Source organism: Thermobia domestica, chromosome 10 (genome assembly GCF_964235325.1).
Source record: "Thermobia domestica chromosome 10, izTheDome1.hap1.1, whole genome shotgun sequence".
Classification (NCBI taxonomy): domain Eukaryota; kingdom Metazoa; phylum Arthropoda; class Insecta; order Zygentoma; family Lepismatidae; genus Thermobia; species Thermobia domestica.
The window spans coordinates 198,988,353-199,060,441 of record NC_137463.1 but is presented as its reverse complement, the minus strand read 5'-3'; the positions used below and the strand labels follow the sequence as shown (position 1 = coordinate 199,060,441).

At 35.7% G+C, this 72,089-nt stretch overlaps 1 protein-coding gene across 3 annotated transcripts; it reads right to left on the bottom strand.

The window, feature by feature from the left end:
- Window positions 1-25,759: 25,759 nt before the first annotated feature.
- LOC145662924 (uncharacterized) lies at window positions 25,760-66,345 on the bottom strand. 3 transcript variants are annotated; one of them, XM_081728937.1, is made up of 3 exons: window positions 66,258-66,345; window positions 47,130-47,611; window positions 25,760-32,554 (listed from the first exon to the last, which is right to left on the bottom strand). In XM_081728937.1, exons 2-3 carry the CDS (start codon window positions 47,555-47,557, stop codon window positions 31,471-31,473), a joined length of 1,512 nt encoding a protein of 503 aa, XP_081585063.1. In that variant the 5' UTR covers window positions 47,558-47,611; window positions 66,258-66,345; the 3' UTR covers window positions 25,760-31,470. The 3 variants fall into 3 exon arrangements, with proteins under 3 accessions (XP_081585063.1, XP_081585064.1, XP_081585065.1); XM_081728938.1 differs by having other exon boundaries at window positions 66,216-66,279; XM_081728939.1 differs by lacking the exon at window positions 66,258-66,345 and adding an exon at window positions 65,618-66,117.
- Between the last annotated feature and the right edge of the window lie 5,744 nt (window positions 66,346-72,089).

Sequence of the window (72,089 nt, the reverse complement as noted above, 5' to 3'; positions counted from 1 at the left end):
GAAACTAGCTCACGTGACCCCAATATATAAATCAGGACTTAAAGATCATGTATCCTCCTATAGGCCAATATCTCTTCTTTCTGTAATATCAATTATCTGTGAAAAAATAATCAAAGACAGGCTACTTAAATTCACCTCACCTTACATCCATAGTTCTCAGCACGGCTTTCTACCGAAAAGCTCAAGTCTCTCAAACTTAAGTACTCTTCTTTCCTGTGCAGTCAAATGTATGAATAACAATACTCAATTAGATGTTATCTACTTTGATCTCTCGAAGGCCTTTGATTCTGTCAGTCACATTCATCTTCTTCATAAACTCTCCAATAGATTTAATGTACATGGCAAATTTCTCTCTCTAATCACAAGCTACTTGAAGGACCGTAAACAGAGAGTTGTTATTTCAGGGGCGACTTCTAACCCCCAACCCGTGATCTCAGGGGTGCCTCAGGGGAGTGTACTTGGGCCTCTGCTGTTTGTCCTGTATATGGATGATCTCTACACGCACTTATCAGCTCAACCTAGTGGCCTTCTCCTTTTTGCTGACGATTGTAAGTTATACAGAGAAATATCGTGTCTCCATGACACAATTGCTCTACAGGAAGACATAAATTACCTTACAGGCTGGTGTGAAATGTGGCACTTGAAACTCAACAGTAAGAAATGTGACAGTATTACTATTACTTTGAAAAAGTCTCCTGTTCCCTCCACATACCACATCAACGATTCCCCTATCACACATTCTGCTAGTCATAACGATCTTGGTGTCATCTTTGATTCAAAACTCACCTTCTCTGACCACATCTCCTCAATACTAAAGAATTCAATGCGCATGTTGGGACTTCTTTATCGATTCACCGAACTACGCACTGTTTCTTCATTAGCAACTTTTTATAAGACTTTAATAGCGCCCAAGATCGAATACTGCTCTCCCATATGGGCCATGGCAGCACCTACACATCTCTCCAGACTTGATTCTGTTCTCAATTTCTTCATCGCTATAGTCCGTTTTCGTGTTCCTGCACTTCGAATATTATCTAAGAAGGAGCTCTTGCGACATCTTAATATTCAGACTCCTGAAGTACGCAGAATTATCTCTGACCTGAAATATCTACAGAAAATAGTTAATGGAAGCTTAAGATCGGAAATATTACTTCAGGAACTATCCTTACGTGTCCCTTCCCGCATCACCCGGAATACCCACCTATTCCATCTTTCCCGTCCTAGGTTGGCTGTTATACAGAGGTCTCTTTTTTATAGAATACCAAACTGTTATAATCATGTAAAAACTGATGTGGACATTTTTTCGAGCTACCCAGTGTTTGAAAGAGCAATTAAACGAGCTTTGACGGAATAGTTTTACTTTTACACTCTTTTTTTTTCTATGTTGTTGTTATTGTTGTCTTGTTTTTTTTTTTCTTTCTTTTGTTAGCATGTCCCTGTGTAAAATGGCAAAGTTATGCTGTATCTGGGAATTTGTTCAATAAATAAATAAATAAATAATAATAATAATAATGTGTAACTCTGTTACTGCTCGACCACTGACATTTGCGCTATGCACTTGATAGACATATACTTTCATTTGAGTTGATTTAGAGTTCAGCAGCGAGGATATATGAGACGGAACCTACTGCTTAACGTGGAATCCGAACCACATGTTCTCCTGCCGGGAATCGGACCCGGGTCTCCAACTCCAAAGGCGCGCGCAATAACCGCTTAGCCACGAAGAAACTCATAGACATATTTGCTTTCGGTGCAGTTTTCATTTCTCTTTTGCAAAAACTTCAATTTCGTATATTATTGTCGCACTGTACTTGTGTATACATAAATATATTAGCTCAGTCTCTTGAATAATTACAGGAGGAAAAGTACGGCAATGGTGGATCTTGTGGCATGTCAGGACTAATATTTTGCAACAATGGAAGCGAGTTCTATAGAAGGATAAATGTACAGAAAAAGAGAAGGTTGACAATTCTTTGAAGTATAGATAAAAAATTAAATTGGTGTTTTTGATATCCTAATTTAGACCAGTCGCAGAAACAGGCCATTCACGAGTTATTATACAAATATAAAAATATTTTATACACTCCGAACGGCATTGGATATTACAGGGGCTACAATCACAAAATAAGAATTCCTAAATCGGCAGTGTTCCAGAACAAATCTCCATGTTCCAATGCATGTTCGAGATCAGGCAGACAAATTCAAGAACTCATTAATACTAGAATTATACGACCCACAGTTGATAATAACTTCACCTCGCCACAGAATATTTTCAAGAAACTAAATACGAACGCCTTTAGAATTTTTTGAATTTACAGCAGCGTAAAACATACATATCTATGGGTGCCATGCCAAACTGAATATGTGTTAAACACTTTGAAAGGCAAAAACACATAACGACCTTAGATCTCTCCTCGAGCTACCACCAAATCTTGCTCCATCCGAAAAGCCCCTGATACATGACCTTCGAGGTCAATCACACAAGAAAATCTTACAAAATTCTCATATGTGTGATGGGTCATAAAACTAGCACGCAAGTTCTCTTAATTGCAACTAGGATGATTTTACGTTGATTAACGAATAAGATCTTGTTGTCGATAACATCGTGCTAAGAGGCTACAGTTTTCAACAATAGCTATCGGAATTTTATTTTAAAAATTAAGAAATATTTGTGCTTCACTTAAGACAAATTTATTTTAGTCAGAGCTGAATGCTCTCGGATATTTAGTATCAGGCAATTCTATTAAAATCTCTCCAAGAAACCAAAAAAACAGCATTCAAGATTCCACCAAAAGAGAATTTTGCAAAGTTTTACGGGCTTATGCTCCTACTTACTGGCACATAAGGATTTTGCCATGAAAATAGAATCTTTTTAACAAATGTTTCCATAGCAATATTTGTATTTTTCAAATGATCTTATGGATTCTGTTCCTGGTGTTGGAGCTGTAAGGAACCGTGCCTCAGGTGTAGGCAACTACCATAAAGCATGCTTCATTAACGAGCATGTGTTTCCTGTTGAAAACATAATCACCAACAGACGGTGGAAAGAGGATACAAGAAAGACGCGAAGTTGTTCCGAAGGAAATCGAAGATGGTCAACCCTCTCCTCCCGAACTTCCCCTTCAGAGGACAGCCATAAAAGAAGATCTCAAATGGACAGAAGAATAAATTCCAGTGCTTGTCGCTAATCTTCTTAAACTATTCCTGAGATCGTTTTGTGTTACGGAGATTTCCTCAAATCCAACTTCTGAAGCCGTAATAGGCAAAGGAGTATTTCTTTAACTACCTACCCTAGAGGCTGCAATAAACAAAGAGATACAACTACACTATCTCCTGAAACTACGATGAGTAAGAAAGATATACTTTAAATCACCACCCTAGGCCGTTGTGGGATAGAAGATTTTATCTTTTAATCTTAAGCTACTTATCACCATCGATTTCGGTAGAGGCAAAAATATTACTTTCGTTGCAACCATAGCACCGATCTGAGAATAAGCTAGCAATTATTTATTTCAAACTAATTTACGCCTTTAAACTTGTTTCAGAGGCATATTGAAACGTGGGTCGCATGGACACTGCTCTCAATAGATTTGCGTGCACCGGAATATATTTACTTAACCCTCAGATATTTACAGACACAACTATCTGTTTAGAAACTTGATTCGTGTCGTAAGGTGATACACTAGACCTACCTGTGAACACCCACAATGTTCAACTTCGGTAGGGGTTGAGGAAAAGGGGGGTACTTCTTGTTTATCGTCTGCAGGGAATCTATGTTCTCCACATATGCCCGAGAAATCAGAATCTTATCGTTCATCAACTAGTAAAGTGCTCTCCATTAGTGAACAGTTATAATCATTGCCGGTAAATCGCAAGAGGCATTTAGCGTCACGCACCAGAACTGGGTAGATTTCGATACCATATGAGGCAAATTGAAAGAAAAAGTGACTTCAGCAAACGAAGTAGCAAAGTAACGTAACAAGAAGCTAATGAACCACCACACGGACTACGAGAAAATATTAACAGGAAAGCATCACTGAATTCATAATTTGTGGTGAAACGTTCAATGAAGGCTGGGTGTAGTGTGAATTCTGCGATGGCTGGGTACATGAAACGGCACCTCAATTAAATCAACAGATATCATTACACACGTTACCATTGTTAGCTTCGTGGGTAGGTTTTCTTATTGTTCCTTCTATGTGTAGAATATGATGTTTTTCAATTATCTTACGTGTTCGTTAGTGCTCGCCAATATTCCAAATATGTTAAATTTAGCGATCTGTGTTGTCATTTGTTTATTTCATTATTTTGGCATTTATGTCGATATCTTCAGTTTGTTAATAAAGTTCACATTCCATATTTCAGGGTTATTTCGTGGCAATTTTATATCTTTTTACCAAGAGACACTTCAATGTGTTAAAATGTCTGGGGCTACCTCCCTTCCCATAAAAATGTAAACTAATACATGTTTATCTTGCCAGGTTTACTTTCAGAAAATGCTTAGCACTCTTGAGTTAGGTACTAATTTGTGCAAAACAAAAAGTTGGACACCAGTCAACTCCCCTCCTGAAATTGGAGGAGGCAGTGATCCCTTACATCACTCTTCCGTCTTTTACGCCACTACGAATTTTATCATTCCTGATGCAGGGACGACCATGTTTTCAAAGATTTTGTATCCATTTAACACAGGCTGCTAGTATAGAACAGATAATTAGGCCCAAATGAAGATCAATAATAGAGTGAGAGCAGCTAGATTCATTTTTTCTACTCTTGGATAAAATTCACAAAACAAGGTTACTTCCCTTTCCAGCAATGCTACATGATTTGCTATATCTATGCGATGTGCATTGTTAAATCAGTGTACAAAAGCATTTTTTTTCGCTACAACTGAATGCCGCAACAGATCAACGAAAGGTACAAAAATCTACCAAGACAAACTACATAAAATCAATAGGTTTCGTTCTGAAACAATCACAGGAAAATATGGATGTTATCAATATGGTTGACTAGTATGTGGGAAACATTTTGAATATCAATGTTCAGCTAGGAGCGCACAATGTAGAAATTGCAACGAATATAATCATTTTGCACAATATTGTCCAAAAGGTATACAAATAGGTACATAAGAAGAATCAATGAGTTGCCTGATGAAGATATTCAGAAGGAAGACAAGATCTTCATCCTTACTGAATTACAGAAGAATTAGATGACAGAAGCAAATACGAATGTAGAAGATGAACGAAATTTTAGTTCAGTGGAGATTTTATGTTAAGCTCCATTCAGGTAGCCAATACAGAGTGGAAAATATGTTCACTAGTAATTAATCGAATTTAATTGGTAAAACGAAATTCAGAGGTTAAACACGAGAATCTTGAACCAGAAAATCGATAACAGAGGAATCAGGTCTGTAGATACACCGACAAACAGGTAGTAGAAATGGAATACCTTAGTATGAGTCAGGGAATACGTACAGGTCAACAATAATAGAAGGAAAGAATACAAATAATAGAAGTCCAAAACAAATATGGTAAACAGGTGAGAACAGAAAATAAAGTTACGAAAGAAAGAAACAGAAGAAAACAATACAGAAATGTAGATAGTAAAATAATAAGAATGTGTAAAAATAAAAGAGAAGGCGAAGATATAAAGGGATTAGTCAAGAAAAAAGATGTAGAGGATAAGTATAAAGAAATGATAGAAAAAGATGATGGATGGAAGTCTGAAGAATTAAAGCAAGCCGTTGAAACACAGGTGAAAAAGAGAGTCAGAGAGAAAAGGAATGCGTACAAGTTTACTTTTGGCGCACCACTAGAAACAATTGTTAAAACTTATAATTCTTTTACTAATTTCCTAAAAGGTTTTCCTTGGCGACATGAAAATGTCTCACTTGGCATAGATAAAATACAGGGATGAATAATTAAATATTATAGTGCAAAAACTCAAACCAACCTGCCTTAGGTGGCCATTAAAACACGAATGCTATCCACTCAGGTCAGGGAAGAATAAAGCTGGTGGGTCCGTACGCTAGCGCGGGAGTGCGTCCGAAAGGAACAAGTCTGTCAGCAGTCGGGGATATGTGCGCAAGCCAAGATGAAAAGGAATGGGTTTTGTCAATGGTACGAATTTCAATAGCACTTGTAATTTTTTTTTCAGTAACGTTGCACTTGAACATATAAAATTACAACGACTCACCAAAGGTAGTCGTCAACCCTGGTTCGGCTAATAATATAAGTAAATCCTTTATCGGCAATACTTGTTCACAACTTAAAATATCTTCCGTGATTATATTTACTAGTATTCTCACCTTTTATATTGAAATTACAAGTCGATGAGGCGTATTAAATAATTTATTCGTTGATTCTCTTTGAACGAATATGCACACAGGCTGTCTTGTAATAGTACATGTTAGTTAGGTATCTACAAACAACTACATAGCAACCAATTATACAATAATGTATATTTCTTACATATATTAAAAACATTCTTCTTTTGTTATTTTTAAATTAACATTATATCAGGTATAGTGCTTGTGTAGAAGCACTTTCTGCCCAAAAATACAAGTAATTAGCAACTTATACAAAGTATCTCGTTGTATAAAATGTCGCCCGACGACGGGACTGAATATAAAAGTTACAAGCGAGCTTGGCTTTTATATTTAAGAACCACTGGTCCGTTTATAATAACGATATTCCATTAATTACGTCCTTTATATTTTGATCGACCCTCGTATATATAACATTATTTAGTTTCTTTCACATAAATACATTTATAATAAATCTTTTATTCCATTAATACTTATCTTTGAGAATAAAGTTTCAACACAGATTAATATAATGTAAACAACCTTGGTGTTTAATCAATCATGAATCAAATTATAATTCCTCACATTAACAAGATAAAATTAAAATTATTTGAAAATTATCGTTGGTTAATGAAAATTAAAGAAAATTAAATTGAATAATAATCAAAAATTAAACGTAACCTACGTTCAGACGAGCAAAAGGAAGAAAATAAATCTATTTTTACACAAACAGAAGACACCCTTTTATTTTTTTTATTTTTTTATTTTTTTTACACTCAGAAAACAATACATCGTCTTTTGAATCCATCAAATTTTGTGTGTCTTTCGTTAGTTGATCATTTAATTTACCACTTTCTAAACTTACAGAAACGTTATTCAATACATTAGGAACATTATTATATTGACAAGCAATATCATCAGATTTTGGAAGCAGTTTCTGAACGATTTCCTGAGGTATGCCGGGTATAGTTAACGTTTGGTTTCTAAAATCGAGCATGACACGCAATTGAGATAATAAATCTAAACCAATACTTAATTGTTCATTCAGTTCCTTTATCACTAGAATAGGGATTGATATTTCAAAATCTTGAATAGCTATTGTCACACGAGTAATTCCAGCTACTCTCTTTTTATGTTTACCGGTAAAGTCGACTATAATAAGTTTCTCAGCCTTTTGTAATTTAGGATTCGAATAATTACTAGTAATTGCTTTCCGTAACGAATATGATAATAGAGAGGCATTTGCGCCTGTATCAAGTAAAGCTTCCGTGCTTAACCCATTGATTTTGACAGGTATTTTAGCTGTACTGTATGATTTTAAAAATACAAAATTTTCTTCAACATCAAAACCATCATTGACATTATCATCTTTGGACCAACAACGATTTACTACAGGCATAAATTGATACTGACATCTATTAACTGCTATTTCCGAATAATTACTTATAGCTACGTCATGTAAAAGGTCGTTTTCATCATTAACATGAATATGTAAGTTGGAAGATAAATGTTCATAAGAATCAATAGCTGAAGTGAGTTTGACATTATCGCATAAATTTGTAGATAAATGTTCATGAGAATCTATAGCTGATGTGGGTTTAACCCTTACCACATCAGCTGCGATTAGTTTAAATTCATACTCGTGTAAGGTTCCAATAAAGTACATTGTATCGCACAATTATGATTATGTCCCGTATTATTGTTCTGTACAGGAATTGTGTCATTATCTTGATTTGGATGCGAAGTGCCATCTCTTGAACTACGATTACGTCTATCCACGTAGTTTACTGTATTCCTGGAATTTCGCCATGTATTTCGTCTATTTTTGAACCTATTTTGGTTATATGGTCTTACATAAGGATTGCCACGATTAATTAGGTTAGGTGGATTCCCAACATATCTTGGCCTATTTTGCTCGTTCTGATTGCTTGAATTTACTCGATTTAGGTTGTGTTCCGTACCATTCACATTACGGATATTTAGATTCCGTACAGGTACAAAATGATCTGAATTGTTTTTAGTTCTGCCTAATCCTGCTTGATGATTCTGAGCATGGCATTGAGTTTCATAACATTGGACTAGCATTAATAAGTGATTAAAACTCATACACTGGGTAGAAAACAGGATCTGTTGTAGTTTAAACGGTAGTAAATTTCGAATTGATGCAATTATTCTAGATTCCGATTGCAATGGATTTACGACTTTTAATTCGTTATATGTATTTACAACAAAATCGACAACAGATTTGTGCAAACGAGGATTAAAAGGTTGGTTTCTAATCGTGGCATCTCTGTTTGCAAGCAAAAAGTCATTTTCGTAATTTGCAATTAGCGCTGCTTTGAATTCCTCATACGTACTAACGTGATCTCGTACTGCTTTAAACCATAAAGAACATGGTGGGAGTAATAAATGAGGGAATAGTTTCATATATTGCGATTTATCTATACACATTATATTGCACTCGTCCTGAAATTTTTCTAGGAAAGAAGTAGCATTTTCGTTACATTTACCACTGAACTTACTCATAGCACGTATTTCACTCATCTTTACACTTAACTTTACCTTCTTTTCACCATTCCGTGTTCGTGTTGAGTGACAATTTCTACCTTCTGCGTGATGTGTAGTTCCACCATCTCTTTTCCGCCCATCTATATTCCTTGGATGAATTCTTTCCAAAATAATGTCCTCATCGGATGGATTACTTGAAGAAGAGATAACATAAGGTCTACATTGATCTGCTACGGGTGAAGGCGAGGTCATCTCTTGTGAACAAGGGAATTCCACACGATCATTAACCATGTTGTTGTGGTATGCGTTGTCCTTAATCTGTAGCGTCCTAATTTCCTCTTGTAAGGTAGATATCAACTGAGTATTTGCACGTATTTGGTTGAAATTATCCGTGACCTGAATCTTTTGTTGACGTACAGAAGATTCTATTACTTCCAAATCCTTTTTTACACAATTGACTTCTTGGATTACATGGTTGTGATTATCCTGGCAATCTTCAGATATTCTTTTTAGCTTTTCATCGAACTGCAAGGTGATGTCATTCATCGCCTGGATAATAGATTGTTTCGTCTCCTCTGACTTCTGCTCCAATCGTCTACTTAATTCTTCATATTGTCGGCTGGATTCCTCAGACTTCTGCTCCAATCGTCTACTTAATTCTTCATATTGTCGGCTGGATTCCTCAGACTTCTGCTCCAATCGTCTACTTAATTCTTCGGAATTCTGTTGCATCGTCTGCTTTAATCCGCTGGACATCTCATCCAAATTTTGTTCCAATCGCTGTTCTTGTCGCTGTAAGGCTAGTAGGATTCTGTCTTCTAATGTCATTCCTGGTGCTGCATTTTGTTGGTCATTACCACTGTCACCGGTTTCTTTCTCCATTGCCTCACCGTTCATTTTTCTTGTGATTATTTTACCACTTCTAAGTCTAGTCAAGTTTGTAGTCATTAACCTTATTACAGAAGTAAATTCACCCTTACTTTACTTCGGGATATGAATTTACAAGTGTCCCGGGTGAGGTAAACCAAAATTTTTACAACGACTCACCAAAGGTAGTCGTCAACCCTGGTTCGGCTAATAATATAAGTAAATCCTTTATCGGCAATACTTGTTCACAACTTAAAATATCTTCCGTGATTATATTTACTAGTATTCTCACCTTTTATATTGAAATTACAAGTCGATGAGGCGTATTAAATAATTTATTCGTTGATTCTCTTTGAACGAATATGCACACAGGCTGTCTTGTAATAGTACATGTTAGTTAGGTATCTACAAACAACTACATAGCAACCAATTATACAATAATGTATATTTCTTACATATATTAAAAACATTCTTCTTTTGTTAATTTTAAATTAACATTATATTAGGTATAGTGCTTGTGTAGAAGCACTTTCTGCCCAAAAATACAAGTAATTAGCAACTTATACAAAGTATCTCGTTGTAAAATACAGGTTTTTTACATTGTGCAAAAATATGCTGCCAGTGGAAAATAACATCCAATAGTGCCATCTTTTATATACACTCACTTATTATATCCGGCGTAAATCACTTGTGATCATTTTATACTAGAACACTACACTTGTAAACCTATAATACAGAGTATTACTTTGTATTTCATTCTGTCGCCATTTGTTCCTTATAAACATGCCTATCCATACAAAGAATTGAATTTTACATGTAAATAGTTCAGTGTCGTGCGCCAAAGCTACACCTGCACATAAGAATGAGATACAGGTGAAGACGGGGGTTAAGAGGGAAAGAAGCTGCAAAAAGGAGTGAAAAGGGAGAAATTTTTGTATGATGGTTATTAGTAGCGAAAAATACATTAATGAAGTGCCATCTGACAAAGTAGAAGAAGAGAAGAAAACGGAAAAAAAGTTCTGATATAAAACAGTTGAATATTTGTTGTTTGTAGTTGAAAGATAAAGTGTTGAATGTTTGTTGATTTCGGCTCCTATTGCCTATTATTTCGTGTGCTTGTGGGAACTCAAACGATGTTTTCGAATATCGTAGCTTTTGATATGTTAATAGTATTGAGTGAAGTCGGGAGAATTATCGCGAGGCTGCGCGGCTATATGATCAACGGTTTCTCAATCATGCTGGGCAGTCGAGGAAAGCGTTTCGTCTTGCGCTTGGTGTGCAGAGGACTGGGCATGTCCCTTCTCAACACAAAAGAAGTCAGCAGATCAGGCGCTGTGTTTAGGATAAACGGTCTCCCGGCATCCTTGCTGCAGTCCATGTGGTTCCCCAAATCTCGAAAACACGATTCGCCAGGGATGCTGCGATAAGCAACATGACGGTTTGGAGGATTCTGCTCAACAACGTGCTCCATTTTGACCATGTTCATCTGAATCAGGAACTCCGAGAACAAGATTTACATATCCGTCTAGTTTTATCAGTGGATGAGTGCCAGGAAACCCATGTTTCCACCGGGACATTCTGTGGACGGATGTAGCAACCTTCAAGAGTAATGGAGATGTCAGCATACACAACGCACACTACTGGTCCAGTTTGAATCCTTTTTTTTGAAGTGTCTACGTGCACTACGAACAGAGAAAAATGCCTGTGCCGGTGGACTGATAGTAGCAATTCAACTTCAAATAACAGACGTAGATCCGAAACCGTAGAATTTAACGAAAAGTGTTTCCCGTAAAAGTTAATTCTTTTTCAATATTACTTCTAAAAAATCGAAATTGATACCATTTTCCATTAAAAATTTTGGTGTTGACCCCCTTGGTGTATTCCCGCTACGCCACTGGATATGGAAGTATCACCATTTGATTCTTCATGTACCATTTGGTCATTCATTTTTTGTTTCCAGCGTCTACGTGCACTAGAAGCTGAGAAAAATGTCTAAGACTGGTGGTCTGATACACCCTCTTCCCCTCCCTACATTGGACCGTCAAACTAAAATGATAAAAGTCATCCCAGGTCCGAACTTCATCCATGTTGAAAATTTGAATGAGATCGGTTTGGTGATTCCAAAGTTATGAGATTTTACTAGTATATACCCGCTTCGCTGGGTGAAATGAAAATATAAATGCACAATTCCGTGTCTCATGTGTTCTGTACCCGTGAAATATGCTGTTTTAGTTTTTAATGGCATCGAATTAAACGGCATCGGAAAGATTATTGATCACCTCGGCGATCCCGAATACCACGTATTCGACGCTAATATTAATCATTTTCAATCATTTCATTATCTCCCAAGCTACGGGCTGAGTTTGGTTTCAAACGGGATCGGAAGTGTCATTCTTCATCTCAGCGACCCTAAAAACTACGGATCAGACACTAGTGTCGGATAATTTTGAACAATTATATATGTATATATCCCCCTCCTCTTCTTTCGACCATTTTTAAACGTTTTACTCCCCCTCAACCAAGTTGAAGGTTTGAATCTGAATTTAAACGGGATCGAAAGTATCACTGCTCATCTAAGCGACCCAGAAAACTATAAATTCTACTGATAGTGGGCATATTCGACCATTTTTAATATATCTCTTTCTCCCCCTTCTTCAACTTGTGGAGCTGATTTTGGATTTAAACCGGATTGGAAATGTCTCTGTTCATCATAATGATCCCGAAAACTATGGATTAGACACTAATATTGGTCATTTTCAATCATTATTATATACAACTCCTCCTCCCCTCAACCGTGCTGCGGCACACGGCGTCAAAATTGTCACTGTTAATCTCAGCAAATCCTAAAACTATGGATTCGACACTAATATTAGCCATTTCCGATCATTTTTAATGTTTATTCCCCTCCCCTACGTTGCAACTTCCCCCTCCTCAACTATCAGGGCTGAACTTGGATTGTTACAGCATCAGAAGTGTCACTGTTTCTCTCATCGATCCCGAAAACTATGGATTTAACACTAATATTGGTCATTTTGTCATTTTTAAATTTCTCCTCCTTCCCCCTCCCCTACTGTCATCGTCAAAGTGAGTATCCCTGCCCGAAAACTCATATATGTTGAAAATTTGATTGAGATCGGTCGGATGGTTCAAGAGTGATAAAGTCACAAAGGCAGTCATTTTTATTTTTTACATATATCTCCCCCTCCCTCTCCCCTATGGTGGCTCGTCATAGTGAAACGATAAAAAACACTCAAGGTCTGACCCTGATACATGTTTAAAATTTGATCGAGATTGGTTGGGTGGTTCAAAAGTTATTAGTTTTATTAGTTTTTATTCATACGTTCCATTCCTTTCCCTCTTCCCTAGGATCTACCGTTAAAGTGAAATTACAAAAATGTTTCCACATCCGAACCTTATGCATGTTGAAAATTTGATTGAGATTGGTCGGGTGGTTCAAGAGTGATGAAGTCACAAAGACAGTCATTTTTATTTTTTTTACATATATCTCCCCCTTCCCCTCCTCTATACTTGCTCGTCATATTGAAACGATAAAAAGCACCCAAGGCCCGACCCTCATACATGTTGAAAATTTGATCGAGATTGGTTGGGTGGTTCAAAAGTTATTAGTTTTTATTCATGTCCCCCTCCCAACCCCCTTCTCTAGGATCTACCGTTAAAGTGAAATTACAAAAATGTTTCCACATCCGAACCTTATGCATGTTGAAAATTTGATTGAGATTGGTCGGGTGATTCAAGAGTGATGAAGTCACAAAGACAGTCATTTTTATTTTTTTTACATATATCTCCCCCTCCCCCTCCTCTATACTGGCTCGTCATAGTGAAACGATAAAAAGCACCCAAGGCCCGACCCTCATACATGTTGAAAATTTGATCAAGATTGGTTGTGTGGTTCAAAAGTTATTAATTTTATTAATTTTTATTCATGTCCCCCTCCCCACCCCCTTCCCTAGAATCTACCGTTAAAGTGAAATTACAAAAATATTTCCAGATCCGAATCTCATGTATGTTGAAACTCTGAATGAGATCGGTCGGATAGTTCAAGATTTATTAAGTTACAAAAATAGTCACTTTCAGTCTTATATAAATTGATTTTTATATACCTCCCCCTCCTTCTCCTCCCATACGTTGCTCAGTCAATTTAAAATTATAGAAAAAATCCCAGGCCTAAACCTAATCTATGTTGAAAATTTGATCAAGATCGGTTGAGTGGTTCGGGAGTTATTAAGTTTTATTTATTTTTATACCCATTCCCCCTCCCCTCTCACTTTTACCATCCAAGTGAATAGCCTAAAACCAGCCCGGCCTTGAACCTCATCCATGTTACAAATTTGATCGAGATCGATCAAGCGGTTCAGCAGATTTAAAGTTATAAACATAGTGATTTTCAATTTTATATATATATATATATTTTTATATACACACGTCTCCCTCCCCTCTCCCTCTCCTCAGCTCCCCTCTCCCTCTCATTTTAGGCATAGGGTTATTTTTACGTAATATTCATATCCGAGTTCTTACTGTGAAAAATTTCTTGCTATAGTTGCTATTTTTCTTTAACGTTTCAACAAATACTTGATTGGCAACAATGGTGAACGCAGCCGTTGGGAGTTTGAATTGCTCTAGTTCCTGCTTGGAATACACACGTAGATGGCACTGCGTCGGAATACACACCGATCGAGAAACGAAATTTTTCAGTCTGAGCACACACTTTACACACACAAACCGGCTGTATCCGTATAAACGAGCGGAGGCAAAAGAACTCGCGGGGGGGCCCCTATAATGGTCCTGCACGCGTTAAAAGTAAAAAACTTTTCGAGCAACCACTAAAAAATGCTCGCTTTGCAAAAATTGCTCAGAGTGCTGCTCTGTAGCCGATCGACCTACAAAGATTGGCGGGTTCACCAACGCACACACACACACACACATTATATATATATATATATATATATATATATATATATATATATATATATATATATAACTGTTTCTGAGTGATTGGTTTCTTCAAAATTATTTTTAAAAATATGTGAAGAGTTTTGAAACATTCGAGTCGAATCAAGATTTTTACGAGCAGTCTCGATTCGACTCGAATTTTACAAATTGTGTCTCGACTCGTGCGCATCTCTACTTTCGGGTTCGGTTTGATACTGAATAAGCTGTGAGCCAAGCCGCACAAGTGGTTGACAACCGTAGACCCAGGCAGAACAATTTTAAACATATTTGCCTGGCACGCTATAACTTTTAACAAATTTTGGCCCAAGCACGAACACTTGCTTCTCCGGAACTAAAACCCAGAACCTCGTGAACGATGTCCTTGTGTCCTAGATTTCACAACTACCGAAATCGGCAATCAACTAGTTTTCAGTATTAAGACGCAAACCGCCAATCATTCAGGTTTAATTACATAATTTAATAATACTAATAATAATAAGTTGTACTGAAAGTAGCAACATTGATAATAATTATATTGTTTATGTAGAATAAGTGAAAAGAGAACTTCAAACTACACACAAGATTTGGCTGTACTTGGCTCGTTTCGGCTCGACTCGACTCGATCCAAATTCGAGTCGAGTTGGAATATTTTTTTCAAGTCGAGCTAAAAGATGTTTTTCGAGTCGAATCGAGTTTTAAAAAAAACTCGCTCGTGCCCATCCCTAACCACTGCCCCTGAGTGCAGTAGTAATGTCAGAAATCAGGCCCAGGCCACGAAGCTCAAAGAATGGGGACCTGACGTTATGGGCTCGAGTCCCTTCTATTCACCTATTATTGGACGGCGTTGGCTACATTTGAAAGGTTTTGATCCGTTGAGCACAATTGTAATATCAGAAATCAATCCCTAGCTTCGAACCTCAAGAAACTGGGTCCGGAAGTTTTAGACACGAGTCGTTCCTATTCCTTTTTTAAACATGGTGTTGTTGGACGCGGATGGTAACATTGGAAAGATCTAGTCGTTTGAGGACAGCGTAATGTCCAAAACCGGACCCTGGCCTCAAAGCGTCAGAAATGAGGTTCCTAATTGGCTCAATATCAATACCTGTTTGCGCAAGATAGAACAACATTTATAGCTGTATGGAATGTTTTATCTCGCGTAATAAAATAATGAGATTGAACCACAGCAAATGTTTACATGACAACCCAAATGCTTGGGACCGAATCTGATTTCTGACATCACCGCAATGCTCAAGGGACCAAGACCTCTCCAATGACTAAAGAGAGTCGATGATGATAGAAGAATTAGTTGAATGAAATGTGGGACGAATCGGGAGTACCCTGAGAAAACCCACGGATACGACCTTGCCAACCACAAACTTACTAGGCCGGGAATCGAAACAATAAGAACCACATGCACCAGAGAAAGGGCTCTATCACTGAGTTACCACGCTCAATGACTAAAGCATCAATGATAATAGAGAAATAAGTGGAATGAAGTGGGAAGAAGTTGGAGTACCCTGAGAAAAACCATGAATACGATCTTGTCCACAACAAACTTACTTCACCGGGGATCGAAACAATAGACCCCACGCACCACAGGAAGCACTCTACCACTGAGCCACCGCTCTCAATCATTAAAGCAAGTAAATGATAATAGAGGAATTCGTGGAATTAAAAGTGGGAAGAAGCGGAAGAACCTTAGGGAAAACCCACGCATACGATCTTCTTCACCACAAACTTACTTTGCCCACCAGAGAAAGCGCTCAATCACTGAACCACCGCGCCCAATGAATAAAGTAAGTCAATGATAATAGAGTAAATGGTGGAATGAAAAGTGGAAAGAAGCGGGAGTACTCTGAGAAAACCCAAGCTTACGATCTTGTCCACCACAAACTTAGCCGACCAGAAGAAGCGCTCTACCACTGAGCCACTGCGCCCAATGATTGAACCAAGTCAATGACAATAGAGTAGGTGGAATGAAATGTGGGAGGAAGCGGGAGTACTTTCACAAAACCCTCGGATACGATCTTGTCCACCACAAACTTCTTAGACGGGGATCGGAACAATAAAGACCCCACGCCCAAGATGAAGCGTTCTACTACTGAGCTACCGTGCCAAATGATTGAAGCAAGTCAATGATAATAGAGGTATTAGTTGAATAAAAAATTGGGAAGAAGCGGGAATATCCTGAGAAAACCCATGGATACGATCTTGTAGACCACAAACTTACTTGGTCCATCAGAGGAAGCGCTCTACCACTGAGCCACTGCGCCCAATGATTCAAGCAAATCAATGGTAATAAAATTGGTGGAATGAAATGGGGAGGAAGCGAGAGTACGCTGACGAAACCCACGGACACGATCTTGTCCACCACAAACTTACTTGGCCCACCAGAGGAAGCGCTCTGCCACTGAGCCCAATGATTAAACCAGGTCAATGATAATACACGAGTTGCTGGAATGAAAAGTGGGAAGAAGCAGGGTACAATGAGAAAACCCACGGATACGATCCTGTGCACAAGAAACTTACTTGTTCCACCAGAGTAAGCGCTGTGGTAGTGAGCAACAGCGTCCAATGATTGAAGGAAATCAATAATAATACAATAATTGCTGGAATGAAATCTGGGAGGAAGCGGGAGTACTCTGACAAAACCCACGCATAAGATCGTGTCTACCACAAATTTACTAGCCCGGGGATCGAAACAGTAAGGACCCTATGCACCAGATGAAACGGTCTACCACTGAGCCACTGCGCCCAATGATTAAAACAAGTCAATGAGAATACAGGAGTTGCTGGAATGAAAAGTGGAAAGAAGCAGTACAATGAGAAAACCCAGGGATACGATCTTGTACAAAACAAAGTTACTTGGCCCACCACAGGAAACGCTCTACCACTGACCCACTGCGCTCAATTTTTGAAGAAAGTCAATGATAATAGAATTATTGTTGGAATGAAATATGCGAGGAAGAGGGAGTACTCTCTCAAAACCCACGGATACGATCTTGTCCACCAAACCGTACTTGGCCCACCAGAGGAAGCGCTCTACCACTGAGCTACCGCGCCCAATGATGAAGGTAGGTGAATGATAATAGAGGAATTGGTGGAATGAAAAGTGGGAGGAATTGGGAGTACCGTCGCAAAACTCACGGATTCGATCTTGTCGATTACAGACTTATTTGACACACCACACGAAGCGCTCTACCACTGAGCCACAGCGTCCAATTGTTAAAGCTAGTCAATGATAATAGAAGAATTGGTGGAATGAAATTTGGGAGGCAGCGAGAGTACCCTGAAGAAACGCACGAGTACACGCTTGAAAACAACAAAGTTACTTGGACCACCAGAGGAAACGCTCTACCACTGAGCCACCGAGCCCAATGATTAAACCAATTCAATGATGGTAGAGAAATTGGTGGAATGAAAAGTGGGAAGAAACGGGAGTAACCTGAGTAAACCCACGGATACGATCTTGTACACCACAAGCTTACTTGGCACACCACACAAAGCGCTCTACCACTGAGCCACTGCGCCCAACGATAATAGAAGAATTGGTGGAATTAAATGTGGGAAGAATCGGGAGTACCCTGAAAAAAACATGGATACGATCTTGTCCACTACAAACTTAATTGGCCCACCAGAGGAAGCGCTCTACCACTCGGTCTCCGTGCCCAATGATTAATGTAGGTTAATGATAATAGAGGAATTGGTGGAATGAAAAGTGGGAAGAAGCCCGAGTAATTTCGGAAACCCAAGGATACGATCTTCCCCATCACAAACTTACTTGGCCCAACAGAGGAAGCGCTTTACCACTGACCCACTGCGCCCAATGATTGAAGCATGTCAATAATAATAGAATTGGTGGAATAAAATGTGGGAGGAAGCGGGAGTACCCTGACAAACCACACGGATACTATCTTGTCCACCGCAAATTTATCACACAGGGGATTGAAACAGTAATGAACCCACACAGCATAGGAAGCGTTCTATCACTGAGCCATTGTGCCCAATGATTGAAGCAAGTCCGTGATAACACAAGAATTGGTACAATGAAATGTGGGAGGAAGCGGGAGTTCCCTGAGAAAACCCACAGATATGATCTCCAACTCAAAGTAATTGGTCCACCAGAGGAAGCGCTCTACCACTGAGCAACCGCGAGGAATGATTAAAGCCAGTCAATAATAATAGAGGAATTTGTAGAATGAAAACTGGGAAGAAGCGGGAATACCCTGAGAAAAACCACGGATATGATGTTGTCCACTACAAATTTCCTTGGGTGGGGATCGAAATATTAAGGACCCCACGCAAAAGAGGAAGCATTCTACCACTGAGCTGTCGCACCGAATGATTAAAGCGTCAATGATAAACGAGAAATTGGTGGAACGAAAAGTGGGAACAAGCGAGAGCACCCTGAGAATACCCACGGATACGATACTTTCCACCACAGAATTTACTTGGCTGGGGAACGAAACTAAAGGACCGCATGCACAAGACAAAGCGCTCTACCACTTAACCACCGTTTCCAACGATTAAAGCAAGTCTATGATAATAGAAGAATTGATGGAGTGAAAATTGGCAAGATGCGGGAGTACCCTGAGAGAAGCTAAGGATACGATCTTGTCCACCGCAAACTTACTTGGCAATGGATCGAAACAATAAGAACCGCACGCGCCAAAGTAAGCGGTCTACCATTGAGCCACCGCGCCCAACAAGAACAAGAAAATTTGAAGTTACTAGGAAACATCTTAAGAAGCAATATCTTTCAATGGTAAAGACCCCTGCCCGATGATTGTCTTTTAATAACTCCATGAGCAAAGACTGGTCTCCTATATTGTCTTTTTCAAACCACGTATGTTATCCTGATATTATCCTTTATTCGTCATCCGGATGTAATCTGTTATCCGAATGTTCTATTATCCAGATATTTTCCGTTATCTTAATTTTATAAATTATCCCTATACATCCATTATCTGGATATTATCCAACATTCGGATATCATCCGTTATCCGGATCTTATCCGTCATCCGTTATCCATTATGTGGTTATTATCCGTCATTCGTTATCCGGATATATCCATCATCCGTTATCCGTCATCCGTTTTGTTATCCGTCAACCGGATATTGCAAATTTCGGTAAGTTTCTATCCGATGTCTGTATAAAAAATTATCCACATGTGGCAATCCCTAATCAGCATCGTCAGGAGCATACACGAGCTAAATATCTTCAAAATCTGGTACACAAGAGCGGGGGCGGTACAGGGGCCTCCCAGAAAGGGAATATTTCTTATTTTATATATAAATAAAACCCATTCCAGAGTTTGGAGCTCTTAAAAGTAGCTCTAATTAGGAGTATCACCAACCACCTAGCCCCCAGAAGTCTATCGTAGATCCGCTTCTCGACAAGAGAATGGGAAACACTTATTAATCACATTCAGTTTTCACGTCTCAACAAATAAACAATATATTCTTTCACTTCTGCATTCTACTGAACTGTAACGACTTTTTATGTTTGAAAATAGTTATTCATTCTTCAATAAGTGTAAATGTTTATAAATCCAGTAATTTACCATGAATAGAGTCAACTAGAAGTGTTTTTCTAACGAAGAAATAACAACATGAACTGTGAAATATCTTCTCACAAACTGTAGAGTGTTGAGAGTCGACAAATTTCGCTCTTTCGCTTACCGATAACCTCGAAACATCGGTAGCCAGAATTAGCCCAGGATAGGGGACTTAAGAAAATGAAAATCACAAGAAAATGCAGAAGTCTTCTAGTCTGAGAGAAAAGAGGAATGAAATCTCTAATTTCTAGTTCTGTTAGTCTTGTAGCTCTTAGTCCGTACCCAAGTACTGATAGAAATATGGCCAATGAATTATGACTATTTTGTAGAATATTCCACTTTAATATCACAGGAAATTCATCTTCCGGATTGCTTGGTTGTGAAAAGTTATAGAGTGTATTGGTATACTATGTAAAGTATGTGTACTGTCGCTGATTCGTGATAGCATTCAGAAACAGAAGTAAAAGGTAAATTACAGTAATAGTATTCTGTTAATTTTTGTACATAAGGGGAGACGGAAAACCTACTTTTATCTTAAGATTTGTTTTTCTTAAAATTTTTATTCGGGTTCACACCCTTCCCCCTCAACATTGAATACGGAAATGGAGAACTTATTTAGAATTTGATTGTTGATTCCAGCATATTTCAAGCATCACTTCTCGGACCTGGGCCTGTGATATGTCGATACATCGCTATCGTCGATATCTATATTATCATATATCAACATTCGATATCGCGAATATACGGACATGAATATATCATTCTAAATTTTCGATATCGATATTCGGGGGCCGGCGAGGTATAAGGTGACCCTAAGACTTGCGATGTATGAAGAAATTAAACTTACATTTTACAATATTGTTTTCTAATCATATCATCTTTATTACCACAAATTGCAATCCACTTGCAAATTTGCAATATTATATGGTATAATTTCTTAGGCACCAGAACTTTCTGTTCCCTGAAAAAAGAAACAAAAAAAAACCCACGAGCAAAAGCGAGTGCTTCGAACTTTGAACTAGAACTTACCATAAGAAAGTTTTTTATTTCTCTCTTCGAGATTTCCACCCCTTTTGGCCTTTGGGACCGCTCATTGACAAAACGTGCACACATGATCGCCATATGCATTCATGCAATTAGGCAGTCAGAGATTTTGAAAAGGAAACTTTTTAATAATAATAATTATTATTATTATAAAAATGGGGTTTACAACTAGGGTCCCATTTCTTTATCTTGCATGGGAGGGCCGCAAGTCTGCTACGCCACTGGTGTCCCCTATTCTGTTTGTCTCTTTTTCGTTTCATTTATCTATTTGTTTTTTTGCTGTTAGGCTTTTATATGAAACCTTTATATTATGAGTTTCTTTTTCTTTTTATGATTTTCTTTTTTTGGATGAGATGTGGAAGAGAGAAATGCTTTGTTCTTATATCTTTTTCATGCCATTCATCTTGTTTGAACTGCTTCAGTAAGTCATTTTGTAACTTTTGATGTCATCCAACTCTGCCACAATAATAAAATTGTCATTCTTAACAATTTGTTTTATTCTGTTATTTGCAGTTTGCCACACTGATATATTTGTGACAAAATTGAGGTTTAGTCCAACGCCTTTCGAATTTGCAACCCACCAAAACGCTCAGCTGTTTGGGTTGCCTGCTATTGCAGGAAAAGGAGAATTGCAGGTGGTAATACACTTTTGGATTCGTGTATACATAGACAATTAATATGTACGATTTGATTAGTTCCTGGCAGCGAATATTACGCACTTTTACTCGGGTTTTTCATGTATATATATTTCAAATGATATGCTTCTGCATGTGGTCAACGTCAAATTTTGCTCTAAATGTCTACGTGTTTTTATTGCAGGAGCTACAACTGAGCGTTGTAGGACGAAGAAAGGTAGAACACATCGTACGAAGAATGTTGGGAAACCTATTCTGCAATAATTTGGCACTTCAATTTAACTGGATAGGCTAGCACAAGAAACCTTTCAGGCACCTGAAATTGATGAATATTCTACTTGGTGAGTATTCAGGATACTTTCAGTTGTAGGCTTCTAATACTTTGTAAGGAAGGCCTCACCGGTGGTTTGTCTGTGTGTAGCGATTTTCGAATCAGGGCTCCCCTATAAGTATCATGAAATTTAAACATGGTGAGTGGAGACTCCGGATTGGTCTCAGCTCGTGACATGTGGGATTGTGGACAACACTATGTGCGTGGGGTTTCTAGGAGTTCTCCCGTATCCTTCCTTTCCCAATCTTCCATTCTATCAATCACCATCCATCCATCCGGTCTGAACCAAAGTTGCAGAAAGACCTTAAAATATATTCAAACTCTCGTCTGTTAAATCTCGCTGTTGTTTCAGATTCTTGGGAAAGTCCCTATTAAATTCCTGTCAAGGTGCATTTTTCTCGTGCGATTTAAATGCATTTTTGGTTCCGTATATCCCTCATGGCTAGGTAGATGGAAATTCATTCAGCTTTAATGTTTGGACTGTAAATTAATAGTTAACATTAATATCAGTAATGTGTTTTCTGCATACTCTAGCGAAGGAAAAGAAAAGAGTACTTTGACTGTCAGGTCTCCAGATAGTCCCGCTCTCCAACTTCTATTAGTGAACTCCGCATGCATACATGCAACAAAAGCATCTGTCGCGGGTGTGGATGCTGCGATTTCTGTCAGTAAACTATGCATGCGAGTAGTTACTGTTATGACTGGATCCAGTTGAATTAGTTTGCATAATTTAGGTGGTTTGATTGACTGGCTGCGTTTAATTAGCGTCATCAGATTTTTATGATTATACTTGAACTGTAAATTGTTGAACACACATTTTTTCGTTTTATTGTTGTTTAGGTGGAATAGGATAATAAAGTAATTTTCTTATAACATTAACGACTATTTTAGGGTAAGTTAATGTCATGTACTGCATTTTAGAAGTCTCTTTCTCTATACGTTTTGCTTCATGTAGGAATGCTACTTGTTAGGATGAATTTTATGTATTCATTATTTATTCCTTGTGTTTGTTCCTAAATATGTTACCTTTACCGTCTGTATTCTAGAGGCTGTAGTTGCTTTCATGGTAGCATTCTTACTAGTACATTCACTGGAGCCCCGTTGGCTCATTGGTAGAGCGCTCGTCTCTGATGCATAGTCCTTGGTTTGATCCCGGCCCGTGCCATGTAGGTTTTGTGGTGAAGGACCACCGTGTGCGTGGGTTTCATCGGTGTGAGGTAAAGCTACTTAAAGTCCTTTAAAAAATTAAAAATTCAATATACCTATTAATGTAAACTCGCGTCTTTCAGAACATAATTTTACATAAATTCGACATACCTGCAAGACAGAAATAAGCATCAAGAGGATAAGGTTATGTTAGCTGAGATTTTCCAGGATTTTCCTGAGCAGCACCAAGCATCTGTCCCGATCCTACCGTATTAATAGGGCGTTCTTGTCGTCTTCTTACTATCCCGGTCAATCCAAATCTCGGTAATTAAAATTTAATTGGATCCTGTGAAATTAATCTTGAGTCAAAACAAAAATAACTACCGGTGATTGATAACGTCTCGTAAGAACACGTTCCTTTATATTAGTCAATAATTTCCTATAATTTAAGAATAACTAGACCAAAGCCCACCTGTGAATGGACAACTATAGTTACATAGATAACCCTTCCACAGTAGACGGCGTAAACGTTTCAACGAGGTTAGTCCAGTGAATCAGACGCATTTGTCCCAGTCTCCGGAAAAGTACGTGAGGTAGTAGATAGGAGCTAGGAAAACAAAAAAACATCAGCATAGAATTTAATTCCTGAATGTAGTATGTCGATCAAATTAAAAAGTCAGTGCTCCACAGATTTCCTGAACAGTGTATCAATCTCTTCACATTGTATTTTACATGTAATATATTTTAGGATACGTTAACACAATTGCAAAACTAACTTCTTTGTAATTGTTTTCAGGTGCAGTTCGGACAAGCCCATACGCATTGAATGCTTCTGAATGTGAACTGCATTCTGTAATACAGAACTGGTTTCGCCACGTTAAAGGCAGCGATGGTGGACGCGAAGCGCGTAGACAGAAAAGTGGTCGTGGTCGAGATGGGCCACAACACCCTGAAACGGAAGGCGTTGTTATTGTGTAAGAGAAATAACTTGGTGCCAAAAGTAATCAATTTTTTCAGTGTGTTAAGAACTCATTTCAGTGTGTTGTTGCAATTGTAAGTCAATATACAAGTTATAACATTCAATTTCGTTTTACGAAATCTGTTAGAAGATATATATATATATATATATATATATATATATATATATATATATATATATATATATATAGATAGATAGATAGATAAATAGGATCACAGGAATATGGCAGAATTGCACGCAGGAAGAGAAGGAATGCAAATAAAGATAAACAAGTTAGCTCACAAAAGGACACGAATTGATCTGTTGTTGCGCCATGAACTTCGTATTATTGCGACAACCGCTAATGACATTATCACCGAATTTAAGAAAGGACAAACTCTTTTGTGTACAAATGTTTGTAATAAAGTAAGGGAATCTGAAAATGTTAATATTAGATCAGGTTCCGTTTCCCAAACTCGTGATCAAATTTTCTTGCAGTGACAGCAGTTCATCCAGTTGTAGTAATTAGTCCATTATTAATAGTAGTAGTAGTAGCAGTGCAGAAGACGAAGTCTCTCATTCTATAACAAATAGTTTAGTATCATGGGCAAAAAAGCATGACGTTCCCAATAATGCTACAACAGATCTTCTCCATATTTTGAGACCTCACATGCCGGAACTGCCTCTAGATTCAAAGACACTTCTTCACCAAGAGCAATCGAAATCAAATCATGTTCAGGATCTTTTGTTTATTTTGGTGTCCAAGGAAACCATAATCAAAATGTCATTGCCATGCATTATAACCAAACTTTATCCAATAGTAGAAAAGAGGCTTTCAGTTGAAAATACAAGGGACATTTTGACTTTGAAAGTGAATATTAATGGCCTCCCAATACACAAAAGTTCAACGAAATCTTTTTGGCCTGTATTAGTAATTTTAGATCAGGCTATTGACAGGACTCCATTCATCATTGCACTTTACTTCGGGGAAACAAAACTCAATAGTTCGAATGACTTCTTGAAACAGTTTGTTGATGAATGTATTGAATTAGAACAAAATGGTTTCGTAGTTGAACGTAAATTTTATAGATTTTCAATAAGTTGCATTGTTGCGAATGCTCCAGCTGGAGCTTTCTTAAAATGTACTGTTTCTCACAATTCTTTATTTGGTTGCGAAAAATGCATACAGGAAGGTACATATTTGGGAAGAACGACCTAGCAATATGAAAATACTTCAGCTCTAAGAACTGATTTAGGCTTCAAGAACATGCAGTACGAGGATCACCAGCGATCTCTGAGTATTCTTTGTAAATTAAATATAGGTTTAGTTTCACAAGTTCCACTTGAATGGATGGATTTAGTATGTCTTGGTGTTGCCAAAGGCTTAAATATGTATCGGTAGAAAACGGCCCTAAAAAATGTAAATTGAAGTCTCTGGACATAGAAAATATTTCTGATAGACTTGTTTCAGTAGCAATGCATGTTCCGAAAGATTTTGCAAGAAACCATCAATCAATAAAAATGTTTACATTTTGGAAAGCTACTCAGTTTCGAGCATTTGTTTTGTACTTTGGACCTATAGTTTTGAACGATTTGTTTGATCATATCGTAATTTTTCATGTTGCTATGTACCTTTTAGCCAGCAATAGTAGCAAACTGGAAAACTGGAGAAATTATGCACATGAACTCCTGGACACTTTTGTTACGTATATCCCAGAATATTATACTGCACAACTTTTAATATATAATTTTCATAGTTTATTGCATGTAGTTCAAGATGTTGAGAATTTTGGACCTTTAGATAGCTATTCTGCATTTCCTTTTGAAAATTACATGAAAACAATTAAAACTAATGTTCGTGGTCCAAATAATTCTTTGGAACAGGTAGCAAAACGAGTTGGGGAAAAGTGTGTTACTCCTAGTATTTGTAAAGTTAAGACAGGTTGTTTCTAGCGATGGTGTCATTACATCAGTGAAAATGCGTAACAACGAAGATTGCCTTATGAGTATAAACATGCTAGATAACTACTTCATAACAAAAAGCGGTGAAGTTTTCACTATTAACGCCATTGAAGAAGAAAGGAAGTATGGCAGTAGATATATCTTAAAATGCGATTTTTCTCAAGTAAAGCAGATTTGTACTTTTCACCCTTACGTAGTAGTAAGTTGGAGAGTGGAAAAGAGAAAGAGGATAGGTATTACTTTGTCTTCAGATTGTTTACATAAAAAGTGCCTTCTTATTCCAGACTTTTCAGATGAATCGGCATGTTTGCATTCCTTTCTGTAACATAGAACACTTTTACTAAATGGTGTATGTCATGTATGTAGACTTTTCATCATAGATTCTTCCAGGACACACATGATTTTCCGGTATGTTACAAAAAATGAACGTTCCAAATGAAAAATTTGAAATCTACTAGTAAGAGTACAGACGAAAATCTGTAAAATATGGTATTACGGGTGCTGGGAAAATTTGTTGACAGAACGGACATTTCGAGTATCCCTGATCACAAGGATATCCAAAATGTATGTCACCGTCCTACAGCTCATTTTTGCGATTTAAAAGAAACATTGAGAAAATAGATTTATTCTGAACTTTATTAACCAACCCTCGTATGGATCCAAATGTTCTAGAAACTCTTTTGTCATCGCTTTGGTATGTCTCTTCGTCTGTGTTGGTGAGCCCGGGCAAGATTTTGTGACCATATATGGACATGTATTGCAGAGACAGTGATTTCCTTTGTGAACGTTCTCTGAGTCCAGAAGAACGGGAAAGTCGCAAAAATACTTTACTTCTTGTCATTGCTCAACGCTGATTTGATTATTTAAAATGTCCGCACTTCTTCAGCCAAAGAGTGTGAACTTGGTAATATACGTCATGATCGGGGGCCTCCAGCCCCGAGAACATGTATACAAGAGTGAATTGGACAAAGCAGTCAGTCTGCTGTGGACAGTTTTGAGGGAGCCTACTTACTCCCAGTTTTCGCGTTGTAGCGCGCCCTTCTCCGAAGAGCAGCGTACCTTGCTGCTTAGAATGTAGCCCGTTCTTTTTGAGTTGTAGCTCGTTTGTGACGAAGAGGCCTGCACTATCAGTTTAACAGTTCATTAATTAGTGTTGGAAGTTAAACGTAATAGTTATTCACGAGAACATTGTCATACCACTAATCGATTGGAGTATCCTTTATTATTGTGAACGTAAGCTGAGTTTTAAAACACGATTTGATTGAGGACATGAAGTTGATAACATACGCATAGCGTTACCCGGAAAACTTAGTGAAGAAGAAACGATTGGGACTCAACCTTGGGACTTCAACTTCAGAAATAGCGGATGTACTCGAATACAGGACATCGAAGGCGCAACATCGACAGGCTAGCCGAAGAAACACGTGAGTTTACTAACATTTTAAGCCACCACATTATTTATTATTAAAGCCACGCCACCATCGTGTTATTAGTACTAAATTGTTAATTGTGAATATATTGAAAACGTAAATGCATGTAATACTTATGCTTATATAGTAATATTATATTTCTTTTATCAAAAAGTGATTTTATCATTTGTTATATGTTTAATACTTAATTTTCTTTATACGTGTAGCTTAACAACAAACTTTACGTTGCTTACATTTTCATCTGCCATGCTCCCAGTCATCGTAAGTTGAAACTGTAGGCATGGGCAGTAATCGTATTCGTCATGGCGTAACTGGGAATCACAACTAAGAAAAGGGGGAATATATGAGAAATAAAAGTTATTCCGAACCACGACGTAAATAACGATTACATGTATCTGTTCTCTTACAGATTTTTACAGCGCAGTTATAGAGGTTTTTGCCAGGACTAACTCTTAATTTCACATTTTTCATATTGAACGTTGATTTTGCATTATTCACAAGAAATGAAAAATCAGGGGTTCCTTGGTAGAATCTGCACAACGATAAGTTCGTTAAATTCTACTTGATTTCCGAGGATGTTTTTAGTTTATACGTAAAAATAGTCTAGTAATGATTAAAATAGTCTTCTTATAACTTAATTACAAACTGGTTTACTTAAAGTTTTAGTTAAGAGCTTGTATTAACTCTCACATTTAAGCGCGAAAGGAAGACTTGAAAGCAAGGATACTTAGTGCTTGCATTTCAACTGAAGTTGAGTTCTGTGGGATTTCTTTTTCATAAAAGGCTAGGTAGTGAGATATTTTCGGTAAAGGAGCATTCATTTTTTCTTTTAATTTTAAGAACATCTAATTTTTTAGTTTTTGTGTTGTCAATTCTTCAGTTAATCTATGCTATGTAAACTTTTATAAATAGGTGTAACAGGTATACTTCTGATTTTTACTTGTACACACATTACTGAACATGATCAGTCTGTTCAGTAGAATATCTTACACGTAGAACTCAAGCTTCAACTGGAACTGCGATTCTACTAATATGTTTAATAATTGTTTCGAAAAAGGAGATATGCATACTAAACAGACACGTTACGTTCAGTTTTATTTACAATTTGTATTTTTGTATGATTTCTTGTGCCTTTTTGTTTTGCAAAAAATATGCTGAAATATATAGTATGTACATCACGATAAAGTAATGCAGCTTCTGCTCATAAATGTACGTTTCATTCCGTTTAACCAATTTTATTATTTTTTCTGTGAAACTGAAGAATAAAAGTTCATGTATATTTCTTTCCAAATGTATTTTTTCATTGCTCTGTAAGACCTTATAAAAATCATCTTATATCTTATAATTAGGACGTTAGAAAATTATAATTACTCCGTATCCGCACATGAACGCAGCCGGAACATAGGCGTCGAAATTTAGAGGAAGATTAACGTTAAATGTAATGTAAACGTACACTCATGTCCAAAATGATTATCGCATATCTATAACTGTCTTCTTGAAAGAATATAACTTGTTAGTAATCTTGCAGGGGACTTTTATTACTGATAGTATGTGTATAATCGCAAAATGTATATTTGTGGTAAATTTCATAAGAAACGAATTATAAATCCGAAAATTAGAATGAGTAAATCAAAATGTTACTAAATGGACAAGAAAGTTTTATTTTCGTTTTATTGTTCTTATTTACTGCTCTTTTGACATGAAATTTACCACATACATGTCTGCCGAATACACAGCTACTAACGTTATAAGAAGCACCGGGCGAATTCATCATCAATAATTTGGAATTGGCAATAATTTGTCAATAATTTGGGACAATAATTTGGACATGAGTGAACATATTAATTCAAGAAAGTTGTTAGTTTTTTTTTTTTTTTTTTTTTTTACAAACTTTCTTTTGAATGGCGGTAGAGCTATACCGAATGTAAGGGCCCAATATGTATTGTGTGATCTAGTCCTCTGTATATGTAACGACTATTATCAGATGTAGATGTTTAGAACGCAACTTACGCGGATATAGGGAATCCACACCCCTGGATATCTGCGGGAGGTACGTTCCAGCATCCACAGCTGATATTAGTAAACACTTACGTTTACCATCGGCAGGTTATTCCTATTTGATCGAGTTATGGTCCAAAAATAGTCGTTCATCGTCGGTGAACTCTCCATTTTTGGTCGGCAAGTCGTCAGTAATTGGTCGGTATTATCGGGACTTGCTCGAGAGATTGTCAAATATTCATTTCTGTAGTCGGTGAGCTGTTCATATTTGGTCGGCAAGTCGTCGGGATATTGTCGTTATTCTCTGAATATTGTCGGAAAGTTGTCGAAAAAGCGGGCATACGGACCCTTTCCCGATCGTCGGGGCCAACTTCAACTGACCATTTGTGGACGTCTGACCGAACATTTTGTGTTACTAGGGTATGAAGCAACCAAACGCAAACACGACCCTACAAAACATGTTTTGGACAGTGCGGAAGATCTTGATAAATTACGGATAATAGCGAATAAAATTTATCAATAATTCAATTTCTACAAGTGATTTCTGATATATTGATATTTGATTCCTCGCGAAATGAATTTTGGCATTAGCGTCCCGTATTATGTTTTCTATTGGAGTGAGTCAAGATAAACTTGAATTTAATTTTCTACCAATATCTTTCCAGATTTTGCATAGGTACAAAGGTATGTCTTTACACAAGGTATGTTGGTGAATCATTTTCAGTGAATCTCACATGACAATCCCAACATGTTTGAGGTTGTCACTTACATGTTAATACATACCTTCTTAGGGATCCTTTGCGAGAAAGCACTTTTTCAGTCCCCGTGGAATTATGAGGTACTGCATTTTTGTATTGATATGTACTGACACATTTTACGAATGAACGTCATTACATAATCTTTACAACAATTGGGTAAAGTTCTTGTTAATCTACACGCCTCAAAATCGATTTTTCATTTAATACTTCGTACAATCTGTTGTTTTATGGAACCCTCTATTTACATATGCGTTTCTTTAAATAAATAAAAAAAAAAAGCAATAGATGTTTTTAATAACTTCGCGCAAGGATGGTGTCTCGTTCCTATGAGTCAATACAGGGTTTCTTCAACTTACTTTTTCAGTAAATCATTATCCATAATGGAGAAAAATGTGAAGTTAGTATCGTGTGTTTTCTTCGAATTTTTTATACAGTAAATATCTTTCCACATTTCACTTTTCTCTGGTCTCTAGCCTGTATGTAATATGTACTTCTTTACGTTAAAAATAAAGTAAAATTAAACCTTTAATATTTAGATCCCACCGAAATGCCGGTTTAAAGACGATGAGTACGATGACTGACGAGGAATAAGCGAACTGGTGGTATGAAGAACGTGAGATAGAACTGGAGTACCCAGCGAAAACCCAAGCGCAGTGGTTTCTCACTAGGAAGTTCACTTTGCACTCGCTGCGATCGACCCAAGGAAATCTTGCACTACAGGCGAACGCTCTACCAGTAGCACCACTGCCCTCCTTTACATTGAAATTTTCACTGAGTATAACTGCATAATTTCTGCGTGTAACAGGCATTTTAAGTTCGTTTAAGATGTGCTAAATTCTCCCGAAATACCATAGGAATCTCTTTCTACATGCTGTTTTTCTCCAATATTTACAAATACGTGCCTCCCAAACCACATTAGAGTAAATATGTATTTGAAATAGCAGATGTGAGCCTTTCATCTGTACGTGTTTTTATATTTGTTTTTACAGTAAGTATTTTGTCTCACAGGACAAGCGTGAAGTCATTCATCTATTATGTATTATCATGTGCCTTTTTAAGTTTCCCGTTTTAGTAAACCCCTTTCCACATTCCGAACATATGTGAGGTCTATCACCTGAGTGACTTAGCATGTGATATTTTAAATTTGATTTTAGAGTAAATCCCATTCCGCAATCTTCACATTTTAAAGGTTTTTCTCCTGTATGTTTGAACACGTGTTGTCTTAAAGTAGATTTCAATTTGAATCTTACTCCACACTCTCCGCATGAATAAGCTTTCTCATTTGAATGTGTTAACAGATGGCTTCTCAGAGTTGCATATTGAGCAAAGGCATTTCCACATTGCGTGCAAATGTAAGGTTTTTCACCCGTATGTATTCGCTTATGCTTTCTTAAATCTGCAATTAGAGTGAACCCCTTTCCACACTGCAAACAAATGTGTGGTTTTTCAATGACATGTGTTAACATGTGCTTTTTTAAGCTCCCAGCCTGATTGAAACCTTTTCCACACTGCGAGCAAATGTAAGGTTTATCTGCTGTATGAGTGATACTGTGCTTTCTTAAACTTCCAACTTCAGTATATCCCTTTCCACACTGAGGACAAACGTATGGTCTTTCACCTGTATGTATGAACATGTGAGTTCTTAAATGTGATACTTGAGTGAACTTCTTACCACACTTTTCACAAATATGAGGGCTTTCACCAGTGTGTATAACCATGTGATTTCTTAAACTTGATTTCTGAATGTATCTGATTCCACAGTATTCACATTTATGACGTTTCTCACCTGTATGTCTTAACACATGGCAACTTAAAGTTGACTTTAATCTGAAGCTTCTTCCACAATCTCCACACGTGTAAGGTTTTTCTCCTGAATGTATTAATGTGTGTTTCGTTAATTTTGATAATTCTGAAAAATATTTTCCACACTCATGGCAAATATGTCGCTTGTCATCTGTATGCTTTAAAACTTGACTCTTTAGGACTGATTTTTGATTAGATCTTTTACCACGGAAACTGGAATTAGGAAGCTTCTTCCGTTTACTGGAAAACAACTTGTTTTGTGAAGCAAGAGTTTTCCAAATTAAAAATTGGATGTTCTTACTCAATCTGAAATATAAAATATACTTGAAATCACACATTCTATATTTTAAAAGGGCAACCGCCTAACGCTCTATATCTATTAATATATAGACATTTCAACTTACTCCTCCGATGCACCTACTATTGTATCTTACAAATAACTTCCTTTTATGTATATTTAGTTGATGTATAAGCTGTTGTTTAGGTCTTTTATAAATCAGGCAGGAAAAAGGAGACTGAAAGCTACTAGTGACCTATTATTTCTACGTCTCTCACAATCTATTAGAAAGGTGTTATATATTTCTGCATTCCTAAAATCATTAATAAAATCACTTTACAATTGTTGAAATATAAATCATTGATACTTGAACAGAAATTCTTTATACAGTATACAGTTTGTTTTAGGAAATTCTAATATAAGAAGAAGTGCAATAATGAGGTCCGCGAATATGTCTTAGATTCCTAAATTATTTAACAATATTGACAAGAAACTGACACGTATCAACGCTTGCTGATATTAAAGGGCAAGAGAGATACATGAACAAAAAGACCAGAAGAAGTGACGAGACCAGGAAGTAAAAGAAACTTGAGCTTAGGAGGTAGATTAGGTTTCATATTCAAGATTTCACTTTATATGTTGATGAGATGCAGAATGGACAAAGGTCGACAAGAAATCTGATATGGTTCTAGGAAATGTGGTGTTTGATGAGGACCGAGTCGATTGTATCTTTAACGATGAAGTCCTGTCGTAGAAAAAGTCAATTCGAGTTGAAATAGGACATTAAAAAGAGGGTAATGGCGTTATCCCAATGATATAATAAGTATGTAACAAATAATTAACTATAATAAGTATGTAACAAATAATTAACTATCTGCTTTTTGCATTATTCAAGATAATTAACGTGGACAGAAAAGTCTGTGACCATTGCCATATAGGGGATTCTATCCCAGATGGGAATTCAAATATTTCCTGAAGTAACTTACACCGTTTTACCCTCTTTGCACTTTCAAAATGTACGTAAGAGAAAAGTTTAATGATGTAAGAATTGGTCTTTCAAATAATACATGACTCAGCTGTTATTGGAAATATAATTCTCATGATTTTATCATCCAGTTACTCTTAGTGGAAATAAAAACCTTCATTATAATTTGTGGATGCACACCATATTCGAAAGTAACGAGTATTAATTTGGTTAGAATTGGTTAAAGATACAAAAAACCTAATTTACATTAAATAGAAAAAAAAAATCTCACATTCAGTTTTAGTAACGAAATGTCATATACAAATGAAGACAGCCCTGTTAGATATAGACTTGCATCCAAGCAAATGGGTTATTTTGCCTATGCGTTAGTCATAAATTATCGAGTACACCCCCTGATTACATGAACTCATTCTTTGTTTACTTTGATTGCCAAATATTACACTAATGAAGTCGACGAATACCACAGCAGTGGGACGTGCTGCTTTTTGGATAAAATTGGCTTCTCAACCGCAAAGAAATTTATATGATTGAAAACGGGTCAAATTGCCCATTAGATTTTCCTTTATAAAGAAAGTAAAATATAGCAAGTAACTATTATAAAATGGATTCGGTGATCGTAAATTTCATCTACAATTTCATTCCTTCATTTCAATTTGAGGTGACACTCCTACTGTTTCTGGATTAAAAATTGAAATGCGGAGCTTTCCGTGCCTACTCAATGACCCAGAAAACTAAATCTTTATATACATATATTGCTTTGTTTGCAATGTATACATATTTGCTTTGAGAAGACTACATCGGGTTTGATTTATTGTGAATAGTTGCAGTAAGGGGTTTGAATTCTTCAAAATCTCAATCTTATGTATGGTTACGATATGTAGACTAAACGGGCTGGGAAATGAAACGGAAGTATTCGGAACCTTTGGAAAAGGTACTTTTCTATGTAAGCTAGCTTCAATCTGGAGTGAATTTTGTTTTCAAAGCAATAAAAGAACTATTCTATAAAGAATTATAAACTATTCTACTTACTTCTTTAACATTGCTTTTAGTTTATAAAATATTATATTTTATTTCTCCAAACGCAAAATTTCAAGGCAGATGGTAAATGCGCATTTAGAGAATTTAATACCTTGACGAGCTAACGATAATAAATAATTTGTTAATTGATATATTTTAACTGGGCATATTTACGTGCTGGGGACTTGCAACTGAAAACCTGGGAGGTACTGTATATCTGACTTCTCTAAGTATTATTTAAGCAATACTTTTATACATAATATACGTTACATCTAGATTTTTTCAATTTGAGCCTCTCCCTTTGTAAGTGATCCCGGAGTGAATGTGAAAATTTGATTGGTACCAATGTATATAAATTTTACAAAAAATATATAATGGCAACATCAACTATGTTCATCTTAAATTTTTCTCTACAATAAAAATGAAGACTTTGAAGGGAGGAAGTCAAACTGTCAATTATGTTCAACTTTATACAATAATTACACTCGAGCATTGCTCAGATTTTAGCATTAATCTATCAAATTCCACCAAATGTAAAGTCTGATATTTGATTCACATTGCACGTAAAATTTACATTGAAATTGAAACGATCTTTAAAAGAGCAAGTTTGCAGGCTGTTGTTAAATTTAGGACGTACTTTGTGAAGGAAGTAAATAAGGGGTAAAATAGTTATAGCAAAAAATACGCATTCCCTATAACGGGAAGAAAGGTTGGATAGACAGAGCGAGGTTTACGAACCCCTCTCAAAATCCCTGAAGTCAGCACGGCAAATTGATTTCGAGGATAGCAAGCAGACTTACAAATCTAGGCCACTAAAGCGGCCTTCTCACCACATATTGATATAGTCTATCTCCTGCTACATATTAGTTACCACTGTTTACTTTTGGCATAAAAAGACTGACTAATGTTCTATCTTACACGAATTATACTTGCTAATCTTGATTCAAAATAGACAAGTGAAATACGAATCCGCTTCACAACTTAACATTCTATACAATTTGGAAATGGGAAAATTCATTATAAACGACGAGTCATTTGAATACCAATTCAACATGTACTCCCATGCGCAAAAAAAATTGCGCGTATACTGTAACTGAAGATTTTTCGCATTTATTCCATTTTCCTTACGTTTATGGGTAAAATTCAGTTATTAGTATGTGGAGATAATAGAAAGCAATCCATCTAAGGAGATATTTCCAAAAAATATAATAAAATAATAAAAATATAAGCAAAAAACAAAATTATGCTCGGTTTTGTGTATACTGGCAACGATGATTTCTAGGGATTTTTTCAGTAGCCGATCACAATTGCGGAGGGAATTCAGTAGGGGAGTCGAGGAGTTTGACCAAGGAATTGGATAGTGGACTAAAATGTTGCATTTATTGCTTAAAACCTAGTGTGTAGATTGCCTGCCAAATATAAATTAGCTTCTGTAACTAAGATGTCGTACGAAAATATAGAATTAAACAGAAAAACTCTTATGTTAAGGTTCGAAGCGATACGCACCATGGTTATGAAGATTAGTTCTTTAAAAAAAAAAGAACCAACACAACGTAACCTCCGTGGTTAGATGGATAGAGTGACAGACTCGTAGTTTTTTTTACTATTTTCACACCACATCGAATCCCATCCCATTCCATTTTTTTTTTGTTTTTTACAAAACATAATTTTCATGTTAATAAGAACCGAAGCAATATAATAAGGACAACTTACTGATATTTTGCTGTAATGACGTATTTATCCAGGATTAGAGAACTATTGTTAATAGCAATTGTTTCTGTTCATGCTGTTGTATAGCTTCTCTCATCCTGTTTTCTTGGGGAAAGAACAATTTTGTCTCCAACAAAGTGTGAAGGATATATACGGACAGAAAAAGACATCTTAGTACCAAACGTGATTTATCGAGATGAAATGGACTAGTTTGCCATTATTTTATATATATATATATATATATATATATATATATATATATAAACTAAATTATTGAAGTTGGCTTTTCTTTAGGTTTTAGCTAAAAAAATATTTTTTCTTTATAAGACTATACTTTATGAGGCAACGTGTGTGATCATACCCACAAATTTAGCTAGGGAGTGAAAGATGATTGTTTATACAAACATTTTACAGGTTTAGGTGCGTGAAACAACAATACACCATGGTCTCGCTTATCCGACCATCCTTTGTTACACATACCGTATGATCCGATATATCATTGCAAATAGCACCAATCGGCAAGAAGAACTGCAAGTTGTGGTCTTAATCTATTTTTCATGCTTTGGAGTCTATCGCCTAGCGCGCCCGTCTACACCTTGACTCATTCGTCTATCATTCAGTCCAGACACGTATCCAGGTTTTCTATTAGGAGGGGGCCCAACACGAATCCTCGTAAGCACGTAATTCTAATGTTTTAAAAATATCAATAATAATAATAATGCAACAGTTCTGTACTTTTCTTAAACTTTTTCCTACTTTTCATTTATAAACCGGTTTACTTTGGAAACTGCATTATAGCACAAACAAAATGAAACATATTTTCGAGAGAAATGTAACTAAAGAAAACTGTCTACTACGTATATCGCATAACAAAAATAGCAAGAAGACACTGAGTGTATCGTTCTAATATATTAAAGTTAAAAACAGAACGGAAACGAAATGTTAATCCTATTTAAAACTGTTCTTTAATTCCACCTGGTATAATGGCATTATGGTATGTTCTTAGAACTATAACAAGACAACAGCACATTGCCCAAAGTTTGGACACTGATTACTAGTAAGCTGATATAAAAGAACCTCAAAAGGGTAAAAGCAAGTTTATTAAAAAGTGTTTGAGTTTCGGAGAGGGACAGCCCTCAGGCCCTCACGCTGGATACGTCCCTGATTCAGTGCAGTGCAGTTATTTGTTATAAAACATTATTATTAGATGCGTAATATGTAAAATTATATCATAAGTTTTACTTTTAATAGATCTTTTCTTAACACATCCATATTATCCAGCGTTCTTCCTGCCTGTTTATGTCGGAAAAGCGAAACTCTACTGTATTTCCAAAGCTAGCATATACATGAGCTAGAATTGTATCGTCCTAGAAGAGACAATAGTGTGAAATGTTTATATTAAAAGGCTGGAATAATAAAAAAAAGCATAAGTACTGTTTTGGTAGAGTGAGAACAAATTAAAAACAATTAAATATATTTCCTAGGTATCAGATTATCATCTTATTGTATCGATGTGTATTCTTTTTTAAACATAGTTTTAAAAGTAATACCATTCGTAATATTTCTAAGGAAATCGAAAGAAAAACTCCTATGTGCCTCTTGTGGCAAAGCGGCTTAAGTGCATGGTCCGAAACCGATTCCCACGTTAAGGTATAGATAGAGTTCCCATATTTAAAAAATGCAAATCCGGGACGCTACTAAATTACGAGAATCTTTGAAATGTTTAAAATTGAAATAAGTGTTGAATACTAATTTACTTTCCTCCATTAGAGAGAGTTGTTCAAGTATTACGTTATCACATTTTTATTTATTTAACTAGACCTTCCAAGGACGCCAATTTCTCTGTAAATTTGGGGGGGGGGGTCGCATTCAAATGCAGAAGATATATATATGAGGATTTTAAGACAAATTACACTCAAATTATGCCAAATATTGTATATTCATAAATACAAAGGAGGCCTACATGAGCTTTGGGCGGTCCGGTCCCCAGGATCGACGCCCTTGCCTTCTTCCTAGTTAAGAAAACGTATGCAGATGATTTACTCCCTCCCCCTGGTAAGCAAAATTGTTTTTTTTTAATCCTCAAGATCTGTTGTGTTTCGTGAAATAACAGCAGGAATTTCCTGATTACTTAACAATCTGAATGATTTTTTTCACTTAGAGCCATCCCGTCGATTCGCGTTGCCTAGGACTAAAATAAATTAAGGGTCAATAATGAAGATGAGACTTCCATATCAAACATGATGATACATGTGGATCGAAGATCTTTCTTTGTTCCAACTTTGATTTTTTCAAATCCATGATGGGAAATTATGAGTACAATTTTCGAAATTAATAGTATACGGAGGCCCGGGTTCGATTCCCGGCGGGAGCTCATGTGGTTCGGATTCCACGTTAATCAGTAGGCCCAAATCTCATATAGCCTCGCTGCTGAACGGGACGTTAAACTCAAAATAAACTCAACTCAATAGTATACAATCGTAAAGATATCTTACAAAACGATAGTTTATTGCAAATACTTTGATTCAAAGAATAAATTACAAGTAATAAACTTGTTACTTTTCCTGAAGAGTCTAAGTCTTGAATGAGATGGAAGCTCTCGAGCGTAGTGCTTGGAGCGATTGCCTCACTTGTTCTACCTTCCCGTGGCGCAGCCTTGATTCGACTTGATCCTAAACGTATTATTCAGAAGTCGAAGTCGGAAGATGTTTCCCATTTTTCCAAAACACTCTTGGTCGATTACAATCTGCCTCACTCGTAAGAGGACAATCCCATGCCGTAAGCGTCGGTGGACCACCGATAGGCAACTAGTGACATGTCCCCAAAAATTGGCGGTCCCGCAGCCAAAAATTGGTCCCACTTCCGTTTTGAAAATTATACCACCACCGGCAGAGAAGCGACGGGACGCCAACGAACCACAAAATTATTCCCCTAAAATACGTTAAATCGCCTATATGCGTAATTTCTTTACATCAAGGTGAGTCTAAAAACATTTTTAAAAAAATAAAACAAAAGTGCCCTGAGCTAGGCGTGAACCATCAACCTTTGGGTTACTAGTTGCGTAATCTTCCGAATTCGCCACAGAGGCGATTATGAAGACACAGCTTGTATAGTGATAAATCGTTGAAGTCTTTTTCATATTTCTAATCAGAGTGCTCCTTTAACCGTGTATATTTGAAGATAACTGTTTGGAATCAGATCAAATGTAATTTTATAACAAAATGGCAGGCGTCTATTTACTTTTTTCATAGTTCTCCCATATTCACTTGCTAGTGATCGGCGACAGTTGCCAACTAAATTCATACAATTATACGCACCAATCTCAAGATTTTTCACTTCATGATGTAAAGGCAGGAGTTACTCTTCATCCCCGGAGCTCAAGTATTGTCCTTACAATAACAATTCGTCAGCGAAAAATAATATATAATAATAACCGCATGCACATGACTGGTGATACTTCATATTGGTCCCTTTACGATTCTCCGTGGCAAATCAAACGAGCGCGGACCAAAATGAAGTCCTCGCTCTTACGTGGTGGTAACTTCAATACCCCCGATTCTAGATATCTGCTTCGACTCGACAAATCCCTGCCACTAGTGGCATACTAGCGGCAATCCTTCAACGCGTCGCTATATCGACGATCGCCATTTACCGGCAAGTGGTCCACTAGGAGTTGGCGACGTTTACGGCATGGGGAAGCTAATAAACAAACAAAAGATAAATAAATCTAAAGCCTTATAAAAAAAAAGTTTTCCGAAAATTTACATCTAGCAAAATCATTTGTTGGTATTCCAGAGCTGTGAATCCATCTTTATTCATAATTTACTTTTATCGTAGTTTTGATATGAGAATGATATGTCTGAAACTGTAACACAGTTCATTAATAATTTTTTTTTTTTTTTTTTTTTTGCTTTACTCAGATTTAGCAGTTTTACTTAACAGTCAGTCAATTTGGATCTGTGATATCAGAGTTTTAGAGATTTCCTTAAATTTTTCATTTCTAAAACAGTTTGCAACTAATACCATTAACGTATCTCTTTCGATATTTCCATATGTAATGGCTTGGTCACTCCCAGTATATTTGAAACAATAAACTATTTACGGCGTCTTACTCCATTAATCCGAACTACATTTTATATCCAACAACTCTGTGCACTTTCCCTTAAATCTGCAAATATTCCATTAGGTTAAAACTCAGTATTTTCTATTTTCTTTTTTTCTTGCTAAAACGAAAGTGTTCTTTAGGCAACCTGAAATGATTACTCTATACTACATTATGTTGCATAGGGCATTTTATGTAGCATATCATTTGACAGTTGGACACTTTCTTCGTATATTGAAAGCAACAGGGATTAAGTCCTTCGACACTTACATGAGAAGTAAACACATTCTTTTTAGTTTGTGGAATTGTGCCAATGCACTAGGTCCAGAGAGTTTTTAATTTAAGCTAACTAATAATAATAATAATAATAATAATAATAATAATAATAATAATAATAATAATAATAATAATAATTATTATTATTATTATTATTATTATTATTATTATTATATTATTGACTTAGGTTTTTCTGAATATTAAGCAATATTTCACAAAAAGCTGGTATTTTTAAACAAACGTGTTCGATATCAAGTTTTCATAAAGTAGTCACTCTCTCCTATAAATAATTTCAGAGGGGCCGCGGTGGCTCAGTGATAAAGCGTTCACCTTTGGTGCATGGGATCCAAACACCATGTGCATGGGTTTTCTCGGAGTTCTCCCGTTTTCTCCCACTTTTTCATTTCACCATTGCATTCATTTCTCATCATCATCGTGTCCTTTAGCCTAGCCGGTATAACCGTGGGTCGTAAAACTTAAAGATTTCACTTCAAATAATTCCAACCCAAACAGTTGCAGGAAGTATGTCATTTCGAATAAAACAAACTACTCTATAAAATTCTAAGTATTATTATTTTTATATATACAATTTTAGCGGACCTTATTTCTAAATCGAAGGGTAAGAAGATTAAATTCATTCTCTTATTATTATAAATTCATTTCAATTGAAGCAGTTAAAATAGTTGGGAAAAATTAGAAAGCCATACCCTATATTCCAGTGTGCCACACCCGGATAACGGGGCACAGTAGCGTGCCCAGCAAAATGAACAGTGTGACGCAAACTTTTACCTATTATTTACAAGAATATTTGTCGAGTTTATTTTATTTATTATTATGAACGATTCTTCCACGGATCAGCTGTCTGTATACAGTTAAACAAACAAGTATCACATTGAGGGAATGAGTGTAATTATTTACTTTAATAGTAATAGAAATGTATATTTTCTTGTATTTTCTACCGGGAATAACTGCATCCGGTCTAGAAAGCTGAGACTAACAACAAAGGAACCCGATGTGGCAAACACACATCACCTACGCACTTCAATACACCAACGAAGGTGCAGACTATTCATGAGTTAAAGTCTCTCACCCAATGTATTCTCCTAACATGTCTCCCAGCGATTACAACATTTTTTGGTATCTCAATCACTTCCTAGTAGGATAGCTTTACCTAGAGACCACTGATTAACCTGGTATTGGATGTTTCACTTTTTTATCTTTGAAGTTGACAGTCATCGGTTGGACATCTCACACGCAAATATCTAATATTAACAACGTTTCTTCTATAATTTCGTAATATTGTATTATTTCTTTGTATTAATCATTAGCTTGGTTAGGCTTGTTTAAACACTTTTCTCTTTGCACCTACTTATTACCTATACCTTAACGTTGAATAAAAATACACTAGCTCTCACCGGGAATCAGTGGCGTAGCACACTTTTGCGCCCCCCCCCCCGCAAAGTATAGAGAAGGGGCCCTAGTTGTAAAGCCGACAGAAGTAAGGTTGAAGCTCTACTACTTTAAATCTTTATTCATCGCAAGACTTCGGCCCCCCCCCCGCACTGCGGGGGCAGCTGCTACGCCACTGCCGGGAATCAAATCCAGAACCAATGCACTTGAACCATTTGGCCACAAGAAGGCAAATTTAAAAAGAAGTTTCGATTTTGTTAGGAAAATTGCGATTAGGTGTAACATTTAAAAATATATTTAAGAATGGGTACACATGAAACGCACTGAATTTTCTCGCTCGAATTTCTTAAACTGACTCGTGTTAGGCTGCAGCTATTACTAAACATTTATTTGGGAAATGCGAATAAAATAATGTGTTTTGGAAAACTTTGTTCGAAAAGTACCCATTGGTCATATTTCTGTTTGAAATAACTTATGCCATATATTAGAATTATTAAGGAAATAATTGTATGTGAACTATGAGCAAAAAAGTCTGAGTACTTTGTGAGAAATCGTCAAAAAAGTCATCCCCAAGAATAAAATATCCCTTGTGTATCTTTTCAGGACAAGGGAGTTATGCTATTTATGAAATACGAACAAAATTGCCAGAGTCATTCTCGACAAAATCGTAGGGTAAAAATTGCACCGAAAAGTAATATACCACTTCTAGCTTTTTAGGATGATGGAATTATACCATATCGTTAGGTTATTTATGTAACACTTATTTATGAAATATGAACAAAATTGCGTCAGGCGTTAATGGGAAAATCGTCGGAGAAGAGTAAACTACCCCTTCTGAATGCTTACAGAACGAACGAGTTGTGTCATATTGTTAGGTTATTCATGATACAACTATTTATGAAATGTGATTGAGAAAATTGTTCGGAAAAACGCATCCCATACGGTAAATTACACCTTATGTGTTTTTTTCAGAGCAATGATTCATACTATATTTGTAAAAAAAAAAAAAAATAAGCAAAATCTATACAGCTGTTTTTGAAACAATTTAATTATTTTAAATTTTCACCCTTCAGTAACTACCCTTATTTTTAGGTGTCGGAGGATATAGAATTCGAAACGATAAAGGTTATAAAACTTCATATTTAGAATTCGGTCCAGATACGTCGAACAGTATGGTTTCTATTTGAATGCATGTAAAAAACCGACAAACGAACAGATGGACAGACATCAAAATCACTTTTTCGACATGTGGGGGCGTGAAACTTGAATTCATTGAAATCTCGAATTCGATTTTTATCACTATTATTACAATTTCTTCTTTCGTCGCTTGAACGTGAAAAAGAATAGGAATACAACGACACATAAGGTAATATTTGTAATTCCCAAAATTTAATGAGTTACGTTTAATGTGTTGCCATGCTAGAAAAAAAGCTTATGCCTGTTTGTTATATCATTTTAATATCAGTTTTTCACGCTACTATATAATGTAGAAATATGATATGATTATCGTTCATATTCATGCTATCTTTTGGAAATATTCGTGTTCCGCATACATAGATCTGTATAATTTAGTTACGTTCAACGAAAGCATTCTTGCACTTGTGGATATATATATATAAAAAAAAAAAAAGAGAGAGAGAGAGAGAGAAAGTCAATACTCTAAAAAGCAAAAAACTCAAGCACACACACACACACAAACATCAAGTCGATGTAACAAGGGATAAGACTGGATAGATTGTCAAGGTCGCGTATGTTCTTTTTCCTGTTCCAGACACAGAAACGCGAAGTGAGTTAGTTGTCTGCTGTTCAAGAACGGGAAGTAACATACAAGACTATAAACTGAAAACAATAACTGTTTCCAATAGTACACGTATTCTAATACTGAATAAATACGTCGATTAAAGGATAGTATCAATAAATTATTTGCTTATTATGTTGTTTCGGTTCTTATTAACATCAAAATTATACACTTCTTATAATGTTTTGTTAAAAAAAAAGAAAAAGAAATAGGATGGGATGGGATTCGATGTGGTGTCAAAATAATAAAATAATTATGACTCCGCCATTCTATCCACCTAACCACGGAGGCTACGTGGTGTTGGCTCTTTTTTTTTTTTTTTTTTTTTTTTTTTTTAAGAAATAATCTTCATAACCATGGTGCGTATCGCTTCGAACCTTAACATAAGAGTTTTTCTGTTTAATTCTATATTTTCGTACGACATCTTAGTTACAGAAGCTAATTTATATTTGGCAGGCAATCTACACACTAGGTTTTAAGCAATAAATGCAACATTTTAGTCCACTATCCAATTCCTTGGTCAAACTCCTCGACTCCCCTACTGAATTCCCTCCGCAATTGTGATCGGCTACTGAAAAAATCCCTAGAAATCATCGTTGCCAGTATACACAAAACCGAGCATAATTTTGTTTTTTGCTTATATTTTTATTATTTTATTATATTTTTTGGAAATATCTCCTTAGATGGATTGCTTTCTATTATCTCCACATACTAATAACTGAATTTTACCCATAAACGTAAGGAAAATGGAATAAATGCGAAAAATCTTCAGTTACAGTATACGCGCAATTTCTTTTGCGCATGGGAGTACATCTGAATCAACTTTTGAATCTGATATTTGCAAGGTACACAATGAGTTTCAAAGACCGACTTTGATTCAAATTTCACCGTTGTTCGCGAGTTTTACATCTTTAAATTAAATGAAAATTGATATTATTCATGCAGAATTTCAGTTGAACAGTTAAGAATTTTTTTCGGTTTTCGGGAGGTTATGGTGTGCCATCCGTGTACCACATCCAACAATAATTAGTGGAATATACTCATACAAGTAATTAATATTACTTACGTAGCCGATTTGTTCCGAAATTTCTTTGTAGAATATTAGCAGTTTTCATATATATATATATATATATATATATATATATATATATTTTGTAAGTAATAACCTGCTAGCTATAATGCCGGAAGAGCATAGTTAGTGTAATCAAGGTGCAAATTTTCTCCGTAGTGTTTCGAAATAGCCTGTATAAATTAAACTGTGGCTTATACTAGCACATATATTTAAAAGAAGTAAAGTTCTAAATATTTATATAGATATTGCAATCAGTACAAAAGCAAAAGGGTCGTTTCTATGATGTAAATATTTATTAAGCGGAAAGCAGATATTAACGTAAAATTATTCTTTTTAAGGCTATTATGATGTTTTTCTTAAAGCAGCGTTTTTTGTAGTGGTATTTACAATCAGAAAGCGTTTCTATAATATTCAACACGTGTAGTTCCTACGTTCAATTGAACCCCCTGCCTTGATTTCTTTTCTATACGACATTTCAATGGCTGATAGAAAGTAGAACAGTGCAACCTGGCACAATAGAGCTTTCACTCTTCCTGTTAATCACGAAAGAAAGTCATAACCAAAGAGACAAACTAAAAGAAGTTTTGTTTTGATATATAATTTCTTTCCATTTTGCACTGCCATCGAACTATGTATATTTATCCAAAACTTCTGATATACAGGTTGAATAGGGATGTATTATCCTAATAAAACACTTTCTCGAAGCGCAAGCACCCCAAGGATGTGAAAATACCATGTCTTAAAAACTTACTTTCGACATTATTGTGTAAGGTGGCTATTACTGAACGACAGAGTATCAACATATGTGGATGGCCACTAATTATTCTACATACAGATTGTACAATTTACAAGGTGTAAATCAAATAGCAAATGTAACAATCTATCAACCACTGGCATGAATGATTTGCGAGTTCTCTGTTCGTTTCTGTCTATCTGTAAGGTGGTTGGCGGTCTTCCACATCTGCTGACAGGATCTGAAACTGTCAATATTACCATATTAAAAAGTAAGCCCAGGAAGCAAGTGTTTTTACGACAAGCGATTACCACAGTCGTGAAATTTTCGAAATTAATGTCAATCTTCTGTCGTTTATTCTGTTTAGCCAATTGTTTACGGCTACATTAGCAAAGCTAAGAAATTATAAGAAAACTAAGTAGAGAAGATTGCCAGCGACGAAACAACGTAATTTTCACTTGTGGTTCTGAAACAAAGACTAAACAACTCTTATGCGCAGTTACATGGCTGGTTATGATTTGTGAAATGATGAAGGATAAAGTGACAATCGTTTAGGCGAAGTTGATTTACGGACTTCGCCACCAAACAACCATAGCCAGTCACCAATAAATAAACCGTGCAAAAAAAAGGTTTTAAGGAAAGCTGGCTTAGATCTAATTAATCGAATATGTGCCCAATAGTTTCCAGCGGTATTTGGCCGACTGGAAATTGTGTGGAAGACAACACTTCAGTCCTTAAACCAAAATATACCACACGCCACTAGAACAGTAATAAAAGACAGTTCCCCAACAAAGAAGGTTCGTCTGCACGACATTGCATTTCATTAAAAAAATGTATCCAACTTCTTCAAAGAGAATCGTGTATTGGAAGCCGTCACACAGCGAACAGACACCTTCCTCACGCACAGTCACATTCACCAAGGTTTACAAACACCAGAGAACTGTATAAAACATATCTTCCAGACTAGAAGTGGAAACGGATACCTACATTGTATGAGAATTTGCTGCATATAAAAGAAGTAACAGAGTCCGAGCCAATTTCTACCACGGATAACATAGTAAATGCCGCTCTGATTTTGTACTGCAGTATAAGGAACATTTTTTCTAGGGACTTCTGCTGATGGAGCGATATTATAGTTCAAGGACCATGTAACTCGTCCAAATGCTTTAAAAAACAAAGTCAACGCAGTTCAATTCTTGAACAACTTGGAACGTTTGAATGTCACAAATTTCAACTGTACGGTGATGCGACCACAAATATGTAGAACTGCATACATTAAGCACCAAGTCATGTGGTTCAGTAGAAATTATGTTAGGGGGCGATAGTTCGCATTTTTCCCCATCACACCACCTACAGTTGGTGATGCGGAAAGATGATTTACTAGCGTGTAAGTGAATCAATATCGACTATTTTATCGTCGACAACCTTCTCTATAGCAAGTGCCTAGAGAGAAATATTTAGATAACAAATGAGTTCAAAGAAATGAATAATGTAACTATACCTGGGTTCCTCAGAATTGCTGTCTATCTCTCGGGAAGTACTTTCTTCATCGCTGCTTTCTATCTGATTTTTCACATTACAAGATATGAATTTGTTTGACTGCTTCGCACTTCGTATACAATCATTGAAATTTGGATCGAAAAATGCCACTTTGTGAGAATGTTGGTCATTTTCGGGAAAATCTGATGGAACATTGGGAAGTACAGTTTCGCTTAACGAGGAAAGTTTAATGTCATTATCTTCTTTTGTTTCGCTATTTTCTTCTGCCGGACATTCCAAATACGTCACAGAGCTTCGCTGAAAAGGTTCTAAATCTTCAGAATTATACGTGTTATTATAATACAGTTCATAACTGTAATCTTCAATAGATTCCTCTTCTGTTTTCATTTCAACTTTAATTGAAGAAATACTTATATTATTGAAGTCCATTTCTTACGTTGTATACTTCAGAACATTAGTATTCAAGGTTTGGTAAGAAAAATTCTGAAAATATTTAGAAAAGTATTATTCATAATAACATAGCGTTCTATTCAAAGTAATAAAAGTTAAAAATTACAAAACTTAGCTAGTACTACTAATAAAAAGCTTTGATAACTTAAAATATTGCAATAGCGAGTTGTAGATACCCACCTAAATCATGTTACTGAGATAAATAATATCAAACTAAAAGACAGTACTTAAAACAGGTTGTCTTACAATAGAGGATGGACGTTCGTTCAAACTAAAAATATATAGGGTTCACTTTAAAATATTCGTTTTATTTTGCCTTATACACTATTATGCGAAGTTTAGGGATTAAAGAAAGTGTTGCATGCTGTCTCACTCTCTAATGGGATAATTACTAAAACATCAATAATAAATGGAAAGTAATGTAATACCGGTAGTAAGATAAATGAAACACAGAAATGAGTGATTAAAAGAAAATTGCTGTTTTATATGTGGGCTATAACATACACTAAAAGCACTGCTATTCATCATGCTTTCCCTGAGACTACAAGCGGAAGAAAAATTCTCTATAATTGTTTGTGATAATTACACGCAGCGAACATGCTCTTTACGTGCTTCTATGTAACTCACGAAGTCGTTCATCAGTTGTGGTTTATGTTACACATCCTCTATGAGCAGGCCATAGTTGTGTTTTTCATGTTTTTGTGTTCCTGGTGAGTTTCGAGTCTTCGGTTCAGACACGATCTGAATCCACTCATTTGCCTTGTAGAGCTAAACAGGAGCCGCCCATTCTTCGTGTATACATTCATGTGGTACAAGTGTAGTTGAATTGAAATGTAATCTTATGATGTGATATTTTGCATTGGGTAGAAGTATGAGAAACTGCGAATAAAACATGTGTACAAGACTTCATCGGTTTGAAGTAAGTCACATGTGAATGAACTGCTGCAGAAGAAATAATCGTTGCAAACCAATTCTACATTGGGACAGTTTTTTCAGAAGACAATACTGCTAGTGGTCGTGCAGGTATTTATGTACATAGAAATCACAAAATCAGTAATCTAGTATCAAAATTATAATAAACTTTTTCTAATCACTAGAATATTCCATTGGTACCGCTACACTTGTTTTACACTGGTCAAAAATATTAAGGAACCAGAAGAAAACTCATGCAAAACTTCTTACAAATAACGTAACAACACTGTACCTGGTCCAGTTCGGAATAAAATCGACTAGCATGAAGGCACTACGTACAAAAGAACAGTTCGAAACACCGGTACATACGATCGGTGACGTGGCGCTACCAGAGGGCATTTTGTAGGGCTGCCAACACATTCCAGCTCCAGGATACCTCCGTTCTCATTGCGAGTGTTGTTATATTGTGAGCGCGACACAAATCCACGTAGTAAAATGGCGCATAATGTGATTTGCTAGAATCGCTAGCATGGCGAGCTGTCGGCAAGTTGGAAGCTGGTCAGTCACAGCGGGAGGTGGCAAATGCCATAGCAGTGGCACAAAGTATGATTTCCCGATTGTGGAATCGATTTCAAACAACTGGAAGTGTTCAAAGACCAGGACCAGCCCGTCCACAGGTAACCACAGCCAGCGACGTTCGTTTTCCCTTCTTAACAGCCCGTCCAAACCGGCGTCAGAATGCAACTCTGCTCCAGCGAACCTTCCGAACAGCAACTCGACGAAATAATATCCAATCAAACGGTCTGCAACCACCTTCGAGAAGGTGGCCTCTACGCACGTAGGCCAATGATATGTGTCCCATAAACTGCACAACACCGTGTTCATCGAAGTGTCTAGAGGCACTGTAGAACAAGTTTCATATCGTATCACACCTTTCTGCGTCGAGACATTTGAGCTGATGACGTAATAATATTATTTGTTTTGTTAGGCCTACTTTTCAACATTTTTGCTGAGCTTACTTTTCCACCTAGAAGACTGAAATTTTGCACAAACATTCAGTCTACTAAGTAGTATTTATCACATTTTTTCAGATATCTATGTTAGCACAGGGGTGACCAGAGGGGCAAAAGGTTCAAGAAAAATATTTTTAATAAAAAAAAGTCTACTTTTTCGAGATTTTCACGCCTCAGATACATGATGAAGGCATGTGAATGGCATTGTTTGAAATGCTGTTCTACTCTGAAGAGAATGATGCAGGAACCATGGTCTTAGGATATACACGAACGTCTCAGGAAATTTTTACCTGATATCCAGTTTTAATCCCGGGGCCATGGATAAGCGACTATTTTTCCTGGAAGAGGAAGGACTCTTCTCTACCCCCTGTGTCTTAAAACCGCAAACTGCACTGGAGGTCGCCAAGGACTCAATGGTGTCAGATTTCAAACTGAATGAACTTGTTTCTCTCTGAAGGTTTCCAATCAAGATTGTCGCATGGGAACAGCAGAAGTAAAAACTTATTTTGTAGTCAACCTAGCCCCAACTTGTATTATGACAGTATTCGAAAGTTTTCGATAAAGTGATATGTTTATTTATTGCCCATAAATGATCTGTAGGAAAAATGAGCTAACGAAGAATCTCATTCTTTTTAACTGATTTTATTTTCTTCAGGATGACAGTATTATTAAAGGAAAACAAGTATGGAAAGGGAAAAATTTATGCACTTAAAAGATAAATATTTATTCTCAATTTCTGCAAAAACCTAACTTTTGGCGCTATAGGCCTAGTTTACAACTTAAGGCAGGTAGTAGGGTGATTTTCCGTTATAGTTTTCCGATTTTTGCAAACAAAAATGAAATATATATTTGTAAATATAAGCATGAATTTTTTGAAGTTTATATTTTAAAAAAAGAAAAAAAGAAAGACAGTATTTCTTATATCTTCATCCACGATTGAGTAACAACACAAAAAGAAGTTAAAACTTTGTGTTGTTTTGATAATTAAAGAAACGAAGAGAAGGAAGTGAAAATCCTAGCTTGCAATGCTTTCTCAAAAAAATTCATTCCTTATAGAATGCTTCAATTTATTGTTAATGACATTCAATGCTTTTCACAGTTGTCAGTTGGTAAATTTTAATTCTCTACTTTCCTTTGAGATTTTGTTCGAAGAGATTGTAGTATGCTAGTGGTGTATAGGTATTTTCTCGCTGTTTGTAAATATCTAATTTCTTTCGGCGGTACCAGATGATAAGTCCTACTGGCTAGATAAGTCTAAGTAACAAACAGAAGAATCGTGTACTTGGAAGTGAAGTGAAGCACAGGAAACAAAACATGAAAGTTTCAGGGAAAAGAAGGTGGTCGAAGGGGGCTCAACCCCTAGCTAGGGTCTGGTTTCGATATAAACATTGCTTAAGAAACCCGGGCGATATGTACCTTTTTTTAAAATTAATGCTAATTATTCAACACTTATCCCGATAAACAATTTAATTTTCTTATTACTAAGTGCAAAATTGACGTACATTACTTTTAAAAGTCAAGGATATAAAATTATTTAAAAAACGAGAAATTTTCGTAAAAGAGGATAAAAAGTTATGTGAGAATCGAGACAAGACGAAACTTATTCAAACTAATAAGACGTCTCGTCTCGTGGACAACGCTAGTCAAGGCTGAGTTAAATCGTTTTTGCGAGTCCCAGAACTAGTGACCTTACTTTGATCAAAGATCACATATCGGAATAATATAAAATAATTCTAAACAACATATATTTAATATCACCAGTTTATTGGCTTCAATGATGAAGTCATATACCCAGCCCACGTCATTAACCTTAGAATTACGTTTTCATGTAAGGCATTTGCCCTCAATTGAATTACACTGATTTCAATACAAAAGTAAAGTACTTACAGATATCATTCTCATCAGCATGTTTTCAATATTTTAAGTTTCGGTACCTACAGATTTATCGACGGAGTGCTAGTCAAATATGCACTTTTGCTGACATTTTGCACTAATGTTTGTTCCTAATTAAGTGATGATATTTGTTTAATAAAACTAAAACTACAACACCATAGAAATTGAGCCCATTTTCCCTTCTCAGGAACGGAATTAAAGAAGAAAGAAAATCCTAAGGTCGCGGTCTGTAATTTTTAATGAGAAGTGTATTTGCTGAATTTTACGCCTTCTTAAGCAAACCCTCATATTCGGAATTTTCTAAAGAAATAATCGGAAATTTGAATGTTAATACAAACCCCCTCTTTTCTTCTATAGGATCGAGGTTCTCACAATCGTTGAAACGTGTTTTCGGTTAATTTTAATGAAGAATTTATCCCTTAGTGCCATCTTCTTAACTTATTTATGATATATTCTATTCTTAGTAAAAAGAAATAATAATTTAACCCTCTTTCACTCTCCTACAGGACATATATTTTTAAAATTCTTTTATTAGCCCTTGATTTTGACAAAGAGATATTCTGTACAAATCCATTTTTCTATCTATAATACTTTCAGTAAGGTATTGATGAGTAAGTCACTTTAGATAAAATCTTCTTTTTAATATAATAGTGTATATCTTTTTAAAAACTCATAAATAATTCGTGTTCAGTTTTGGTATTTTCGCACTATTTGAATTATGTTGTTAGCAGTAGATCATTTAACATTTTTCTTATATCACTTTTTAATACACAATTCACGAGTTAATACGTCTCTACTACGGTTTTCTCAATGGCATTCTCTAGAAGAAAGAACATATGGTGTCCAGACATTTTCAAGAAAAATGTGACAACCTTGTCCTTCAGCACGTGCAGAAAACACTTTTGTGGTCATTTGTAGTCATCTTGCGGAGGGGCTGTTTCTCACGAAAGGTATGGGTAAGGATCGCCTATCAGTGGCCGCAACTGTATACGGGAATCTATGGTGTATTATCTTTTCGCGGACTTAGTTTACACCTAGAAGAATGAAACATTTACTCCAGCGAGTAGTATTTATGAGAGTTTTATCAGGTTTCTGTTTGAACACAGGAGGGATCGAGACTTGAAAAGGTAAAGAAAAGGGATATTTTAACCAAAAAATCCCATTTTCCCGCCTGAGGTACATGATGAAGACCTGTACCGTTTGAAAGGCTATTCTATTCTGAAGAGAATGACGTACAAAACATGGCCCTTCGTTAAGAAGGGACATTCCAAGAACTGAGATAAGGGCCTTTGGCTCTAATCTGCGGCATTGTGGGAATAATTGGTAAATATATATACGTCCTTACTAATCAAGATAGAAGTTTGAGAATTTGTACACACATTTAGCACTCTCCTTAATATTTTTGTTTATTTTGATTTTTTCGTTGACAGAGGGGGCTCCGGATGGGCTCAAAATTAAAAAAAAAATCAAAGAAAAATACACTTTTCTCTCAAAATTGCTTACTTCAGGGACATCATACGGAAATGTGAATGGTAACGTTTGAAGGATTGTTCTATTGTGAAAAAAACGAGGTATGAGCCAGGATCTTACGGTAAATAGGAATGATGCTGTAGCCACTTGACTGGAAGTCTATAATTTTCTAAAAACGCTGGAATTTAAAAGGGATAGTCAAGTTTTATTATTGAAACTAACGAAAGTGTCTCCAACAGTATCAAAAAATTGATTTTTCTTTTTGTTTGTTTGTTTTTCGGAAATTATGAATTGGTATTTATCGTTCGGCATCTCATTTTCTTTAGTTCGGTGTGCTTCATCCTGGTATATTTCTGCGTCTGTCCCACGATAATAGATGGCGTGGATTTCGCTCAGGATCAATTTTTAGGTTCAAAAATAGCATTTTTTTACATTTTTTTGAAAACTACGCATGATCTTTCATATTGATGCATACAGCTTACTTCTACTTAATGAGGTCTGCCGATTGGCGTATGTGTGATCTTTGGGCTTTTTTATAATATATTCTTCATCACTCGTGAACGCTAACAATATTGTTTAATTTTTGGACTTTGCAGAATAAAAGAATGCCTTGCATAAATACTTTTTCGTTATGAAATGTTTACTTATACATTTCTTGCACATTGTGAATGTAACTTAGAATAAAAACTACAAATCGGTTGTTACAATTTAGGATCATACTGTAAACACGACTGTATAAACTAGTAACAAACTCCAAATCACGGCATATTACTCATGAAGAGAGTTCACACACAAATAATACACAAGCACACCTTACACACACACACACACCAACGCACGCTATTCATCAGTGCAAAACAATAGAAGATTTAAAATGTAAGCTGACCATAAAAGACGTTATCCTCTATGTGGACTTCTCAGAGAATTTTGTCTGTAAATATGCTGAAGAACCACACTTTGTTTACTTTGGAAATACGCGCCAACAAATAACATTGTATATTGATGTGATGTACTACATCGATCAGTCTGAAGAGTTAAAAGTTGATAGTTTTTGTAGTGTATCTGAATCTTTAGATCACGGACCAGCTGCCGTAATTGTTTATCTGCGACCAATTCTGCTGGAAGTGAAGAATCGTTTTCCACATTTTACAACCTTGCACTTTGTCTCGGATGGACCTTCAAATCAATATAGGAATAAGATGTTCTACTTATTTTTACTTATCTGTCAACGTCAATTATAAAGTGCAAGAATATTACATGGAACTATTCTGAAACTGGACATGGTAAAGGTGTTCCCGATGGGGTCAGGGCCACTCTTAGAAGAACTGCAGACTGCCTTATTGCTCAAGGGTGTAATATAGACAGCTACGCAACATTAATTGAACAAATGAGAAAACATTGCATAGGTTTTAAGATATACACTGTTTCAAAAGAAGAAATTTCATCTGTCGAACAGTAGCTTTCTCTCACTACGAAACGCTTTGTAGAAACAGCGAAAGTATATCAAGTAACATGGTGTAGCACATTGCAAACAAGCAAAAAATTTTTGCTCTCTTTCATGTTTTACATATCCAGCGGGAGATATCTGCATTCATTTCTATCTCGGGCAACTTAACTGTATTCTCCACCATCAATGGCAACAATTTCTTCAGATGCAAATATTTCTAGTAAAGTTGGTTTAAGAGATGATAATCCACCAAATACTAGAGATTGGGTTGTAGTTATACACTCAGATGAGTGTTACCCAAGTAAAAATCAAATTATTATTATATTTTTTAACTTTTAAAAGCACTTTAAAAATTCTCGTATATACTATTATTTGACCAAAACTTCTGATTATAAGGAGTTACTAAATCTTATCATATAGTTAGCTAATTGTTTTCTTCTTTGAGATTGTCAAGAGTGAGGAAAATGTATTTTGGCAATCAATTTTATGACGCAGATCAGAAGAATCTCTCCTGTCCGCTACACCTGACATACAAAAGGTGTTACCAGACGACATTCTGTACAGGCTAGAACACTCCTTTTTTGTTTCTCCAAGACATTTTTCTTTCATTGGAGTGGAAAATGTGGACTACTTAACAAAGAACATCGAATTATCCAAAGAAAACTGAGAAACGATGAGTACCTTACACTGTCATTTAGTGTTCATTATATATATCTATATACCAAATATACGAATATACTTATAAAATAATGAAAAAGTATTACGCTTTCGACGTGTAGACTTTATCTCACGGAGAGAAAGACAGTCCACATTACAACGGTGCCTGGCTTCGGGTGCGGTCATGCTCGTGAAGGGGGTTTGGCTTAGATATGACCCATAGAGATTCCAGGCCATGTATCCACTGTCACTAAGGAGTCCACGATACTGTTATTAATTAAAATTAAACTTCCCTCACCAGAAGTCTGATATATTTTTGTTCGATTATCCAGAATGTGTCTTACATAATCGGGAAGGAAATTCGGAAGGTTTATGCGTAACGTTAGATTAAGCACTCAATGCTTGAATAGAAAAGATAGTGATTCATTATACTGCACTGAACCAATTGCACGGTAAAAAATTTAACATAAAACTCATACAAATATATACGTTCACAGCTTACCTGAAATATCAATTACTTCCCTCAATAAAATATCACGTATAGAATTTACATGGAATAAGAAATAATCAACGAACCACAAAAAAATATATTTTTTTTTTTAAAAAAAGTAACATGTGATGATTTAACCTATTCAACTTCACACGTAAATTTTGATAGGACAAAAGAAAACAATGTAGGATACAGATTTATTTTGTGCACACTAACTTTATAACCACAGATATAATTTCACTAAAAGAACATAATCATAATGGATTAGAATAATGGACCATCCGTATTACCGGAAGTTGTACGCGAATATAACGCGCTTGTGACGTTTAGGTGATAACCATTTATACCCACTCTTCTCAAGGCGGAATGAATTATTTTCGAGCACCAATTAGGAAATTATAACTTTATCATCGAGTAACTTCTCTTCCTTGGGCTTGGGATATTTCCCTCACTCTTTCCATTGGTTTCGTTGTTGAGTCAGGCTCCACTCCTCGCACGTTATTATTCCACCATTTACTATACTTAATAACACATTGTATCCTAATCTTCAAAAAAATGTTGAGTATGATGACTAAACTATTCGATAGCGAAAATGTTTTTCGCTATAACTTCAGGATTGGCTGGATAGATTTTCTAAAACGTTGCATCCGTCCTTCAACGTAACGTTATGTCTTACATAGTACTTCAGATTGACGAATCATATATAAAGATACTTAGCACTTTTAAAATTGATTTTCTGCTACTTAATAAGCATCAACACTTAGTAGGATGTTATGTTATTATTTGACATCCTATATTTGAGTGAGACAAAACACAAGTCGATCCGGGTTATATCGTACTCTAAGTCTCGTTACCCGCGGCGCGAACATTGTCCTTATGCAAAACAATAGGCGCGTATGAACACACTTCTTGTTAAGAAAATATTCTTAACAAGATATTCATCTTTTTAGTAGTTGCTCCTTTGATAGGAACTAATTGATTACCTATCGCGTTGTTAACAGTATATTGATTACACTTGTACAGATTGTAAAATGAATAATTACTATTTATTGCACAGTATGCAAATTATAAAATCTAGTTCGTTACTTCGCAGTTCAGCTTATGTAGAGATGGGGAGAGAGCCACGTTGTGTCGAATTCTTTTTTCAAATTAGGCTATGCGAAGAGTGATGGGAGTGACAAATCCACTTATGAGAGTGTCACTTCCCAGTTCTTCATTTCAAAGAATTCCGGCTCACTGAGCAGCGCTTCCAAGAAATTTAACAGCATATTGTTAGGGTTATTCAAGGAGAAACAAATCAAGTAGCCAGTAAGACAGATTTAGTGACTATTTGATTTGATGCCTGAACTCATGTGAACCGTCTGTCCTCTCCGTGAAATCTAGTTGATACGTTGAAAGCACAATAATTTTTTCAATATTTTATAAGTGTACTACTTTTTCCTTATTATTATTATATGTTATATATTCATATATGTAGATATGTACACAATTTTGGTACCTTTATTAGTTAAATTTTCATGTTTAAGAAAAGTACTTTCTAGAATTTTTTGCATAACAAATTACACGTCATCTAGTTTCTTATTATTTTATTCAACATTACGAGAATATATTCTGATATCTTACTAGCACATTATTCTGATTTTTGAGTGAATTATAACCTTGGTCACTCTTAAAATAAAACTTATCACGAAGCTGTGTCACGTTTCTCAACTCCACAGCAATTTTTCAACTCTATGTTACCTAATCTCAACTCCGTGACTTATAGTGTCAACTCCGTGGGTGCTGAAAAGCTTATTATTTTTTTATTCACCTCACGAATAACAATCCAGATTTGCTGAACACCTAATTAACATGTACTTACTAGTTAGTGCTAGTAAGCGCACCTCATGTTTTTCCGAAATAGGCGACCATCAACGCAACAAAAATTTTCGAAGTGAAAATTTCCTTTTTTAAAAAAAATACCCATATATATATATATATATATATATATATTAAACTGTGGTACTTGTCTGCATATTATTGCATTTTATATTCTTTCTCATTGTAAAATAGAGTGGAAAGCATGTAGCTACTAGCTTAACTTCCCCAAATGCTATCCATGAATACAAAAACCAAACTTAAATTTAGATTATATCGAGAACAATGTGGTAATTATACTTCAAGAAGAAAAATGGAAGAAGTTAGAGCATTACTGCTCTATCACCGTACCATACGAAAATCGAGAGAAAAAAAGGATTTACAACGGTACGTTGGATATTCGTATTGTAAATCTGTACTGTCTTGTAATTCTGGGTTATAAGATATTTTAAATATGTGCTAGGCTGGCTGGTTGTTTGTACTATTAGAAGAAGAAAAAGAAAAGATATGTTAATTATAATGTTAATGTAAAAAGATATTCAAGTGTTTTTAAATAATGAGGTTGTTAATACATGGTTGGCAGGACAACTATATATAAACAAGACAGAAAAAATGAAATGAAATCTTTGAGTTTTACGTCCCACGGTTATGCCGGTTAGGCTAAAGGAGACGGTGATAATGAGAGATGAGTGAAATGGTGGAATGAAGAAAGTGGGAGGAAACGGGAGAACCCCGAGAAAACCCACGAGCACGGTGTTTGTCCACCACAAAGTTCACTTGGCGGGGGTAAACAAGACAGAAAAATAAAATGGAGGATTATGGCAGATGAGTTCTTCATTTTAAAGGCTCAAAAGTAACATTAATAATTTATAAAAAGAACCAGTGAGTGGATGATTATTATTTATCGTTGCAGATTATTATTTAGTTTCTCCCACAAAATACTAGGCCATAACCCTGGCTCACTTTGTACTGCTTACAATGTTCTAAAATGATTTTGGTTTTTGGAAGCTATTAACGTTTTCTTAATGTTTTTGACCTGAGAAATCCAAAAATGTAGTTAGTTATGCTTTATTACGCAAAGTTTTCTTACAATAGAGTGAAGAGGAAAGTAGGTGTATAAATGTATACTTCGGAAAAAGTACTGATTATAATTACAAATATAAAAGGATACTTTCGATGCTATATCCTCCTCATTATCATTGAAAGACGTCTAGTTACTTATTCTGATAATATTGAAAAAATATGTAACGTATCTGGTAATACTGAATAATATCACAACGCGTTACACATTGGGAAAGCAAATAACAACGCTGTTTAAGCTCTGACTGCTAGAACTATGGGTCGCCGTATATTTGTTGTTCGTTGTGTCTAGCTGCGCTCTTTGTTGTTGAATCAAAATGGAACATGGGAAGTGTCGGAACAATCCTGATTATTTCTGCTAACTCTGTGGCAGTAATTTAGTGTCGAAACAGAGACAGAAAAATTCCATGGTTTGTAAACATGCATATTACACCTATTTTAGAATAAAGTTAGGGGATAACGGCAAATCATTTCCGCCACAAACAGTAGTAAAGTATGTTTTGAAGACATAAGTCATCGGACAAAAAGTAAAAAGAAATTTAGACGTTTCGGAATATCATGCTATTTCTGTTAATGCAAAGTTAACAGTTTTACCGCTAAAAGCAAACGAAGTCTTACATATCCTAACCTGCCTCTGCATTATTACCTGTACCACATGGTCCTGGTATTCCATAGCTAACCCACCGCAAGAACCACTGTCTACATATTCTACTTCTAGCAGCACCGAATATAGTGATGAGATGTACGGCAGATAAAAGAAAACTGCTGGCCCGAAGCTTTTAAACGACAGTTAAACGATTTAGTGCGAGACCTGAATCTGCCAGGCAAGCAGCAGAAGTCTTAGGCTCAATGCTCAGTGAAAAGAATTTATTGGTCTTAGGGACATTATGTTTATATTTTAGACATCAAGAGCAACAATTTGTAGAATACTTTTCTGCCGACGGAAACTTAGTTTCTTGCAATGTCAGAAATCTCATGATAAAAGTCATAGGGGATGAATATAATGCAGAGGAGTGGAGGCTTTACATTGATTTCACCAAGATAAATTTGGAGGTGGGCTTCTTTACAATAGCAAACCCTCTGTACACTTAAAGGAGACTTACGAAAATATGGAAATGCCTTTGAAAAAAAATCAAGTACGAGGATCATCAGTGGTTATTCTGCGGCGATCTGAAGGTCATATCGTCATATTAACGCTTCTTGGACAGCAGCAGGGGTACACTACATTTTCATGCTACATTTGCAAATGGTACAGCAGAGAACACGATAAACACTATACTCATACCAGGGTTGGCTGGTTTAAACCAGCTTTTTCTTTCTTTTTTTTTTAAAAAAAGGTTTAAACCAAAAACGAAAAATGTTCGTAAAAGTGGAAATGTTTGTAAAATCTTGGTAAACACACATTTGTGGGCTTTTAGTTTCACTCCCGTACATTATTCGTATTATATTCAAACCTGAAGTCCCAACTCATTAATCAAAGAGATTATACTACAAAAGCAACTTTCGCTTTATATATATTACAACGAGATACTTTGTATAAATTGATAATTACTTGTATTTTTGGGCAGAAAGTGCCTCTACATAAGCACTATACCAGATATAATGTTAATTTAATAATAACAAAAGAAGAATGTTTTTAATATATGTAAATAACATACATTATAGTATAATTAGTTGCTATGTTGTTGTTGATAGAGACCTAACAAACATGTACGATTGCAATCCAGTCTATGTACATATTCGTTCAAAGAGAATCAACGAATAAAATTGTTTAAAACGTATCATCGTTTTGTAATTTCAACATAAAAGGTGAGAATACTAGTAAATGTAATCACGGAAGATATTTTAATGTGTAAACAAATACTACCACTCAAGATCTACTTATATTATTAGCCGAACCAGGTTGATGACTACCTTTGGTGAGTCGTATATAAAAATTTTGGTTTACCTCACCCGGGATTCTTGTAAATTCATATCCCGAAGTAAAGTAAGGGTGAATTTACTTCTGTAATAAGGTTAATGACTACGAACTTGACAAGACTTAAAAGTGGTAGAATAATCACAAGAAAAATGAACGGTGAGGCAATGGAGAAAGAAATCAGTGACAGTGGTAGCGGTGAACAAAATCCAGCACCAGAAATGACATTAGAAGACAGAATCATACTAGCTTTACAGCGGCATGAACAAAGCCTAAAAGACGATATGGAAGCCATGAAGCAGGAATTAAAGCAGATGATACAGCAGAAATCCAAGGAATCCAGCCGACAGTATGAAGAAATTAAGACGTTGCTGATTAAAGATTATGCATGTCATAACAACATGGTTAATGATTGTGTGGAAGTTCCTTGTTCACAAGAGATGACCTCGCCTTCACCCGTATCTGATGAGGACATTATTTTGGAAGAAATCCATCCGAAGAATACAATTGAGCGGAAAAGAGACGGTGGATCTACACATCATGCCATAGATAGGAATGGTCACTCAACAAGAACACGGAATGATAAAAGGAAGGTAAAGTTAAGCGTAAATATGAGTGAAATACGTGTTATGAGTAAATGCATTGGTAAATGTAACGAAAATGCTACTTCTTTCCTAGAAAAATTTCAGGACGAGTGCAATATAATGTGTATAGATAGATCACAATATATGAAACTAATCCCTCATTTATTACTCCCACCATGTTCTTTATGGTTTAAAGCAGTACGAGATCACGTTAGTACGTATGAGGAATTCAAAGCAGCGCTAATCGCAAATTACGAAAATGACTTTTTGCTTGCAAATAGAAATGCCACGATTAGAAAACATTTCAATCCTCGTTTGCACAAATCTATTGTCGAGTTTGTTGTAAATACATACAACGAATTAAAAGTCGTAAATCCATTGCAATCGGAATCTAGAATCATAGCATCAATTCGAAATTTGTTACCGTTTAAGTTACAACACATCCTGTTTTCTACCCAGTGTATGAGTTTTAACCATTTATTAATGCTTGTTCAATGTTATGAAACTCAATAGCATGCTCTGAATCAACAAGCAGGAATGGGCAAAAGTAAAAATAATCCAGATCATTTTGTACCTGTTCGGAATCTAAATATCCGTAGTGTGAACGATACGGAACACAACCTAAACCGAGTAAATTCAAGCAATCAGAACGAGCAAAATAGGCAGAGCTATGTAGGGAATCCGCCTAACCTAATTAGTCGTGGCAATCCTTATGTAAGACCATATACCCAAAATAGGTTCAGACATAGACGAAATACATGGCGAAATTCCAGGAATACAGTAAACTACGTGGATAGACGTAATCGGGGGTTAAGAGATGGCACTTCGTATCAAAATCAAGATAATGACGCAATTCATGTACAAAATAATGCGGAACCTAATCACGATTGTGCAGTACAATGTACTTTATTAGAATCATATGCAAGTACAAATGTAAACTGACTGCAGTTGATGAAGTAAGAGTTAAACCCATATCAGCTACTGATTCTTATGAATATGTTTGTGTAAAAATAGATTTATTTTCTTCCTTTTGTTCGTCTGAACGTAGGTTACGTTTAATTTTTGATTTTTACTTAATTTAATTTTCTTTAATTCTCATTAACCAATGATAATTTTCAAATGATTTTTAATTCTCTCTTGTTAATGTGAAGAATTATAATTCGATTTATAATTGATCAAAGGCAAAGGTTATTTATATTATATGGATTTGTGTTGAGAATTTGTTGTCAAAGATTATGTTAAGAATAAGGTTCATTCTATTAAGCTATTTATTCGACGACTGTCTTTATGCGCTACTTTATATATTACCCGAATAAGATTCTTCTATATTCTGATGCCTTATGGATACAATGTATATTTTGAAACATCAGCTAATGTTGTTATTATATAATGCGCCCTGGAGAGATCAAATATTATTTTCTTAACATCACCGTTTTAATAATGATTGAAACTGCTAATCATTGTGGTTTATGTTTTAAAAGGTAATTTGTCTCTTACGATTTTTAGCTTCGCACCCTTCATTAATTATATTATTAAGCGACGACGTTTTTGTAATAAAAGATAAATGATAATGGAATAAAAAATTTTATTATACATGTATTTATATATATGAAGCTTAATAAAGATATATATATATATGAGGGGCGATCAAAATGTAAAGGACATAAGTAATGTAACCTCATTATTGTAAACGGACAAGTGGTTCTTAAATATAAAAGCCAAGCTCGCTTGTAACTTTTATATTCAGTCCCATCGTCGGGCGACATTTTTATACAACGAGATACTTTGTATAAATTGATAATTACTTGTATTTTTGGGCAGAAAGTGCCTCTACATAAGCACTATACCAGATATAATGTTAATTTAATAATAACAAAAGAAGAATGTTTTTAATATATGTAAGAAACATACATTATAGTATAATTAGTTGCTATGTTGTTGTTGATAGAGACCTAACAAACATGTACGATTGCAATCCAGTCTATGTACATATTCGTTCAAAGAGAATCAACGAATATAATTGTTTAAAACGTATCATCGTTTTGTAATTTCAATATAAAAGGTGAGAATACTAGTAAATGTAATCACGGAAGATATTTTAATGTGTAAACAAATACTACCACTCAAGATCTACTTATATTATTAGCCGAACCAGGTTGATGACTACCTTTGGTGAGTCGTTGTAATATATATATGTTTATGAATGTTCCTTTTGTGATTATTTTTAGATTATTCTTACTGTTATGCAATTGCAATCAAAGAAATTCTAAATATCATTTCTTTTCGTTTAAGTAATGTTTAATTTTGATAAAATACATCGGATTGCCGTTCTTTTGGGGGGAGGGCCATACAAACCCCACGAGAGGCATTTATTGAAATCAGAAGAATCTTTTGTACCTATTTATGTATAAATGAGTCAGAGCCATAGTTGACTCAAATAATTTGTATCTGTATTCACTTTTCTTACTTACATATAATTTAAGTCGTTGGATTTTTTTTAACCTGGACTAATAAAAGTCGTAGTGAACTAACTTGGACTAAACTAGTTCTTCTGTACTCTGCAGAATTTTGAAATTGTCCATATGCAATTCTGTATAATGGTTTCACTTGTGCAACTGTTTATCTTCTTGTCCTTCCGAAACGAATCTTGGCAATTATATTAACAATTATGTAAAGATTAGTACAAGGTATTTTTACGAGAAATCCTTTGTGAGTGAGTCGGAAGTCGTATCGCATTTGTAGCCAATTGGTGCCGGTTTCGAGTACAAATGGAGGACAATTTCTATCGGATGTAAGCCGAGAAGTGGTTTGAATTCCGCTTTAAGCTTATGTAACACCTCCCAGCATAACCCGGTTGTTGCATAATAACACCAAAGCTAAGCAAAGTTGTTTCTGTCTATATGTAATATAAATATATAGTGCAAATTATTTAAACAAAAAAAAAAAAAACTGCTTCAAAGCGAAAAATAAACATTTTTTTTTTTTTTTTTTTTTAATAAAAACCATGGTTTTCGCCAACCCTGACTCAAACTGATTCTCCTGTCAGCAAAAGCCGCTACATAGGAAGTAAAAATGTGAAAAACGTCTGTCTCGTAGACCCTTCAAAAGTCATATTAGCACCTTTGCATGTTAAACTGGGCCTAATGAAACAATTTGCCAAAGCTTTGAATAAAAATGAGCAGTTCTTCCAGCATGTAGTGACCATTAATCCCAGAAGTCTCAAGAGCTAAGTGAAAAGAAGGAATATTCATTAGTCCTCAGATCAGAAATGTGTTTAAGGACTCAAAATTTGAACATTGTATCACAAGTGTTGAAAGAGAAGCATAGAGTGCATTCAGGGACGTGTGCTATAATTTCCTCGGGAAAAACGAACACGAAAATTACAAGTACACTGCGTCTAATAAGCTCCAGTAGTTTAAAGCATTAGGGTGAAAAATGAGTCAAGATTCATTTTCTGTATTCACATTTAGACAACTGTCCTTCTAACTAAGGTGATTTAATTCAAGAACATAGTGAAAGATTTCTCCAGGACATCAAAGCAATTGAATGCACTATCAGGAACGTTGGAGTACAACAATGCTGGCGGATTATTGTTGGGCGATTATATGTGAATTTTCACGAACTACTCACAAAAGGATGTCTAGATTTAGGAATTGTCAAGTGAAACGGCAGAGATGAAAGGAGGTTATTGTTTATTAATGACCTTAATAATATAGAGCATCGATGTTCAGATTAGATGTTAAGCAAAATAAGGTTCCTTTGTTAAATATATATCATGTTACCCTATATTAGCAGCGTCCCTGTGTAAATAACAGAATTTACGGAATAATGTTTTCCGATTTCTGAAAAACCCTGACGTGATGGGGAAAAATTAATTTCATTTTCGCAATTAGCAACATCAAATTATATAACATCAGGCGTCAAATCAAAAGGAGCTTTCAAGAAGCTTCATTTGGTCGAGCAGTGTTATTGTTCGAAACACAGTGTGGACGTATGGCGTAAAAGCTAGTACATGCACCAACTTCTTTTACATAGGCACTAAAAAGCAAGAACCCTATCTAACAAAGTCAATGCAGGAGTGCAAGAGAGCGGGGAGATGTATTTCTTCGGAGCAGGCGCGTTAGCGGTGGTGGGTATACGTATGAACGAGGACAGTAAAAAAAAAACACTTCATATTGCATAAAATGTACAGCTTCGGAAGAGATACTAAATCCATTCAAAAAAAAAAGTAGCAAAATGTAATAAATTAGGTTAGATTCGATTGTTCTTTTTATATGTTCCACTTCTTTTCTGCAGTTTCTATTCGTTTTCACACCTGCGATAAACTTTTGCCTGATTAGTAGACCATGCCATTCACACAATTTCAACAATTGAGAAACTATATTTTTGTACAACTCGATGAAACTCAAACACAATAGAACCACAACCTAGGTACTAACCCATATGGGGGGGACGTGTGTTCTAGAACCTTCCCCATATATAGTGTCACTTACGACATTAAAAATAATGTGAAGTTCTAGAACAAAGGTTCCTCCATATTGAATAGTAGCTAGACTAAATTTAATATTTAAGTAACATAGTATTGTAGGTTACAGTGTAGGCGGGTTAGAGCTTCGCGGGGTACGTTGTTTTCTGTCTTTATTAGAGCTCGATGCGAAGGGGGACCTCTGTTCTAGAACTTTACCGAAAACAACTAACAAGAACAAGTATTTTCTTACCTTCAACTATTCCTCTCACATTACTTTTACTCAATATTCCCGCAAGAAACAAAATAAATTCAACAATTTATATGCTGAATTTTCTAAAATTCGTCCCGCAATACAGCATTTTATCCCGCAGTTAGCATAGCAATAATACCACTTTCACATCAGTTTAATCCACAAAGGACGACTGACTAATATTCAAGGAATATAATTATGTAGATTGTTCAAATGTACACGAAAAATTAACCTAGTAAGAGAATTTGTATCTACGCCGTCCTACGTTACAGAACAATTCAGTATTGGTAAGATGAAATTTAAAGATACTTTGCTGGCCTTGTAATATCTTCAGGATTATTCCAGTGACTTCTGTTTATACCAGCTTCCGGGTTAAATTTACAATGCACCGTCCAGTTCGTATACTCACTCAGAAACGAGAAATTATATTCTAATAGTTTTACGAAAATGATTCAAAAGTTCAATAATCTTACGCTAACCCGTTCCTTAACCCTACGCTACTTATCTTATTCTATTCTACGCTATCCTACTTTACTATACAGTTTTAAAGCGACCCTACTTATCGATGTGCAGCTGAAGCATGTATTGTAAAGCTTACCCCAATTTGCAAAAGCGTGTGTGATGAACATGAAATACTAACCTGATTATGACAGAATATTAACAGCAGATTCGTGTAATTATCCACGAACTTTCTAATCATAGTACAGTTTTCCCACTAGAACCAGTGTTGCCAGATTCATAGAGTTGAATTTCCCACATCAATTATGAAAATTTCCCACATCAATTATGAAAATTTCCCACATCTGCCTGATTTTTCCCACAATATTTCTTTTATTAATTTTATAACTTTTAATTACCGAGTTAATATGGGTTTCTATAAAACCCTCTTCACTAACAGGAAGAAAAGATTACAGACTAAATATTAGCAATTAATACGAGGATGGTTTGCATTAACTAATTAAACCATTGTTCTGCGCAAATCGAAGTTTAAAACCATCATGGGCTGATAAACCTGGATTTGCAACAAACAGCGGCTTTATTGGTTGATGCAAAACGTCATACTTCTAATTCACTATATGAGCAGAAGGGCTTTCAGCATCATTAGTCGTACAAATCATCGGAGTTGTGGAGAGAAAGATGAGCGCTGCTGACCTTGAAGGAAGAGCAATCTATGTTCTTCGAGTGAAAAGCTGATCTCACCACTGCCACTGCAATAAGATCATCATCTCCAATTCTGTTCCTCTTTTTTTGTTTTCACATCATTCACAATGGAGAAAATTCTTTCCGATTCAGCATTGAGTGGGGCAATGTGAATGCAAGTCTTGCAAGCTTGCCTAAGTTGGGGATCTTAAGTTCATCATTAAGATCTTTCGTTTTTGAAATGAAATCCCACATGATATCAAATTCCATAGCCATTAAATTACTTCTTTCGTTGGCATTAAAGAAGTGTGGCAGAACCCTCCATTCAATAAACAAATCGTTTTCGTCAATACGCTTACTGAAATGTTTGGCTAAATGTGTAAGCTCTTTTAGATCATTTCTAGAATTTACTTCTAAGGCTACAGAGGGAGACAGGAACCTCAGTTCACGAAGGAGAGGTTGATTCACTGGTAAGGTCGTTGAATTTCAGTCATCACTGTAACATAAAATTCCAAGAATCTCTTCTGCACTTCTTCTGCCCCGGAAGTTAGTAACTCACTTAACAAATTCTCAGCGTCCGGGCCAAGGTACTCTTCGGACAAGGGAAGAAAGTTTCTGGGACATGAAGCATTCATTGTCTCTATATCTTGTAATGCACTTAACACTAAAAAGTTCTACTTTATCTCCTTCAGAAGACGCACAGAAGATTCGGTTAAGATATGAATAAGTATTTTCCGACCTTAAGAAAGTACATTAAAAGTATACGTATACGTATCTTTGATTGACGTTTACTTATCAGAACCCAACAATGTGCTATAAATATTCTGAGGTGAATGTAATACGGTAATAGGGTTATATTGGCTTAAATTTTTGCAGCAAAAGGAGACATTTTCAACATATTGAACAGAGGGGAATAAAACTATTTCTCCTTAACCCGTGAGGAGTGTGATTCTTTAAAATATTATTGCTAGAAAACTCATTATATTCCCTGCTCTCTGAATATAAGAATTTATTCGCTTGACTTGACTACTAAAAACTATTTAAGACGAATGTTGAAATTTCCCACGTTTTCGTTCTATTTTCGCATATTTTCCCTTTTTCCCACACTTTGAAAATTATCTCCATTTTCCCTACGTCCGTGGGAAATTTCCCTCAATCTGACATCACTAACTAGAACTAGCCCTAATCACAACAACACAATGATGCCAACCTGAAACGTTATGAAAACCCATCTCGAGAGACAGAAACTCCCATTTTAGTCTTGAACTTCCCACGCTCTACAAATTTTTTAAAATTAATAAAACATGAAAAGTTAAGCTGTTGTATGTCAGTTTCAGAATAAGTAATTAAGAAAGAGAATTGAAAATGCTGATGAAAACAAATACCTTTTGTTGTTAGAAGTTAGTATTTGCATCACTCATTTGTATCGTAATCTTCTATCGAACGTTACAAAACTAGATAAGACAAACTTCATTCTCCACTAATTTCGTGTGAAACGTTTTGGAAGATAGTTATTTCCGTTCGGTATATTTTTAAATACCAGAGTTATTAATGTAAGTTCCATGGTACTTTTTTTATTCTCAAGTCACTGGATAAATCACTTCCATATGCATTTTACAGTAATAAAATTTTGGCATCGATGAAGGAAATGTAATGAAAATCCCATCAACACTGCTATTTTGGGGTTACATGCACAGGACCGACACGGCGTAGGGCCGACACGGCATAGGATCGACACGGCGTAGGATCGACACGGCACAGAACCGAAACGGCATAGGATCGACACGGCACAGAACCGAAACGGCACAGGATCGACACGGCATAGGATCGACAACAGAACTTTCATACGATCGAAATAATAAAAAGTACATTATTTTATAATTACGCAATATTAAGTAACAATTATTTTCTTAAGGATATATAGGAGAGAACCGTCATACGATCGAAACGGCATAGGAACGAAACGGCGTAGGATCGACACGGCATAGGACCGAAACGGCACAGGGCCGACACGGCATAGGACCGAAACGGCACAGGATCGACACGGCACAGGACCGAAACGGCATAGGATCGACACGGCACAGGACCGAAACGGCATAGGATCGACATTCTGTAGGGTGGTCAACACTTTCTGAATATATCAATATCGAATATACCATACCCCTCACCTTGAATTTGTGGATATAAAAAAATGTAAGGATAATGCCTCCTTTCAAATTTCGAATTGAAATCGGAAGCCAATCGTTTGTTTTTCGTTTGTTATTGACTTTTTTGAAGAAAAAATAGTAAAAATTGTACCTTTCTTAAAACATAAAGAGATGTTTACAAAATAAAGTTGGTATATGGCCAAATTTACCCTTGTTCCTCCACTTAAAATTTTGATTGAAAATCAAAATCAATTGTTTGATATGCGTATGCTATTAATTATTTTGAAAAAGAATAGTCTGTTTCGAAAAACATAAAGAGTCTTTTCAAGAGAAATGGGTGATGGAATTTCATATTGGCTCCACTTTAAAGTCTCGAATCAAAACCGAAGCCAAGCGTTTCTTATTGGTTGTTTTTAAGAGCAAATCGTTTGTTTCGAAAAAATAGAGAAAGAGATTTACAAAATAAATTTAGAATGTGATCAAATTCATTCTGATTCCTTTACTTACAAATATCGATTCAAGACCAAAATCAATCGTTTGATATGGATTTGTTGTTGCTTGTTTGGAAGAAAAGTAATTTGATTCGAAAAATATAAGAATATAATTAAGAAATAATGTTGATGAAGGTGATTTGTTTCGGGGCGGGTTGCTTATTTTGAAGAAAAAATCACTTGTTTCAAAACAACCAGTAAAATATATCTATTTGCAGGATACATTTGGTGGTCAACTTCATACTGTTTTTTCTGCTCTTAAATATCGATTCAATACTCAAGCTAATAACGTGTTTTCCTTTCTTATTGATTGGTTTGAAGAGAAAATAGTTTGTTTTGAAAATTATTAAGAGGCATTTACAAAATAAGGTTGGGTGGGCCAACTTTTTGGTGGTATTTCAAATTTTGATTCAAAATCAAACTCAATCATTTATTTTTCGTTCGTTATTGATTGTTTTGAAGAAAAACTGAGAACCATTAAAGAAATTTTGATAGTAAAGGTGGTCACCTTCACAGGGTCCCTGCACTTCAAATTTCGTTCAAAGCATAAAACGGTTAAAATAATAAGAGAAACACAATCAGTACTCTACGCAAATGTTTAGGGGGTTCAGGGGCTTTAGGAACACGAGTTTATATAATATCAAGTGTTTATATATATAAACGTGCTAATATGATAAACGTGCTTAATTTTGCATAATACCTAGCTCAAGGGGGTTTCAAAGTCCGAAATCCCTTTCCTTCAGTACGCCACTAAACATCAATTATAAATCATTCGTTATCCAAATTGTACTTCTTGTACTGATTCAATTCTTAATTTCAAAGTTTAAAATTATATGAGCACTTATTATGCTATTGGAAAAGAGCACATATTTTATGACAGTGCAAGGAAGTTTCTTGTTTTAACAATTGAAAGAAAGGAAAACACCAATAAAAGTAATAAAACTACCTGACACGAATTCCGATAGTAAATCATATTTCATTATCTTATTTGAAACTTTGAGAAAATTGAAGCTCTACACCGAATACAAATTGGATAATAAGCAATGCTTTATAATTGCTTGATACATTTCAAATTGAGAACAAAGAGAGTGATACTGTTTAAAAGAAAGATTGGATAAAAACAAGAATTTTAGGAATGATCTAAAAATTGGATCAAAATATTATGATCTTGGCTAATATTAATTTTTGGAACAGTTACCATAAAATATTCGAACGGTCTCTAAATCGAGTTTTCTCCAGATATGTAGTTATCCAGGTATAAGGAGTACAAGAAAAATTTCGATTAATGAAATATTTTGGATTTTTTTTATAACGGTCCACAAAATTTTTGGACGGTCCCTAAATCGACTTTTCATATTTTTTACGCAATAAGCATATCACACTGAGTTAAGTGATATCTTGGGTTGGGTTATAGTATATGTAGTTCTCCATATATATAAGACATACAATAAAATTATTGATTGAATGAAATATATTGGACTTTTTGGATCAGGGGCTACAAACGTTTGGACGGTCTCTAAATCAAGGTTTCGTATTTCTTTCGGAATAAGCACATCACGCTGAGTTTAGTGATAGTTTTGGTTTGGCTGCACTATATGTAGTTCTTCAGATATAAGACGTACAAGATTTATTTTTTATTGAATCAAATATAGGAAGGGTCACGCAGTGGCTCCGCTGAGATAAGAACGAGACAACTGTGTTTGCATTTGAAATGTTATAACTAGATGAATCCCAAAGTTATACGTGCCACCGGGAGGAATATCGTGAGTTACAACATATTTTGTAATGTAAGAACTACAAAAAAATTACATGGCAGAACAGTTTGAACCGAGTCATTTGTTCGGAAACGGTTGGGTAAGTGGAAAATTCGACCAACACGTATCCTATCATTTTCAACGACAACCTTTTTGGGGTAAAAAACTTTGTTCCAGGGTCCCCCGCAGGGTCCCAGACGGGGTCCAACTAAAACGTTTCAAATGGCAAGAGAGGTTAAGAAGCTCATCGTTTGCAAGATCTTGTTAAATGAAAGTAGATGGAGCAAGTCTTGACTTTCTACGACAACCCTGTCCAAAATTGTGGCGGGTCAAAATGTAAATAAAAGCTTAATTGAAAAACTATGGCCACCTTGAATCCAAGATGGCCGCTTAAAACCTATGCCATTCATAACAGTACAAATCTAAATCTCTATTTTTCTCTATTATGTATTTAGAAATACTAGGAAGACTAAAGAACAATTGAATTTCGATTCACTTCAACTATTATTTCATTCGGTAACAACACATATGGTTTCTTCTTAATGCACATTCGTCACGGTTCTCTCGGCATTATTTACTTGAATATAACGAATATGCGATGAACACACAAGTATGACTTCCTACTCATAGTAAAAAAAAAAAAAAAAGTTGAATACCTTCGGGTATTTTTCTAATTTTGTCATACGTAGTTCATACAGAAAGAACTTGCTGCACCAGTAAGTTGGGGGCTCTATTGTAACGTATTCGTGATGGTTACATTTGTATGTCATTCGTTGGTTTGATCTCAATACTTCAAACAGTACCAAATAAAAAAAAATCATTTGCAAGATTGGCAAGTAGTACCAAACATATGTAAGTCATTTCAGTACATCGAACTGCGTCAAACTTTGTTGGCTTGGTCACAGTATTCCAAGAAATAACATGTTTATATACAAACTCA

Coding starts and splice junctions, on each gene's coding strand:
- LOC145662924 (XM_081728937.1), bottom strand. CDS start 47,557: ATGGACTTCAATAATATAAGTATTTCTTCAATTAAAGTTGAAATGAAA. Junction 32,555..47,129: donor AGCAATTCTGAGGAACCCAG/GTATAGTTACAT, acceptor TTTATATTTCAG/ATTGAGTAAGAACATCCAAT.